Consider the following 72089-nt stretch of genomic DNA (forward strand, 5'->3'; position numbering starts at 1 on the left):
CAGGAATAAAAAATCAGAGAGAGAGAAAGTACCAAAAACTGGCTACCTCTAGAATATACACTGAGATTGGCAAGAGAGAAGGGTGTGTTGGAATTTTCTTATTTTATTGTGTACAATATTTAATGTTTGTATATTTATACAATATACATATATTATTTATTTTGTTTTGGAAACTTGTGAGTTGTTTATTTCTGGACTCTTTCTTTTTTAAAAACTTTTAAGTTGAAGGGTACAAGTGCAGGTTTGTTACATAGGTATCATGGGAGTTTGTTGTACAGATTATTTCATCACTCAGGTATTAAGCCTAGTGCCCATTAGTTATTATTCTGATCCTTTCCCTCCTGCTACCTTCCACTTTCCGATAGGCTGCCATGTTTGTTTTTTCCCTCTACATGTCCATAAGTTCTCATCATTTATTAGGTTGGTGCAAAAGCAATTGCAGTTTTTGTCCTTAAAAGTAAGAGTTCTCACTTATAATTGAGAACATGTGGTATTTGGCTTTCTGTTCCTGCATTAGTTTGCTAAGGATAATGGCCTCCAGCTCCATCTGTGTTCCTGAAAGGACATTATCTCATTCATTTTTTACGGCTGCATAGTATTCCATGATATATATGTACCGCAATTTCTTTTCCAGTCCATAATTGATGGGCATGTAGGTTGATTCCATGTCTTTGCTATTGTGAGTAGTGCTGCAATAAATATGTGCATGCATGTGTCTTTATGATAGAATGATTTATATTCCTTTGGGTATATACCTGTAATAGGATTACTGGGTCAAATAGTATTTCTGTCTTTTGGTCATTGAGGAATCACCACACTGTCTTCCACAATGGCTGAAGAAGACATTCATGTGGCCAACAATCATATGAGAAAAAAAGAGCAGTATCACTGATTAGTAGAGAAATACAAATCAAAACCACAATGAGATAACATCTAACACCATCAGAATGCCTATTATTAAAAGTCAAAAAAATAAAAGATGCTGGCGAGGTTGTGGAGAAGCGACACTGTTGGTGGGAGTGTAAACTAGAAAAGTCTATTTCTGATGTATTGACAAATCATGATTCAGACTATGGCAGTCAGAAAGCCAGTCCCTGTATTAGAGTAAATTTATCATGGAATCGCCTTTCTAGGAAGAGTCTTGGGAGGCAACATGATAGCCTTCTCCTGGTGGTATTTGACTTGACTGCTGGGTGCACATGACTTTTCTTCTGTGATTTCACATTTGATATTTAATAAATATTATGATAGAATGGTGAAATTTTGATTTGTACAATAAAATATATTGAGAAATTATGGTATTCAGCAATAAATTAATATGTCTATTTCTCCTATATTCAAGAAACGTAATTGCTCTGAAGTGCTTAAATGTGAAAATAAACAAGCTAGATGAAAATGCAGGTGAAAATTTGCTTCATCTCTGGATGAAAATCACTTTCTGCACATAAAAGTAATAAAATAGGGTTGAGCGCGGTAGCTCACACCTGTAATCCCAGCACTTTAGGAGGGCAAGGCAGGCAGATCACTTGAGCTCAGGAGTTTGAGACAGGCTGGACAACATAGTGAAACCCTGTCTCTATTAAAAATACAAGAAATTAGCTGGGCATGGTGATGCATGGCTGTAGTCCCAGCTACTCAGGAGGCTGAGGTGAAAGAATCACCTGAGCCTGGGGAGGCAGAGGTTGCAGTGCACCGAGATCCCGCCACTGCACTCCAGTCTGGGTGACAAAAGTGAAACCCTGTGTCAAAAATAATAATAATAATAAAATATAAAAATGTCAATAGATTTTACCTCAACACATTACAATTTTATCTAAATATCAAAAAGTTAAAACTACAGCTGAAAAAAAATAACTATTAAAAAATAAGGAAATAAGATAATATCTATAGCAAATGAACATTCAAAAGAAAATGTCAGGCCAGGTACTGTGGCTCAGGCTGTAATCCCAGCACTTTGGAAGGCCGAGGCGGGAGGATCTCTTGAGGTCAGGAGTTCAAGACCAGCCTGGCAAACATGGTGAAACCCTGTCTCTAAGAAAAATACAAAAATTAGCCAGGTGTGGTGGCGGGCACCTGTAGTGCCAACTAATTGAGAGGCTGAGGCATGAGAATCACTTGAACATGGAAAGTGGAGATTGCAGTGAGCCAAGATTGCACCACAGCACTCCAGCCTGGGCAACAGAGCGAGACCCTGTCTCCAAAAAAAATAAAAATAAAAAGTCAAAACCCACTATTAATAGACAAAGACCGTAAAGAGACAATTCACAAAGGAGGAAATATATAGGATTAATAAAATTATAAAAACGTGCCCAAGGTAGTAGTAAAATAAACACAACACAAAAATGAAATATCTTAACTGTCAAATTAGAAGTAATTAACAACGATATTAATATTTAAATATTGAATGAGACAGGTAAAGTCTTATACTAGTTGGGAGGTAAAATAACAAACTTTTTAAGAAGCAATTTGTTGATATTTACTTAATTTTGTTGATCCATTCTTTATAAGAAAAAGAAAAATGAATTCTATGTCCTGCAAGAAAAACAGTTGCAATCTCAGGCAGTCATTCCAAAAGATACAAAAAATAAAGAGCAATATTAAACATGCAAATTTGTATTACTAATATTTTGTTGGTACTGGTAGCTGTGAAGTTATCACCAAGCTACTTTCAGAATAAGTCTGGCAACAAATGTCACCTAATCTCCCTCTTCCTCTCCCTCTCTGTCTTTGGTGGTGATAATGATGAATGAGAGGTAAGAAACTAGTTCTCTAAGTGGAATACACACACAGGGCGTGCATGCACACACACACACATTGCAGTTTGGATTCTTTGGGACAATTGGAGACCATGTCTAAATGTCTAGGTTTTTGAGAGTGTGCTCTAGAGAATAATTAATTTTCTTAATGACTTCTCTTATTCTTGCTCTCTTAGCTTGTTTCTCCTTTCTTCTGTTCTGATCAATTCATTGTAGCACATAGCACATTCTCATAACCAAATATCAAACATGATTTAACTAGAGAAATTAAAGTATTTGAGTCTTAACATACAGTATTATAATTCTTCCTTAGAGATAATTTCTTCTGGAATTACTAGACTTGTGGTGTTTGCCAAGGGCATGCCTATGGGGAACATGAAATAAGGCAGCAGATTTAACTTTAGGTGACTGTAGAAGTAACTAGTAATTTTTATGCCACATGAAATATTTACATGGTTAAAACAAGCTCTCTCATATCAAGTGTTAGGCCTCTCTGTGGGCATTCCTAGAACATGTGGATTCCTCATTTCTTAAGGGTTTCATCTCCCAAAAGAAAAAATATTGTACATGTTTATATAAGAATTTAGATATATTAGCATACAATCATCCTTTGGCATCCTTGAGAGGATTGGCTCCAGGACTGCTTGAAGATAGCAAAGTTTACAGATGCTCAAATTTCTTATATACTTATCTCTGTCCTGGGACTGCAAGAAAAATGGAGTAAGCAGAGCATTGACTGGAATGACTGTGAGACCATACGTGAACAAGGCATGTACAATAAGGATACTTTTAATATGACATTCAATCATTAAGAACTCCATCTTTGAAGCCTTAATAAGTTTCAGAATCTATTCAAGGAGTTCAATATGTATTGACTTGTTTTATCCTCACAATGCCACAAAGATAAAGGTACATTTATTATCCTTATTTTAAAGCTAAGAAGATTGAGTTAGAGAGTTTTGCTTGCCCAAGTTCACCCAGATCTTAAGTGACAGAGCAGGATTCAAATCCAAAAACTTTGTTTAGTATACTGATATCTGACTTCACTTCAGTGAAGGTATGTGCACATCTACCCAACTGCAGTTAATTTGGCATTTATTTTTAAGTAAAGATTTTGTCAAATTTATTATCTGGTTGATTATAAGAACAGCTGATGAATCACTATTTTAAAATCTTCATAGTTTCCATAAATAAGCTAATTTCCTTTAGCTGCTTTATACTGGAGATTTTATAGAAGCCAAAGAGTTGCCAGTACAATGCCCTCTTTTATGTATACTTAACCCAGAATGCAGGACAAGTTTGAAAATCAGGGTGCTCAGAGTGCGTTTCTGGAACCTCTTCACTGAGCAGCTTCTGTGCACGGAAGAACTGTGACCTGAAGAACAGGAGTATCTGTGATAGACAGAGGCTGTGTAAACCTTTCCCTTCTGTGTATGGACACAAAACCAGGTCTTGCTTGCTAGTAGATGTTGACACTGGTGAGTGAGATAACAAGGGAGTTACCCCTCACTCCTGCCCCTCCAGTATCTCATCTCTAACGTAATTATTATAGCAGTTCTCTAAAATTCTTTCCAGTTAGAAAATTTATGCACTTAAGTTGCTGTGAATATTCTCACTGAATCTCAAACTTTCCTAGTCAGAGACTTTTAAAAGGCAACCCCTTGGCACTCCAAGATGGTTAAATTCAATAAAATGCTTACCATGAATTCTAAAAGTGTTGCCAATGTGCCGTTCAGATATTTACAAAATTTTCTCTTGATTTGAATAGAAAATACCTTACTTCTAAATTGAGATCCTTTGCTTTTGCTATCAGAAAAAAAAATGTTAATGGGAATTAAGGAAGTAGTAAGAGGGGAGGGGAAGAGAGAAAGAGAGAGAGAGATAGGAAAAAAGGGAGCTGGAGAGATAGTGCTGGTTCATAGCATTGCAGAACAAAGCTAAATGCTAACTATGACAGAGTAAGGTTTATATGGCTATCACTTCCCATTGAAGTTACAGGTTTCATTTATTCAAAATGTTTTTAAAGCAGTCAGGTATTCAGCCAGCCCAAATAATAAAAAAAAAACTTGTATCTTCCTCAAAGAATGAATTTGATTCTGATTAATGAATAGCAGAGAGCGAGCTAATTTTATTTTTATACTAAATTTCACAGCATTGAACGCTCTTGATAGAAAAATCAATCATGTAAAATACCTCCTGTCTTCAGGAATAGAATATCTAAAGTGCTTCTGAAGAGAAAGGCATTAGATTTTAAATAATTCAAAACAATTTTTTCGGACAATTCATCTTCTTTAGAATTGTTTATCAAATAAAGGCTTAGAATAAAAACGACAGTACATGTGAGAATTATCTTTCCAGGAAAGGATCTTTTCAGGAAAGGATCAAGGAAAGAATAGAAAAGGGTAGCATAGGAGGGATTTGAAACTGTCATGATGACAGATAGGACAAAATTTAGATAGGAGAAAATGTATAGTCATTGATACTGTTTTGTTTCTGTTTGTTTGAAAATATGGAGAGGTAGACATGTTTGGAAGTGATTGTAATACAACTTGAAGATAATTTGATAATGAAGGAAAAAGAGCTAGGCAGTAAGAATGATGGGCATGATGAAATGAACAAGAATTATTATTGTCTCAGAAAAGGAGAGAAGAGGGAAGAGTGAAAAGAAAGGCAGAAAAGTAATTTCAGTGGTTTTAATATCAATTTAAAAAACACATTTATATTTTCAGGAGTGAAAATAAAGGAGACATGACTTCAGGAATCTTCTCATAACTGTTCCTTCTGGTGCTGCTGTTAAATAATCAAATTTCACCACACTTCTGCCTAATAGTAATAGTGAGGGCAGTGACCCATGCCTAACACCAAACTGTAAACTATCAAAGTTCAGAAAATACCTAACTAAATCACAGAATGTCTGTTAGGAATACTTGTTACAAATTATTTGAAACTGGACCAAATTTTAATAAAAAGAATCCAAATAGGTTATATTACTTGAATATGTTGATTTTTAAGTATTTTAACTTATAAAATTATTTTATATCCCAATTAATTAAAGAATATAATTTGATGTTATAATTTCTAAATTCCAACTCAGATGCACATGAAATATGGCAGTATGACAAACTTCAGTATTGTAAGAACTCGTCTACATCTTTATGAAATTTAAACTGTTCTGAGCATATTCTGGAAGCATTTTCTGTGAAAAAAATTAAGATTTTAGTTATCAACAAAACATTCATTTCAATATATAGAAAAGTAGACAATATTATTCAAGTGATTTTTTTCATTCTTCTTGATAGCAGGAGTATAATGATAGCCTTGTTAATAAAATCACTAACAATGTTATTTCTTAAAGTCGTAGAAACTACAAATAAAGTATCATATGTAAAGTAACTGGTACAGTACTTGGTATAGCATAATTATTTAATGATTGGTTGATAAATACATTATTTAATATTAGCCTCATTGTATTCATTCATCTACTTATCGATACACAATTTACATATACTATATACAAAGCATATATAAATATATACATATATGCACATGTGTAGACACACATATGTAGATTATTTTAATTTGAACCTGTGAAAGGGCACTGAATAATTCTGTTGCATATATATTTTGTGTCGAATTTCTTTGTAGGAAAATATTTAGGTTCTAAATATCAAGGGCTGCAATCATTCGCTCTATGCTCTCTCTGTCCCAAGTGCCTGGCACATAGTAACATGCTCTATTGATATTTATGGATTGAATTTGAAAATGAATGCAGTGTTCTGAAGAGGCACATTTCCTTTAGGTATCTTAATATTCTTCATGTACACTTAATACCATGGTGTCCTACTGGCTTTCCTCCATCTTTCCTATGACCTTATCAATGTATGTTCCATATATTACAGCCACACCCATCATATGTTTGCAGATAGGGCTTTACTTTCTGAAGTTTTGTCATCTGTTTGTTCATAAGGTGTTCATTTTTGTAAATTTTTGTCACCTAAAAGCTGCCACAGTCCTTCTCATTATTTATATTGCATTAGCTTCCTTTTGTATAATTATTTAACTTTTGGGATAATTATCTCTAATTTCTTAATAGACTTTGAAATTGAGAGCAAATACTGTGGCCCATATTCCTTTATTACAGTTTATATTATTATTTATTACATTTATTTTTATTTTCTCCAATAAAAGCTCAATAAATATTTAGTGTCTTGGGAAGTTTCCCAAAACAGAAAATTATTTCTCAATAATATACAATGGTGTGGGGAAATTGTCACTCTCATATACTGCTTGTGGGCAGTAAATTTAGTTTAGTTAAATAAATATCATTAGATAGGCCTCTGTGAAAACCTTTGCCCCTTTTCATCTCAGCCACTGTGAGAAGTTTCTCCATTTGTTCTTATGGCAAAGAATGCATAATCCTAGCACTTGACTGTGTCTCTCAATACTCTGAAATTTCTTTGAGAACGAGGACAGAGAAATGTTCTTGTTGTTCAGCGCAATCCCTATATAGCATTCACTGAATTAATGTCTGTTAAGCGAATTCTAAAGTTACAGAAATTTTCTGCTTAATTTTTTTATTATCTGCTATTACATTAACAAGAAATATTCTAAGATCATATGATGTTATCATGGAGTGACGAAAATAGTTATTTTCTAACACACGACCTTTTTGTTAACCTCATTAGTCCTTATTTTATGCAGTAAAAATCATCTGAATGTATATAATTTTTTCTTTGTTTTGGGGGATAAATTCTACTCTAAATTCAACTTTCTATGTCTTACTACAACTAGTAATTGTAAGATAATGAAATTTTTCTCCTGACTAGAAGAAATAATTTTATGCCAATCTAAATACAGCACCCATCCGGAGGGGGCAAACTGATTTCCTCACATATACCAACACTGCCTGCCAGCAAAAAGTTTAGTTCCAATCTGTCAGCATGTTTATCTAAAAAACAGTATCTGTATAATTATTTGTGCATTTTGCTGCATTTCCTTAATAAAAATGATTAACAGCAGTGACAAGAAGTATATCTCATAAACTGAATGCAAATTAAACAAAAATAAAAACACTGTTTCTCAAAATGGCTAGCCCTAGTTAGAAGATGCTTGGGATTTAATTCATCCGTCTGTGAAGGAAAAGAAACGAATTGTTAAATGTATGTGAAGTATTATACTAAAGAACTATTATCAATAATTGTGTCTAAAGTTAAGTTTAATTAAGGAGGTTGAAACATTTTAAGCTCTTTTAAAACAAAACCATGTTCATAGCTTCCAATTCAGTTGTTCAAATGTTAACTATTCTTTCAAGAAAAATTTCAAGGACCCATTAATATTGAAACCGACTATACAAATCCAGATTATTATCTTAGTCTAGCCTCGAGTTAAAAGTAAACTCTGGGCAACCCCTTAGCATACAACTAAATAATATTCAGAGTATTATTCAGAATGAATAAATGTGGAGTAGACAACTAAGTAAATGTTTGACTATGTAAATAATGAGAAAATAAAAAAATAAAAGAAGTCTGGCTTTTCCCACAATTGGGAGCAATTTGATTATATTTATTCAAAAGGGGTAAGATGTGGGGTCAGTACATAACCTACCTTATAAAACCATCCTAAATTTTCCTAGAAAACATGAAGAGCTTGTTCTTATTTTGATACATACAAACTTATATGTGCCCCCATTTTAGCATATATTAGCTTGAATTATAACTGGTTTCAAGTCTTTCTTTTTTCCTTTTTTTCCTTCTAAGACTATGGATATTTTGTGAGAGGAGCCAACTCTGCATTTCTTTTTCTTTTCTTCATTATAACTTTTATTTTAGGTTCAGAGGTGTATGTGCAGGTTTGTCATATAGGTAAACTGCGTGTCCTAGGGGTTTGATGTACAGATTATTCCATCATTCAGATAGTAAGAATGGTATCCAGTAGGTATTTTTCTAACCCTCTCCCTCTTACCCACCTCCACCCTCAAGTAGGCCTTGTTGTCTATTGTTCTGCTCTTTGTGTCCATGTTTTCTTGTCTGGCTTCCACTTATAAGTGAGAACATGAGATATTTGATTTTCTGTTTCTGCATTTGTTTGCTTGAGATAATGGCCTCCAGTTCCATCCACGTTACAGCAAAGAACATGATCTCATTCTTTTTTTCTGGTGGTGTAGTAGTCTATGGTATGTATATATATATATATATATATATATATATATATATATATATATATACACTTTTTTTAAAATCTAGTCTACCACTGATGGGTATTTAGGTTGATTCCATGTCTTTGCTGTTGTGAATAGTACTACAATGGACATATGCATGCATGTGCCTTTATGGCAGAGCAATATATATTCTTTTGGGTATATATCCTGTAATGTGATTGCTGGGTCAAATGGTAATTCCGTTTCAGGTTCTTCGAGAAATTGTCACACTCCTTTTCAGAGTAGCTGGACTAATTTACAGTCCCACCAGCAATGTATAAGGGTTCCCTTTTCTCTGCAACCTTGCCAGCATCTGCTATTTTTTGACTTTTTATTAGCAGTCATTCTAACTGTTATGAGATAGTATCTCATTGTGGTTTTGATTTGCAATTCTCTAATAATTAGTGATGTCCAGCATTTTTCATAACTTTGCCTTTATTTATGTATCCTTATCACCTAAAAGATACCACACATTTACCAGGTGTTCAGAAAAATGTGTATTGAAAGAGAGAGAGAAAAGAAAAAAGTTAAAGCAAATAAAGATCCAAGAAGCTTATTAATGGTAATATTTTCACATATTTGCTGTGAAGTATGAGACAAAGGTTAGGGAATAAAAACAGCTCTTACTACACAGCAAAAGTATGCATAGATGTTGATACTTTTTCTTCGCCTCTGTTGGTATAATTGCAGAACTTTTAAGTAGTTCAATAGGGAATTCAGGATTACTGTATATTTTGTTGGGAGAAAAAAATGTGAGATAAGTGGTAGCTTTGTCTGGATAAATTATGTATTCTAATCTTGATGCTGATTATTGCAAAATAATCATTGTGCTATAGTGTGCTAAAATATTAGTTGGAAACTAATTGTTGTGAACTTTTTATCTGCACCCGGTGAGATTCCTATGAATGATTAAAAGGCTAAGCAGGGCAAAATTGTTTAGTTAGCAAATTAATCTATAATGCATAAAATGCAAGCTTCTGCAAAGCTCAACCTTTTGGCTAAAGATTTTAGGTCACCACATTCCATATTTTGATCTCCATGACATTCAGATAACTGGTTGAAATGTTAAAAATTCAGTCAATGCTGAAGTTGTTTATACCTACCTCATGCCAAACATCTAGTTTGACATTTTGTACTGAATTGTCAGAATTGATCATTTGTCTTGACATCAGGTGGTTACACTGATACACGTCAGATACACACATGCATGTGCACACACGCACAAACACGTACACAAACAGCGATGGCTTTTCTGCTTTATAATAAGTTTTATTCATTGTAGGAAATTACAAAATCCAGGTAATTGTGAATGTAACTGGTTTCTGGCATGAGTTCGCCTTCTTAGGTTTCAGGCAGAAAGTAATTTTATAGTTTTCTGTTAATTTCAGTTTCTGAAACAAAATGCTAGGGTAATCCCATGCTTTTAAGATAATTTTTAGTAAGTACAAATTCTTTTGGTCACTATTAGTTGCAAAAACATGTTCCTTTCAGTAGTAAATCCCCATCTACTGCATAAATGAAAATTCCAAATTCACATCTTTCTTGGAATGTTCTCATCCCCCATGTGCCAGCCTGCCTTTGAGTGGACAGTGGATCTTGAGGCAAAGGCAGAACTGGCTTCTGTATTGTTCCGACTTCTCTCCTAGCCTACAACTGCTTCTGACACCTACACGGTTAGGCTAGAACAGCAAGTGAAAAGAACAAGCTTTTCATTATCTGAATCAATTGCAATCTGGGATCTGGTTTGTGTGTGTGTCAAATGGACAATTTCTAGCTCTTTCTTTCATGGGAAAGGGACTGCTGAGATGTCTTTGATGTGGGTCTGCCTCCCCTGAGGGTGGTTGCTCAGCCCTCTCCTCAGCCCTTCTGGCAGAACTACTTCTGTTGTGCTCTCTTTAGTCCCAGTAGTCATTGTTGTTAGTGTCTCTTATAAAGTGATTACCGACAGCCTCTCTGTTGCTGGGTCCACATCTGGACCCTGGAAAACATTGGCCATTGCCTACTCATCAGCGGAAGTGCAACATTCGTCTAGGTCAGCACTTCACAGTTGTTCCTTCCCAGACATGAGAAGTGCCAGCCACGTAACCTTTCCTCCTGACTTCTAAAGGGTGAGTCAAATGGCAGTCCCTATGTTCTGCAAATTCTAAGATCATTGATCAAACTCTCTGAGTGATCTTGTTGAAGCTCCCTTCACCTGAGGCAAAAGGAAGCCACCTTCATGTGCGGAGCACATGAAATCTCTCAAAATATTTCCTTTTCCCAGCCTCCTAAACACCAATCTCTTTCATGAGCCATATCTTGATGACAGACCAGTTCTAGCCGAACTCGATTTGGACTACACGTTTTGCAAATCCTGGAGAAGAGGTGCAGCAACTCCTCACGATGCAAGGTTTGTAGAATTGATTGGTTGTTCATTTTAGACTCTAGAGTCTCTTTGAAAATGCTGAACAAAGAAGAAAAGTCACATTTAGTATCCAATTGCATAAAGAAAAACACAAAAATTACTATCCAAATACAAATGTTACTTATTTTTCATTCTTCTTCTCTCCTTTAATACAAACAAAATTGAATTCATATTGTAGGTAGGGTTATATATATCATTTGTTGTTACTCATTGTTGCTTATGAGGTCATGAGCATTTCTGCACATTGCTAAATATTCATCCAAAGTGGAAATATTTAAATAATCGAATAGTATTATTGGGTTTTGTATATGGGGATCAGATTAGTGCGTAATTGCTGGGCTGCATGGAGCCATGCCTTGACCTGTTAAAGAGGATATGTCTACAATCTGAAATTCCTGAGCATTGACTGAGCTGGGCCAGTGACTACTGGTTCTCTGCATTGGCTCACTTGGGAAGGAAATGAGTGGTTTTTAAGTATAGCTGGGAGAATGAAATGGAAATGTAGGCTATTTCTCTTTTCTTCTAATCTGGAACAAAATTACATTTTTGAGCCTCTTTAACAGGTAGATACAGCTGTGGGAGTAAGGCGTGGGTAACAGAATGTAGGCAATCTGTCCCATAAAAACCTCCTCGATGATCTCTACTGTCTTGTTTTCTCCATTCATGTTAGAGTTCCAAGCTTAAAGCCATGTTAGATGACTTTGTATTGAGCATAGTATAACTTTTTTTTTTTTTTTTTTACCTTTTTATAGCAGGCTCCTGTTACAGAGCAAATAGGCTTATAGCCCAATGCTCACAGAAATTAATACCTATGGTTCTGGCTTTCAAGAAAAGCTGTATTGCAAAAACAGCCAGTTGAAAGGCTATTGTTGAGCTTAAGTATATGTACCCAATTTGAAGTGTGGGGCACATTTTAAGAGATCAGAGGTCAAGAGAAAGGATTTAGGAATGTTGGCTTGGCAGGGTCTGATTAGAGGGCTTCAAATTTGACCACTTACAGTAAGGTATGTTGAGGCAGATCTTACCTCAGATCTTCTGGGCCAACAGACTCCTCACTTCTGAAAGAGTTCTACCATTCAGGCTCCAGTCATGTATCAATCTTCTTGGCTCTGAGGGGAAGAATCATTTATTCCAGGTGTTGTTAGAAGTAAAAGCTTTTGCTATTGCGCATGCCCAGGCTGCATAACACAGTTTTTAGCTCTGTCTTATTGAATGATAATTTTTTTTTTGTATTTGAAAATAACCCAACCCTAAATCAACAGAGATCTCCAAATGAAGAAAGCAGTACTTTTGCATCAATTTACCTTTGCACTGCTTCTCAGTAAACTTCGTTTCCTGGAATTCTTATAAATAAGCAGGAATATATTGTGATATATTGGCACTGTGAATTACCAATCATTATAGTTAAGAGCATATTCTAACAATAAAATGTAAAAATAATTGGCCAGGTAAAATAAATGTAGGGTTTTTTTTTAAACTAAATTAAAAAAATAAGACATTTGTTTAAGAGATTTATCTATGTTAAAAAACCAAGGGTGGCATAAAATATAATTTTGGAATAATAACTTTAAAATTTGAATGTGACAAAAATAGGCATGTTAGCAATATTTGAACTTCAGCCAATCTCTGATGATTTTGTAAGTAAACTTTTTAAAAATTAAGAAATTTACTTAAAAATATTTTGTTTTATGTGGAAACTACAAGAATTTTTATTTGAATCCAAATTTAGCCTAGTAGATTGTCATTCAGTTAATTATAGGAATACATTTGTGAGTTATGAGAGAGTTCTTGGATTAAAATAGAGACTCTGTACTACTAACATACTGACTGAACAATTATAACTCTTGGTTGGGGGTCAGAGATTTAACAAGAAGTGAACTTAACTTTATCAACAGTTTAAAGCTAAGTTAAATATTAACAATTTATATTTTTCAAAATTCTTATTGTCTTGCTGATAAAAATTATAGAACTATCAGAATGAATTTTCCACATCAGCCACAAGAATGACCTTCTGGCATACAAGACACTTCTTACCATGTAATGCAAGGAAAAAAAAAGTTCAGGTAAGGGAGTTCTCCCTAGAAACCACGTAATCTCTGTCACTTCCACTTTCTGTTTGGAAGGAGTTCTTATATATAAATTACTTGGTATTCACAATGTGATATTGCCACATCTCATTGGTATGGGCAGCCAAACCTGCTCTGACAGGTGAACAAAGATTCTATACTACCTAGTGACTGAATGAACTAAATTGTCTCTGTTGAGGGTCAGGGATTGAATGTTGACATAGAGATCTAACCAGAAGTGAACTAACACAGACTTAAGAAACCAAGAGAGGGTAAAAATGGAAGCCGTGAAACCACAGAAACCATGGGTAAGCAAAAGCCACAAGGGGGAGCAATAGGGGAGAGAGAGTAGGTGATCACTGAAAGTGTCAGTAGACATAAAAGCAGAGAAAGTGTCAGTAGACATAAAAGCAGAAACAGAATAATTGAATCACTGCAATGGAAACTATAGAGCTCTAAGCATTGAACACCTGCTGGTGAGGTGAGAACATGATTACTAGGTAGCTAGAACTGAATACAACCTGGAAAGAATTATATAACTTCATTACACATGAAGTCATGCAGCCATTGAGACTCTAAAGTTCTTTCTTACTTCTCTGGTGGTGCGGAGGTGGCTTTAAAACAATGCCTCATTAGCTGCAATTATGTACACACATCTCTTTTACTCAGAACCCATCTGACAATTCTAACACAAATGGCTAGAATGCTTTTGAGTAGTCATTTCATGATAAATTATTGTAATTATACTCATTCATTCTTGCTTATAACAAGTCAGAACATTTGTGTTGTTTCAATTGTTTTATTATTATTCTGTCTTGTGAAAATTTTTATATTTCTTTCATAGATGAGATAACAGAGATAGAGAGGTTGAATACCTTGCCCAAATATCTCTGACAAGTAAATGGAGAAGAAGGATAAATGCATGAATATAAGTGCATATGATTTTTGCAAAAAATGAGAACATACTCCTCAATTTGTTCCATAAATTGCTTTTACCAATTATGTTATATAGTTATTCTTCCATGTAAGTATACATGTTTCTTCCTCAGACTTGTTAACTGTTGAATAGTACTTCATAGCATTGAAACACTGGAATTTGTTTAACCATTTCTCTACTTATGGCTTATTTATTTCCAGCTTTTTATTCCTGGAGATGTAGCAGGATATCAGGTGATGGCTTATTTATTTGCAGTTTTTCATTCCTGGAAATGTAGCATGATATCAAGTGAGACTTTTCTCATGCCTAGATACAAATTCACAATCTATAGAAATCTGGGACTAGTCTTTCTCTTAAAATGATTTAGAGGTGGCCCAATCCTTCCTTAGAATGAGTACTAAATAGGAGGAGAAAGAAAGAACATTGTAATTGTGAGTTGTTAGCCTGCCAAAGAATACTGAAACTTTTCCTTCATAAATTGGGAGTATGCTCATATGCTTTTGCTTACCCTTGGTTTCTGTGATTTCACACCTTCCATTTCGCCCCCTCTCTTGGTGTCTTTGAATCAGCATTAGTTCACTTGCTGTTAGATCTCTATGTCAACATTCAATACAAGTTGAGTGAGAAAAGTCCAACATTTAATCCACGTTGAGGGAGAAAAAAGTCCAAAAATCCAGAATGATTCTCTGAATTTGAAGATGCCTGAGGAAGGGAAAATCAGCATCCCATTCACAGCTGTACATCTGCAAACATTCAGGTCCTCAAGCCCACTCCTTGCCAGCACCAGCCTTCTTTATAAACCACGATGGTAAAAAGAGTTTGCCCTGACAAACATACTTGTCAACAGTGGTTGATTTAAAAATGCCAATGGACCATCCAGGATAAGAAAGAAAGTAACCAATAAAGAGGGATAAGTAAATGCCAATAAGATACAAATATTTTATCAATATTTTGTCTTTTTTAATACTCTACCCTGCTCCATTACCAGAAAAGAAGAATGTAAAGGGGACTTAAACAGTAGATCATGCCCCTCCACCATCTGAGTACCTCAAGCCATACTTTAACCTGTTCTGAGAGAGGGTAGGACATAGTCTTATCATTGGATTTGAGATACTGGCATTTTATCATTGGATTTGAGATACTGGCATTCAGTGCGATAATATAACCCCTATATAACCCCTCATTCAGATCATCTTTCCCACTGAGAGCAACTACAAACTCCAGACAAAACAAAACAAAAACAACTAGCTAAGTATTCAATGATTCAGTGGAGTCAAACTTAGATAAATGACAAAAAAGTAGTCAATTTCCCATTTTCTTGCAGTTTTTCCCTGCAGGCTGACCACAGACACAGAGCAGCTCATCACAGGCAGCTAATTTTGCTAAAAACCTCACTTACTTTCTGGATATAGAAAAAAGGAAAAGGATCCTGGACAACCATGGCCAGCTGTCAGAAAGTGAGGTGAATTCTCACAGGAGAGAAAAAATGGAGGATGAGATCCCATGATTCTGCATATGCACACAATCTCAAATTGATCCATAAACCACATCATTGGGGACGAACTCAAATCACTTCAGCAAAGGCTTAAATAATAGGACGGAGATTCGAACAAGCATCCACAGAAGATGAGACTGGGCTAACAGAATGACTTGAAAAGATGAATTATTAGCTAAAACAAAAGCATCAACTTAGAGGAATATAAAAAGATCCTGGATTGAACACAACATACTATCCACAGTGCCATAGTCCAAAATTATCAACATTAAAACAAAATGAAAGTATATGTCATGACAAAGATTTGGAAACGTGTTTATAGGCCTTTCATTTACAATAACAAAAAAATTGGAGATAACCCAAACATCTATTAACGTAAGAACATAAAATCAAAGTATGTTCAATAAAATACTGAAAAAGTCTGCCTGTGCCAAGTGTTGGTAAAGATGTAGAGCAACTGGAACTCTCATATATTGCTGGTGGAATGAAAAACAGCTTGGCAATTTTATAAAAATTTAAACATATGCTTATTATATGTTTATATGAAACCCAGGCATTCCGCTATAGGAATTTATCCAAGAGAGATGAAATCATATGTCTCTATCAATTTTTGTAGATAAATGTTTATAGCTACATTATTTGTGAAAGCTCAAAACTGGAAATAGCCCAAACATCTATCCACAGATAAATGTATCAAAATGTTTTCCATAGAATGAAATACTACTTGGCAATAAAAAAATGAATTATCAACACATGTAACAACATGGATGAATCACAAAATAATTATGCTAAAGGAAATAAGTCGGATACAGAAAGCACACATAATATATGATTGCATTTACAAGAATTTCTAGAAAATGCAATCTGACCTATGTAGATCAGTAATTGGCTGGGGACAGGAGTGATGGGAAGATCAGATTGATTGCAAAGAAGAACATGGAAAATTCGGGGGAGTGAAAGAAGTGTTTACTGTCTTGATTGCAGTTATTTCACAAGTGTATCGCATATTCCAAAACTTACCCAATTATGTACTTGACATATATAGTTTATTGTACATAAAATATAGTTCAATCAATCAAGTAATATAAAAATGTAGATTTGAGATAAAATTTAAACTGTAATTAACTGGAAAGTTCTGGACATGTCCTGGTTGTAATGAAAGGGACTGCTACTCAGCTGGCAAAAGAAATTGAGTGCAGTGTGATTAGAAGTAGTAAAGAAAAATAATACTGTTTGATGGTTGTAGCCCACAAATTTCAAACTGCTAGATGCCCTAGATATCCAGATACTTCACTCATGACCTTTACTCATGTTATATCTTGATAAATACTGCCAAATAGCCCTTCCAAACAGTTAAACTAATTTTAAAGTCTGACAAGAAATGCTTGTGACTGCTCATTTCCCCCTCTGCATCATCATTAATACTAAATAGTTACAATCTCTTTATGGAGCGAGATGATCAATGAAAAACTTAAAATAAAATGCAAAGTAGGAGCCAAAAGGAATAGAGAAATCCAAAATTTGAAAGGTCATAAGAGAGGGAGAAAAAGTGGGGGAGAGAAGCTTTCCAAAGAGTCAATGTAAATAATGTCAAATGCTGTAGAGAGGTCACAGTTTCTATTTTATTTAAGAACACGTAAGCTGTCAATGGTTTGGATGAAAGCAATTTCAGCTATTGTGGTGAGAACAGAAAGTTGATTATCATTGTTGAGGGGTAAATGAGGTGAATGAGAGAAAACATAGTTTTACTGTTTTTTTGTTTCTGGAGGATTTTTTTTTAAAGAATTTTACTGTGAAGGGAGAAGACAGTCACTACAGTATAAATGTTTTTTTTTTGTTTATTTAAATTTTTGGAAGTGGTTTCACTTTGCAAATGACAGATACTTGAGTATGTTAAAACATTCATGAGAAACTTAATGGCAAGGTCATTTTTGTGACAGGAAATAAGAGAAATTTGATGTAATGAGATTCCTAGTGAATGAGATTCAATATGATTTTATGTATAATTTTAGGATAAAGGCGTTGCCATTTTAGTATTTGAGAGGAAGGCAAGCATTTATGTAAATGCAATAAATTCGGTAGATCTGGAATTCTGATGCTCCTTACAAATGGATCTTTTCTCTGAGAATTATCAGGTTATTGTAGGTGCTGGATATTGTGAGGTTGAAAAAAAAGATTCTTGAGAATGGGAGAAAGAAACAATTTGACTTGGCAAGTATGAAAAATTCAGCTCAGCACTGCTAGGGGTTTCAATAATCAGAGAGGATATCCCCAGTCCAGGTATCTGGAAATAACCACAGGGTTTATCTAATTCCTTCTACAGCTACAGTAGGATTTATTATCTTTTAATCTGCACTAAGGAATGAAAATATTTAAATGTAATGACATGGCAAATTTATGGCATCTATGCTCATAAGTACAAATAAAATAATATACTTTCTTTTATTTCCTATGATGGAACTAAACTTTTCCTTCAAATATTCCATTTTAATTACTAGGACAAATAAGAGAAAAATATTTTAAATTTGCCAATTACTGGTATCAGAGTCTTGAGTATAAATAATCTAATTTAAATGGCTCTTTATTTTAGATAATTCTTAGTCATGTTCTTTTTTACATCCTTGCCCTTCAGCTTTCCTTCACTTCTTCATTCCTTTCCAAAAGTTTGTCTGAGTATGTAGGTGATTTTTACGGCAGTAACAGATGTTGTTCAATCATCAAATTGATAATACCCGGGGTGTGAACAGACTCAGTTGCCCTTTTGAATCACTGTACTGGCACACAACACTGTAGTCTTGGTCCCTTTTTTCAGTTAAAAAGTATCTACGTATCACTGAAACCCAGATGCTATCATTTCATCTTCTTCGCAGCACTGACAAGGCACACATGAATTTTTGGACACAATCTAGACAACTCACTACTCATGGGAGTCTCTCTTGGGTTAATCTAACTGGGACGTTCCTTCTGCTAATGTAGTGCTATCCTCCTCCCTCAGTAATGAGTAGGACACCCATGTGGATGCAGCCTCCTCTTAGCATCCTGCTGTCTCCCTCAGGCAAGGCCAGAGGAAGCAGGCCACTAGCCCGCTGTTCTTGGAATCCTCCATGCCCATTTTGATATTTCTAGTTATGATTGGCACCAGGGCAGGGCAATAGGTAGAGGTAGATGAGGATGTCTACAACAGGTAGAGATACATGAGGCTGTCAAATAAATTAATTAATTTAAGATCCAAAATACTGCTCCCCTTATTTTTATTTTCTATAAATTTAATCTAATACTAAATTTTACATAATAAAACATAAAGACTACATGAGATATTAGAAAAATGAACTTCCAATTCTTTATCAGTAAGTAGCAGGTGACATTATTTAGTCCAGTAAAGACATTTAGAAACTAGTATCTTTCGCTGTTCTCTGTAGATTCCTCTTCTTCCACTTTTGTTATTCTTATCCTTTGTCTCACAGGTTTTGACCCAGTGCTCACATTTGCCAACATATCTTTATCCCCAGCCTGTGCTTTTAATCAGAACCTTAGTACTGTCTAGTTAAGTAGACTGTCCCATCCAGCATAATATTCAAAATACTATCTGCTTTCACTGATAGTGCAAGAATGGCTGTAAAACCTTTCAGCTCCTCTCTCTTGATCTTTCTCTCTAATTTGTGAACTTCATTTTCATAATCAAATACATCTTTTTCAAATACAAATATTCTGTTTTTTTATGGTGACTTTAAATGATCCTAGGCTGGAGATAGATAGTTTTTGTTTGGATTCAAACTCACAGTAAATTCTCCCATTAGTTAAATATTGAAGGACTTGATGGTGCTGTACATTATCTCTCAATCATGATTTCAGCCAAGTAAGGCATGTTACCATCTAACCATTTCACTCTGCCATGGATGTTTGTCCCATATTTGCCTACTCAGCATCCACCCTTGCTTTCTATATCTGTGAGTCATAGTTTAGGACAAGACTCCAAGTACATCCACTGAGAGGAGCCACTTATGCCCTATTCCCACCATATGACACCTAGGGCATAAGCATGGGAGCTGGGATGCTGAATCTGGCCTGTGTGGAGGAAAGAATAATGGAGCAAAAGTGGAGGAAAGAATAATGGAGCAAATATGCACTCACAGTGGCTGGCCTAAGCAGTGTGGTATCCACCAATGGTGCTCAATGCTAGCAGCTGTGGATTACTGCCAAATCAATCATGGTTTTTAGTTTTCAATTTTCTGTATTTAAATCTTAAATCTAAAAAAAATTAAGTTCTCTTACACAAAATTCTTTCCATATATTCATATTTGCTCCTCATTCTTTTTTCTTTTTTAGATATTTAGATTGTTTTTATTGCTTCTTTTTTTTATTATACTTTAAGTTCTGGGGTGCATGTGCAGAACGTGGAGTTTTGTTACATAGGTATATATGTGCTATGGTGGTTTGTTGCACCCATCAACCCATAACCTACATTAGGTATTTCTCCTAATGTTATCCCTCCCCTAGCCCCTCACTCCCTGACAGGCCCTGGTGTGTGATGTTCCCCTCCCAATGTCCATGTGTTCTCACTGATCAACTTCTACTTATGAGTGAGAAACATGTGGTGTTTGGTTTCCTGTTCTTGTGAAAGTTTGCTTAAAAATATGGTTTATAACTTCATCCATGTCCGTGCAAAAGTCATGAACTCATTCTTTTTTATGGCTACATAGTATTCTATTGTGTATATGTGCCACATTTTCTTTATCCAGTCTATTATTGATGGACATTTGGGTAGGTTCCAAGTCTTTGCTATTGTGAATAGTGCTGCAATATACACACGTGTGTATGTGTCTTTATAGTAGAATGATTTATAATCCTTTGGGTATATACCCAGTAATGGGATTGCTGGATCAAATGGTATTTCTAGTTCTAGATCCTTGAGGAATCACCACACTGTCTTCTACAATGGTTGAACTAGTTTACACTCACTCCTACCAATGGTGTAAAAGCATTCCTATTTCTCCATATCATCTCCAGCATCTGTTGTTTCCTGACTTTTGAATGATGGCCATTCTAACTGGCATGAGATGGTATCTCATTGTGGTTTCGATTTGCATTTCTCTAATAACCAGTGATGATGAGCATTTTTTCATGTCTGTTGGCTGCATAAATGTCTACTTTTGAGAAGTGTCTGTTCATATCCTTTGCCCAATTTTTGATGTTTTTTTTCTTATAAATTTGTTTAAGTTCTTTGTAGATTCTGGATATTAGCCCTTTGTCAGGTGATAGATTGCAAACATTTTCTCCCATTCTGTAGGTTGCCTGTTCACTCTGCTGATAGTTTCTTTTGCTGTGCAGAAGTTCTTTAGTTTAATTAGACCCCATTTGTCAATTTTGGCTTTTGTTGCCAAAACTGGTGCTTTAGAAATGAAGTCTTTGCCCATGCCTACAAACTGAATGGTATGGCCCAGATTTTCTTCTAGGATTTTTATGGTCCTAGGTCTTATGTTTAAGTCTTTGATCCATCTTGAGTTGATTTTTGCATAAGGTGTAAGGAAGGTGTCCAGTTTCAGTTTTCTGCATATGGCTAGCCAGTTTATCCAACAACATTTATTAAATAGGGAATCTTTTCCCCATTGCTTTTTTGTGTCAGGTTTGTCAAAGATCAGATGGTTGTAGATGTGTGGTGTTATTTCTGAGGCCTCTGCTTGGTTCCATTGGTCTATATATCTGTTTTGGTACTAGTACTGAGCTGTTTTGTTTCTGTAGCCTTGTAGTATAGTTTGAAGTCAGGTAGCGTGATGCCTCCAGCTTTGTTCTTCTTCCCCAGGATTGTCTTGGCTATGCGGGCTCTTTTTTGGTTCCATATGAAGTTTAAAGTAGTTTTTTCCAATTCTGTGAAGAAAGTCATTGGTAGCTTGATAGGGATCATATTGAATCTATAAATTACTTTGAGCAGTATGGCCATTTTCAAGATATTGATTCTTCCTATCCATGAGCATGGAGTATTTTTCCATTTGTTTGTTTCCTCTCTTACTTCTTTGAGCAGTGGTTTGTAGTTCTCCTTGTAGAGGTCCTTCACATCCCTTGTAAGTTGTATTCCTAGGTATTTTATTCTCTGAGTAGCAATTGCGAATGGGAGTTCACTCATGATTTGGCTTTCTGTTTGTCTATTATTGGTGTATAGGAATGCTTGTGATTTCTGCACATTGATTTTGTACCCTGAGACTCTACTGAAGTTGCTTATCAGCTTAAGGAGATTTTGGGCTGAGATGATGTGATTTTCTAAATACACAATCATGTCATCTGCAGAGACAATTTGACTTCCTCTCTTCCTATTTGAATACCTTTTATTTATTTCTCTTGCCTGATTGCCCTGGCCAGAACTTCCAATACTATGTTGAATAGGAGTGGTGAGAGAGGGCATCCTTGTCTTCTGCCAGTTTTCCAATGGAATGCTTCCAGCTTTTGCCCATTATGATATTGGCTGTGGATTTGTCATAAATAACTCTTATTATTTTAAGATACGTTACATCGATACCTAGTTTATTGAGAATTGTTAGCATGAAGGGGTGTTGAATTTTGTCAAAGGGCTTTTCTCCATCTATTGAGATAATCATGTGGTTTTTGTGATTGGTTCTGTTTATGTGATGGATTACATTTATTGACTGAACCAGCCTTGCATCCCATATGTTGAACCAGCCTTGCATCCCATTTTGTTGGAGCATACACTTAGGGTTGAACTTCCTCATTCTCTGTCCTAAATAAAGTCAGTTCCTTTGGGGTGAGCTGCAGTGCATTCTGTTCCTGTATTCTTTCCCCAAGGAAAAATTCTGATTTATTGCTTCAGAGTTATGATCAAGACAATGACCAGATCCTCTTGGAGTTACATACCTGTTTTATGAGCAGAGTTTTGAGCATAATCCTCTCGTCTTCCCAGCTTGCCTCTCCTCTGTGGAACTTCCATATTATGACAGAGTTGGGTCGATGGCTATTGCGGTATTAGTGTTCTTGGTCTGTGATGCCTGGAGTTAGAGCCTCTGCTCTAAGGATGGGTGCCAGGTGGAAGATTGGGGCTTGAGATATCTTGGCTAACCTCATTTGGAATTTAGCCTCTGCAAAACAGAGCTCAAAGAGATGAAAAATGATGGCAATCTGCTTTTTCTGGTGACATATAGTAGCCCTTGATGGGGAGCTGGGACAAAAAGAATTCCTGTCTTCTTGTCCACACCTGCCTAGTGGAAAGTCTGTCATGCTGAGGTGGAGGGGTGGGGGCAGAAGGATTAGGCTGTAACTCAAGTCTGACAGACTAGCTCTTCTTACAGAGATTTAGTAAGTTTCCATGACTAAACGTTTCTTGGTTTGCTCTATTCCCTTGCGGCAATTTTCAGGGACTTTGAATGTTTCTTTTTAAGTAATTTTCACCACTTAATGGTTTTGCACTGGGAATAGGTTAAATTATTATTTATAATGTATATTAAATTTCTATTTCTAGCCTAACAGTGTCATTGAAAGCCTTTTTTATATTTTCATGCACATAACAAATCTATTTATCTGTGGAAGGCCAGATTATATGAAGAAAATATTTTCTGGTATTACTTTCAAAACGTGCATACTTCATGATTTAGTTTTTTTATTGTTTAATTTAACAGCCCTATTATGTGAAAGGCTTTTAGAGGCATATTGAATTATGTGTTACATATCATAACATTCTAATTCTGAAGAACGGAATTTTTGGCAGTAACTTACCAAAAGATTATAGCTCAGAAATTTCTAGGATTAATGTCCATTGCTCTATCTCTTTTGTGTAAAATGGAGACAATTGTTCAGTGTTTGTTGTTATGAGGATTAAATTAATATATGCAAAATAGTTAAAAAGAGTACCTGGCACATGGTATGCACCCAGTAAATGTTGACAATTGTTGCTGTGATTATTGTAGTTGTTATTCTTGTGAATGAAGATGGCTTGGTGGTGAAACATAGGTTTAACAATAAAACAGTTTTGCCAGTATAGATTTTGATTTAAAAATATAAGGAAAGTTTCATTTTCTTTTTACTCTAAACATTAGTAAGTTTTCTGAGAGGGTAGAGATATAAAATTAGCATTGGCTCATATTCAATCTTTCACAAAGAACAGTTATTGATACACTCACCCTCTGGCTTAAAAGCTCACTGAAATTCAAAGGAATGTAGTAATTTATTTGATTCCAGTTCACATCATGAAGCCATCTTTTGAGAAATGCTATTGCTTAGCTTTGGAGCTGAATAGAGATTCTTTCTTTTTGAATTCTACTTCATCCATGGTTCTAATCTGTTTTCTATACTGATCTCTTTGAGATTAAACAATCTTAAATCAAAGCTTTATTTGTTTGAGCTATAGAATGTGCTGCAATTATTTAAAAATCACAGGCTTCTTCTGTACTCAGCAGCTGGTACAGATTTTGAGAAAAAGAAGTCGTGAGTACAAAGGGACAACACAAACATCAAATATGATGATAAATTTGGCTTATTCACTACCTTGATATTAAATTTCCAACAACTTAACTTATATGAAGTATATTTGTATTTTTTTCCAAAAAATTATTCCAATACGAGCTCAAGAATATTGGTTGAAATTATGAGTACTATAATAATGAAATTATTATTTGCATATGTGAAACTAATATAAACCTTTATCATTTTTCATCAGGTACTTCAATAGGATGTTGGAAAAGAAGACTTCCACTCTAATAGGATGAAAAAATGATCATCTATTTACATCATTCTGATTTCTTTTAATTGCTTCACAATCCACTATAAAGATTTGCTCTGACACTAATATTTATACTTTTCTACTTTTTAATATTTAAACTTTTCTACTTTTTTCCCACTTTTCTCTCACATAAATTAGGTGTTTCATTTTCCTACTTATTATTTTATTTACACCATTCTGTGTTGAGCACAGAAAGGTGGAAATATATAGCCCTGTTCTCTGTTTTTAATGCTCTGTATATTTTTGTTTCCTTTTCTGTGGAAGCAGTTTCTCATTATCCTTATAAGGAGATGCCATTTTTCTCAATCTTTCCTTAAAATCTAACTTCTTTACCAAGTCATTTCTGTTCCTTATAGAATAGTGAATGTGACTGTTCTTAGTGTATTGATTGGTCCCTTTATATCAGCATTGTAACTTTTAGGTATTAGTTTACTTTCATGTGATTGTTATTTCATATATCATTGTGAACATATTTTTTTCCAAAAATAAAATACATATTGACCTAAAAGAAATTTCATCTAAAAGAAAACCTGCCTAATGTGCTACATTTTGATATTTCAGAGGAATTACTTTTAGTCTAATTCTTGTAATCTATAATCCCTTTTTATATAGTGGTTTATGCACTAGTTTGTGAACTGATTGTAACTGGTATGGGAGGTAAGGCGCTCACAAAAATATGTAAATTAATTATGTGTTTTTTTTTTGTAGAAAGACATTTTCCATGAAAGATACAGTGTATTTATTTCCATTCTAGAATAAGCTCTCTATTGCCTAAAATACTGGTAACAGTCTGTAGGCTGGCACTGGTTCACAGACCCCATTTTGAGGTCTATAGCATTGCTATAGAGAATTCTAATACTCTCTTTAAAACCATGTACTTGAGAAAAAACTTTATATTGCCTGTGCCTATAGAAAAAATTATAAATTTACTTTCTGTGGGTATTTTTTGGCATTCTTAAAATTACAAAATGTTGATTTTGTCAACTACAAGTGTACTGATTATAAAAGTGTTCTTTTCTTTCATAGAAATAAACATGGCTTTATGGTTGAGAAATTGTATCTTCAGGGTACAACCTAGAAAATAGAAATATGCTAACTTTTCAAAGGCGATATCAAACAGGGAATTGATTAAAAAGTGTTAGAAGGACTGGTGTAACAAAAGGGAGAATTGTTAGCAGAACACAGAGAATAAGTGTGTTTTCCAGAAAACTACAAATGCCACTGGACTAGAATCCAGTAACTAGTGCCTACTGCTGGTCTGCAGTAGGGCAGCTGTTCAGGGGCTGAAACTGCTAAAAATGGATACCAGAGCTATGCCGGTACTTGCTTACCAAACAAACAAACACTAAGGAAGTTTAGCCACTGATGGAACTGCTGGAATTCTCATTCACCTAATCTCATCCAAGCTATAGCAACATCAGCAATTTCCAGCAGCTACCAGCAATTGCCACTGCTGTCTATACTAAAAGCTTCTCAGTTCTAACAGCCTTCAAATTACCTTCCAGAGGCAAGAGGCAGCATGGTGAAAGAGCAAGAGCAAGAGAGAGGAGAGAGCAGCCACACATTTTTAAACAAGCAGATCTCACTATCACAAGGACAGTACCAACAGGATGATACTAAACCATTCATGAGAAACCGCCCACCATAATCCAATCACCACCCACTAGGCCCCACCTCCAACACTGGGGATTATAGTTCAACATGCGATTTGGGTGGTGACACAGATCCAAACTTTATCACAGGCCAAGGTCAAGGCTTGGTTGAGAAGAAGGCTCAGAGGAGCCTGACCAAAATTTGTTGTGCTTGCTATTACCAAATTAATAACAATCCATTGATGTGTCCAAGATGCCCAGTTTTTCACATTTACAAACCAGCTATGTTTTCAGATGTGTTCACCTTTGTCAACCAGATGTGCAAAATTAGGGTGTCTCCTTACAAACTTTCTGCTAGTGAATATCAAAACTCGTAAATGGGTGCATCATCTTTTCTAATAATATATCTTAAGTAATTATGGATAAAGGGCAAGGCATTTATCAATATGTTGTTTATAATAGTGAAAAATGGGGAAGTAGCCTAAATATGCCTTTGGGGATTTGTTAAACAAATTATAGCACATTCACAGGATGAAATTATTTGTAGCCATTAAAAATCATGCATAAGAGCTGGCAGGGTCACTCATGCTTGTAATCCCAACACTTTGGGAGGCTAAGGCAGGAGTATTGCTTGAGCCTAGGAGTGAGTATTGCTTGAGCCTAGGAGTTCAAGACCAGCCTGAGCAACATAGCGAGACCTCATCTCTACAAATAAAAAATAAAACAATTAGCTGGGTGTGGCGTGCCTGTAATCCCAGCTACTCAGAAGGCTGAGGCAGGAAAATCACATTTTGGAAGTGAAGCTGCAGTGAGCTGTGATCACACTTCATCCTGGGCAACAGAGCACAATCTTGTCTCAAAAAAAAAAAAGAAAAAGAAAAAAAAATCAAGCACAAAATTTTATGAAATGCCTGTTTTTGAGTTTATGGGGTCCCCTCCCCCACTTTGGTCCCATCCAAAATCTTACACAAATTACTGCTCTTTCGCATTAAAATTTTAAATTATTCAAATAATTGGCGTATATATAAAAACATGGAGACAAAAGTGAAATACTAACACTTTTTCCCCACTTATTCCCATTTCTAGTAATAACTGCAGCCAGCTATGCGAAGACTAGCAGACCTTTTTCTAAAATGCATTTCATGCAGTCCTTTGGGTTTTACTTTTTTACTGAAGTAACACATGAATAAATTCTCAGTCTTCAAATGTGCAAACAACACAAAATTATGTGGACTAAACTTCCCTGTCACTTTTTGGCCATAAATACTACTGCTTTCTCTAGAGGAAACAACCATGAACATGCTGATTTCTCTCTTCTAGATCTTGTTTTAAGAATTAAAGCTACTCTAATACTGACAAGAAAGGTGTTTTTAATTATTTTCTCTTTAATTAGCATTATGCAAATTTAAAAGAAAAAAAGATTTAAAATTCTTTTAAAATTTAAAAGAAAAAACAAAAACAAATTACCTTTCAGAACCTCACATTGTCTGATCATAACAGAAAGCAAGTGTTTAAGGGAGTCTGGGAAATGTAACTTGCAGGCTCACAGCCATAGCAGTTCAGACTGCAAAAGGACCAGTACAAAAGCACAATTAATACCTTCGGCTACTTGCGTTCATATCTATACTTCTATCCAATTTAAACATATATTGGAGATATATACACAGACACACACACACACACACATATATATGTAAACATAATGCAATATATATATACACATTCCCATTTTTAACCTTTATACATAATACAATAACAATCAAAAGGTCATGATTCCACCTAACAGGTTACAAGATATCCTCAGGAAAAAAAAAATATATATATATATATATTTCTGCAGTAGTCTGCAGTTGCTGAATATATATTTATATATACATATATTATCAATCTTGGTAATGTAAGTATCTCTTATAGTTCAGTCATCATTTTACTAAGATATTCATTAACACAAATAATGGCTAGGTTGAGAAGTCAAAATTAACTGTCACCCTGACTGTTTGCATAAAATAAAAGAAAAATGGCTATGTCATATATAACAATAAAGAAAACAATTATGCAGAACTGTCAAAATCCTTACTTCTGTAACTGGTCATAAGGCCTCCTCAGTAATTATACATAATTTTCTTCCTCCAACACTGGTCCTGCTTTTTTGGATTGTTTAGTCTACCATGCTGAACATGACAGTGAAGAGCTGCCCAAAGGAATCTCATGAATTCCCCATATCCCCTTGCGACCAGTTTTTCCTGTATGGTGTTTATTAATCACGCTAGTCAGTATAGTATTCCTTTTTTTGCCTATTAGTTTCAGTGTCAAAAGAATCAGATGCCCTCCTTAAAACTGGACTGGCATTGTGTCTCTTTTTAATAACTATAATGCAGCAGCACTGGCCTTGTGTTAATTTCACAGCCTAGGCCTTAAGAAGCCTTGTGACTTATGCTTTCCCTCTCTTGGAATACTAAAACCATCATGCTAACCCCATTTAGGATAAGAGACACATGGAAATACCTCATTTCCCCAAATGGCATTCACCATCAACTGCCAGACAAGTCAGTGAGGCCAACTTGGGCCCCCTAGCTTTTAGTCAATCATCAAATGATTGTAGTTGCATAAGTGATCACTGTCAAGACCAGCAGAACTACCCAGAATCCCATTCCACTGAGCTATAAAAAATAATAAATCATAGTAGTTTTGATTACTAATTTGGGGATTATTTACTGTGTACCAAAAGGTGACAAATACACAGCATTTTCAGTCAAGAAAAACTACTATCAGAAAAGAGAAGAAAGATTGCTTTTGCTGGCAAAAAAAGTCATGGGGATATTTTGCTTTCCAAGATGCTCAGATTCACCAGAATCCCCACAAATATTTACATTTCTACTCTAAGAGTTCTACTATTTCCCAGGCAAAGTATTAATTTTCATCAAAGATACCTAGCAAGAATCTATACTGCATAAATGTTTCAATTTCCAAACTTACAAAATTAACTTTGGTGTCTGATTTTCCAGCCATATTACCCGTGTGTCTATAAAGATTAGACTTATAGAGATGAGAAACTATTTTCTGTGCCTTGAGCTGAAAGGTTAAATGCTTGAGGCTGATATTTTACTTAATAATTTTACAATTTAAGTCAGAAATGGCCATCCCCATCCCATAATGTTAAAGTTATGATTACTTATTTGATGGTAATATTCAACAGATACTTGGTTTCCAAAAGCCTTGCATGTGGTTACATCCAGCTGTCAGAAGTCTACTAACATCTCTAGGTTAGGACCCAGAAACCCAAACCAGCTGTCGTACAGCTGTAGCCACTGCCACTGTAAGTGTTAGAACAGCCAAAGGGCCGAGGGCCATAATCACTGATGGTCACACATCCTTACCGTTACTATGTGACAGTACTATAGCAAAGAGAAGAAGTAAAATGTTTTCCTTTTCGTCAAACTCTCTTCACCCCAAAGTCCTTCCCATTGATATTAGATAATAAGAAATCATTTGGCAATGGAATCTGAGAAATATAGTTTATTGCCCTCTAGTCTTACAGATATATAAACAGAATACAGATGCAGTAGCCTGAGAGGTGACAAATAACCAGAAGACAGATATTTTCCACCAAAGAGATTGCTTTGAGTTTCATTAAAATGATTCTTCTATTAATTGTCAATGGCATCCTAGGTAAAGCTAATTTTGGGGGAATTAGATTTTAATTAAGGTATTAAATGAGGAATTAGACTAAAATGATTTCCAGTTTCCCTTTATCCTCTAAAAATGGCTGCTGATAAATAATGATGTATCAGTTTAGCTTTCTGACTGTAGTTAGCACTATCAATAGAAGGGGAATGCAAGCCAAAAATGTCACCCACATTTGTGATTTAAAGTTTTCTAGTAGCCACATTAAAAATGGTAAAAACAAACAACTGAAAACATTTTTTATAATATATTTTACTTAATATATTCAAATTATTATCATTTTAACATGTTATCAGTACAAACACAATTTATCATATAGTTAATATACTTCTATCATACTAAGACTTTATAATGTGGATGTATTTTGGACTTACAGAGAACACCAACTGAACTAGCCACATTTCAAATGATCAAGAGCTACATGTTGATGGTGGCTATCATATTGACTAGTGGAAATCATAGCACAGATATGAATAATCTTTTCTTTTGTAGACCAATGGAGTATGATACTTTTTTTACTCTTTTTCAAATAGTATATTTTATTGCCGATCACTACAAAGTATTTATTATTTGTTAAAAAATCAAAAAGCTCTAAAGTTTAGTAATGAAGTAACTTAGAGTAATGCAAGCACCCAACTTTAAATTTATTGTACTAGAAAGCAGAATTGTAAATAACTACTTGTTAAAAGTGTAATACAGAGTTTTTTATGTATTTATTTATTTGTTGAAACAGGGTCTCATTCTGTTGCCCAAGCTGGAGTGCATTGGCACGATCTCTGCTCACCACAACCTCCGCCTCCCAGGCTCAAGCGATTCTGCTGCCTCTGCCTTCTAAGTAGCTGGGATTACAGGCACACCCCCACTACCACTAGGGACATTTTTGTATTTTTAGTAGAGCCGGGGTTTCACCATGTTGGCCAAACTAGTCTCAAACTCCTGATCTCAAATGATACACCCACCTCGGCCTCCCAAAGTGCTGGGATTACAGGCATGAGCCACCACACCTGGCTCAAGTTTTTTAATATATTAAAATATAGAAACCAAAGTTTTCTCAAATAAAGTTAAGAACGATGTATAGCACATAGAGCAAAAGGAAGTACAAACTTTGAAATCATAGTTTTGAATCTTTATTTCAACATTTTTTCTGTTAACTTTAGGGAGCTATGTTTTCTTCCCTCAGATTCCTCACCTATGGAAATGAAAGTGCCATTTTATCAGGATTATAATGAGAATTCTCTGAGATACTGAACACAGATCATGAAATTATCTTGGACAGGAGTTCGTAATATAACCTTTGTGAAAGTGCTGAACTTTAAATTAGTAATTGACAGCAATATATACAGTGAAAGGGTAAAAACTCATTTTGACATACTTAGTAAGAACAAAAAAAGGCAGGGGTTGCAATCCTAGTCTCTGATAAAACAGACTTTAAACCAACAAAGATCAAAAGACACAAAGAAGGCCATTACATAATGGTAAAGGGATCAATTCAACAAGAAGAGCTAACTATCCTAAATATATATGCACCCAATACAGGAGCACCCAGATTCATAAAGCAAGTCCTGAGTGACCTACAAAGAGACTTAAGACTCCCACACATTAATAATGGGAGACTTTAACACCCCACTGTCAATATTAGACAGATCAACGAGACAGAAAGTTAACAAATATACCCAGGAATTGAACTCAGCTCTACACCAAGCGGACCTAATAGACATCTACAGAACTCTCCACCCCAAATCAACAGAATATACATTTTTTTCAGCACCACATCTATTCCAAAATTGACCACATAGTTGGAAGTAAAGCTCTCCTCAGCAAATGTAAAAGAACAGAAATTATAACAAACTGTCTCTCAGACCACAGTGCAATCAAACTAGAACTCAGGATTAAGAAATTCACTCAAAACCACTCAACTACATGGAAACTGAACAACCTGCTCCTGAATGACCACTGGGTACATAAAGAAATGAAGGCAGAAATAAAGATGTTCTTTGAAACCAATGAGAACAAAGACACAACATACCAGAATCTCTGGGACACATTCAAAGCAGTGTGTAGAGGGAAATTTATAGCACTAAATGCCCACAACAGAGAGCAGGAAAGATCTAAAATTGACACCCTAACATCACAATTAAAAGAACTAGAGAAGCAAGAGCAAACACATTCAAAAGCTAGCAGAAGGCAAGAAATAACTAAAATCAGAGCAGAACTGACGGAAATAGAGACACAAAAAACCCTTCAAAAAATTAATGAATCCAGGAGCTGGTTTTTTGAAAGGATCAACAAAACTGATAGACCGCTAGCAAGACTAAGAAAGAAAAAAAGAGAGAAGAATCAAATAGATGCAATAAAAAATGATAAAGGGGATGTCACCACCAATCCCACAGAAATACAAACTACCATCAGAGAATACTACAAACACCTCTACGCAAATAAATTAGAAAATCTAGAAGAAATGGATAAATTCCTCAACACGTACACTCTCCCAACACTAAACCAGGAAGAAGTTGAATCTCTGAATAGACCAATAACAGGCTCTGAAACTGTGGCAATAATCAATAGTTTACCAACCAAAAAGAGTCCAGGACCAGATGGATTCACAGCCGAATTCTACCAGAGGTACAAGGAGGAACTGGTACCATTCCTTCTGAAACTATTCCAATCAATAGAAAAGGAGGGAATCCTCCCTAACTCATTTTATGAGGCCAGCATCATCCTGATACCAAAGCCGGGCAGAGACACAACCAAAAAAGAGAATTTTAGACCAATATCCTTGACGAACATTGATGCACAAATCCTCAATAAAATACTGGCAAACCAAATCCAGCAGCACATCAAAAAGCTTATCCACCATGATCAAGTGGGCTTCATCCCTGGGATGCAAGGCTGGTTCAATATACGCAAATCAATAAATGTAATCCAGCATATAAACAGAACCATAGACAAAAACCACATGATTATCTCAATAGATGCAGGAAAGACCTTTGACAAAATTCAACAACCCTTCATGCTAAAAACTCTCAATAAATTAGGTATTGAGATAAAATAATCTCAAAATAATAAGAGCTATCTATGACAAACCCATAGCCAATATCATTCTGAATGGGCAAAAACTGGAATCATTCCCTTTGAAAACTGGCACATGACAGGGATGCCCTCTATCACCACTCCTATTCAACATAGTGTTGGAAGTTCTGGCCAGGGCAATTAGGCAGGAGAAGGAAATAAAGGGTATTCAATTAGGAAAAGAGGAAGTCAAATTGTCCCTGTTTGCAGGTGACATGATTGTATATCTAGAATACCCCATTGTCTCAGCCCAAAATCTCCTTAAGCTGATAAGCAACTTCAGCAAAGTCTCAGGATACAAAATCAATGTACAAAAATCACAAGCATTCTTATAAACCAACAACAGACAAACAGAGAGCCAAATCATGAGTGAACTCCCATTCACAATTGCTCCAAAGAGAATAAAATACTTAAGAATCCAACTTACAAGGGACATGAAGGACCTCTTCAAGGAGAACTACAAACCACTGCTCAATGAAATAAAAGAGGATACAAACAAATGGAAGAACATTCCATGCTCATGGGTAGGAAGAATCAATATCGTGAAAATGGCCATACTGCCCGAGGTAATTTATAGATTCAATGCCATCCCCATCAAGCTACCAATGACTTTCTTCACAGAATTGGAAAAAACTACTTTAAACTTCATATGGAACCAAAAAAGAGCCCACATCTCCAAGTCAATCCTAAGCCAAAAGAAGAAAGCTGGAGGCATCACGCTACCTGACTTCAAACTATACTACAAGGCTACAGTAACCAAAACAGCATAGTACTGGTACCAAAACAGAGATATAGATCAATGGAACAGAACAGAGCCCTCAGAAATAGCACTGCATATCTACAACTATCTGATCTTTGACAAACCTGAGAAAAACAAGCAATGGGTAAAGGATTCCCTATTTAATAAATGGTGCTGGGAAAACTGGCTAGCCATATGTAGAAAGCTGAAGCTGGATCCCTTCCTTACACCTTATACAAAAATTAATTCAAGACGGATTAAAGACTTAAACGTTAGACCTAAAACCATAAAAACCCTAGAAGAAAACCTAGGCATTACCATTCAGGACATAGGCATGGGCAACGACTTCATATCTAAAACACCAAAAGCAATGGCAACAAAAGCCAAAATTGACGAATGGGATCTAATTAAGCTAAAGAGCTTCTGCACAGCAAAAGAAACTACCATCAGAGTGAACAGGCAACCTACAAAATGGGAGAAGATTTTCACAGCCTACTCATCTGAGAAAGGGCTAATATCCAGAATCTACAATGAACTCAAACAAATTTACAAGAAAAAAAACAAACAACCCCATCAAACAGTGGGCAAAGGACATGAACAGACACTTCTCAAAAGAAGACATTTATGCAGCCAAAAAACACATGAAAAAATGCTCACCATCACTGGCCATCAGAGAAATGCAAATCAAAACCACAATGAGATACCATCTCACACCAGTTAGAATGGCAATCATTAAAAAGTCAGGAAACAACAGGTTCTGGAGAGGATGTGGAGAAATAGGAACACTTTTACACTGTTGGTGGGACTGTAAACTAGTTCAACCCTTGTGGAAGTCAGTGTGGCGATCTAGAACTAGAAATACTATTTGATCCAGCCATCCCATTACTGGGTATACACCCAAAGGACTATAAATCATGCTGCTATAAAGACACATGCACACGTATGTTTATTGCGGCACTATTCACAAATAGCAAAGACTTGGAACCAACCCAAATGTCCAACAATGATAGACTGGATTAAGAAAATGTGGCACAATACACCATGGAATACTATGCAGCCATAAAAAATGAGTTCATGTCCTTTGTAGGGACATGGATGAAATTGGAAATCATCATTCTCAGTAAACTATCACAAGAAGAAAAAACCAAACACCGCATGTTCTCACTCATAGGTGGGAATTGAACAATGAGAACACATGGACACAGGAAGGGGAACATCACACTCTGGGGACAGTTGTGGGGTCGCGGTAGTGGGGAGGGATAGCTTTAGGAGATATACCTAATGCTAAATGACGAGTTAATGGGTGCAGCACAACAGCATGGCACATGTATACATATGTAACTAACCTGCACATTGTGCGCATGTACCCTAAAACTTAAAGTATAATAAAAAATAATCTTTTAGATGTCTAATTGTAAATAAAACTCATAGTAAATAAAAAAAGAGGCTGTTTACCTTTATTTTAAGGAAACTTTAAATGTAAAATTCACTTTATATCTTATAAGGAAATACAAAAGGGTCTCTGAATTATGACTTGTCGCTAATCTCTTTATAAATTTCATGAAGCTCCAAAAAAAAATCATGAAGCTCAACTGATAAGAACCAATAACCACTACATATTGAAATTCTTTTAGACTATGTTCCCTGGGAAACAGAGTCTGTGAAAAACATACATGCTGAGGTAGAGAACAGAAAGCAAATACAAGGTGCTGAATTCCTAAGCTGGCCAGAGTATCACAAGAAAATGCAGTTGCATCCTCACGCATATATGGCTTCTTCCCATCAGTTTATATGAAACTGTTGTTTTTTGGAACAGTCCCTCACAGAGAAGGAAGGAAAGCATATCTCTCAGTTCCTTCCTATCTCCATATTTTACTCTGAGAGGCAGTAGTCTTATCCTTCAAAGACATTTGCAGTTGGTATTATCTGGTATCTTTGGACACATACTGCAGTATCCCATTTTTTATTCCCCATGTTGGGGCAATTCATCAGGGTTCAGAAGTGGTTAAAAAATAATAAGCCAGTGAGTCCAGTGTGGTTAGACTTCCTGCTGATGCCCGTCTCTCACTTGGAAAGGGCTGAGTGCCAGCAGTGAGAGGAGATAAGACAATAAGGACAGTGGCCCCATGTCTCCAGTGAAGAAGCTGCTAGGGCTGAGGAAGAAAACAGATTGAGCAGATCTGGAATGGTTTATGAACTGAATCTGACACGTAAGTTAATTTAAATAATTACAGATGTAGCAATTTAGACATCTTTATCTAATCCTAGATCTCTACTCCAATTTTCAAAAGTAAATGCCACATGGAAGCAAATAGTTTCGGAGAGAGTTAACTCAGGGAACCAGAATCTAGTGGTAGCACTTCATGATTCAGTGTTTGTTTTTCTCCTGCTAAGAGGAAATTCAACCAATCACTAAGTGAACAAATGCATAATATACCTCAAACATCTTGCCCACTTACTATGTGTAAGATGTGATATTGGACTCTGGCAAAATCAAAGATAAATAACATCAAATGGAACTCAATAAGCTTACAGCCTTTTGAAAATGAAAGACATCTAATCAACCTAGTTCCAAACAAGATTAGAAGCCAAAAAACAAAAATATTCTACTTAGTCGTGCCAAAATGAAGGGTTTATCTAGTTCTCAAAGAAGGTAAAATGCCTAATATTTCTCAAAAAGGATAATTACAAATGTTCTATGTTGAAAAGTATGACAGGAATAACACAACATTACAAGATTCATCTGGGTTCTAGACTTGGTTTTATTATATTTTAGTTCTAGGGCTTCAGGGAGTGAGTTACTCTCTCGAAGATTTGTTGCCTTTATCTATAAAATAAAGAGATTGGAGCAGACTATATCTAAAGTCAATATAACCATATATGACCAACCCGCACCTAGTACATTGAACAGAAAAAAATGGAAAGCCTTTTCTCTAAGATCTGAAATAAGACAAGGATGCTGCTCACTTTCACCATCTTTATTCAACATAGTTCTATAAGTTCTAGCCAGAACAACTAAACAAGAGAAGGAAATAAAGGACACCAAAATTGGAAAGGAAGAAATCAAATTTTCCTTGTTTGCAAATGATATGATCTTAAATGTGGGAAAACCTAAAGACTCCACCAAAAACTATTAGAACTGACAAATTCTGTAAAGTTTTAGGATACAAAATAAAAGTTTTAGGATACAAAATAAACATACAAAAATCAGTAGCATTTATATATTAAAACAGCCAACAGTCTGAAAAAGAAACCAAGAATATAATCCCACTTACAACAGCTACAAATAAAATACTTAGAAATAAACTTAATTGAAAAAATGAAAGATCTCTATAATGAACACCATGAAACACTGATGAAAGAAATTTAAAAGAAAGAGGACACACAAAAAATGGAAAGTCATTCAGTGTTCATGGATTAGGTGAATCAATATTGTTAAAATTCCCTACTATCCAAAGCAATCTACTGATTCAATAGGACTCCTATCAAAATACCAATGATATTTTTCACAGAAATAGAAAATAATAATGCTAACATTCACATGGAACCACAAAAGACCCAGAATAACCAAAGCTATCTTGAGCAAAAAGAACAAAACCAAAGGAATCACATTACCTGACTTCAAATTATACTATAGAGCAATAGTAACTAAGACAGCATGGTATTGGCATAAAAACAGACACATAGACCAATGAGACAGAAAAGAAAACCCAGAAATAAATCCACACATTTACAGTCAACTCATTTTTATCAAACGTACCAAGAACATATATTGGGGAAAGGATGGTCTCTTCAATAAATGGTGCTGAGAAAACTGGAGATCCATATACAGAAGAATGAAATTAGACCCCTATCTCTCACCATATAAAAAGACATATTAAAATGGATTAAAGACTTAAATCTAAGACTTGAAAATATGAAACTACTATAAGAAAACATTGGGGAAACACCCCAGGATATTGGTCTGGGCAAAGATTTCTTAAGACTGCTAAAGATTTTTTGAGTAAGATCTAGGCAACCAAAGTTAAAAAGGACAAATGGGATCACTTCAAGCAAAAAAAAGCTTCTGCACAGCAAAGGAAACAATCAACTCAATAAAGAGACAACTCACAGAATGGGAGAAAACATTTGCAAACTACCCATGTGATGACAAGGAATTAATAACCAGCATATATAAAGAGCTCAAACAACTCAATAACAATAAAAAATATTGCAAATTAAAAATGAGCAAAAGATCTGAATAGACATTTCTCCAAAGACGATATAAAAATGACCAAGAAGCATATTAAAAAAGTTCAATATCACGAATCATCAGGAAACTGCAAATTGAAACTACATTGTGATATCATCTCACACCCTTTAAAATGGCTTTTATCAAAAAGTCAGGAAATAAAGGAGGCTGGCAAGGATACAGAGAAAAGGGAACCCTTGTACACTGTTGGTAGGAATGTAAATTAGTGCAGACACTATAAAAAAACAGTATGGAAGTTCCTCAAAAAAACTAAAAATAGAACTTTCATATGATCCAGCAATCCCACTGCTGGTATATATTTAAAAAATCAATTTATTGAAGAGATATCTGCACTCACATGTTCATTAAAGCAATATTCACGATAGCCAAAATATGGAATCAACCCAGGTGTCCATCAGTGAATGAAGGAATAAAGAAAATGTCATGCATATGCACGATGGAATAGTTTAGCCATAAAAAAAGTAAAAATCCTGTCATTTGCAACAGCATAGTTGGAACTGGAGATTATGTTGAGTGAAATAAGCCTGGCACAGAAAGGCAAAAATCACATGTTCTCACTTACATGTGGGAGCTAAAAAATATTGGACTAATGGAGATAGAGAGTAGAATGATGATTACAGAGGCTTGAAAGAGTAGTGCGGAGGGAGAGATGAAAAGAGGTTGGTTAATGGGTACAAAATACAGTTAGAAGGAAGAGCTAGTGTTCAGTAGCACAATATGTCTACTATGGTTCACAATAATTTACGGTATATTTCAAGATAGTAAAAGAGTAGAATTGGAATGTTCCTAACACAAAGAAATGATAAATGTTTGAGGTTAAGGAAAATCTAATTACCCTGGTTTGATCATTGTACATTGTATGCTTGCATTAAAATATCACATGTACCCCATAAATATGTAAAACTAGTATGTATCCATAATAACTAAAAACAAAACATTTAAAAATATAGTCGATCCCTAAAATTATAAATTTCTTTGTGTTTTAGGAATACCTGTCTATATAATCTAAGATTTTGAGTTGCACCTTCTAAACATATCTCACATTTATGTTTCCCCCATTTATTTTATTTTTGAAAATATGGTAACTTTTAAAAAGAAAATGTTTTTCCTCCCTCCTTTTTTAATGTTACCGTTCATCATTTTTTACCATTACCATTACTTGCCATGAATCTTTAATTCTAAGTCAGCTTTTCTGCCTTGAAGCAAGGCATTTGCTTACCTGGCTTTTGATTAGTGTCTAGATGAGCTCCTAATACTTTTCAAATAAACTGCACTTTACTATATTGCCTTGTTAGTCTTTCTTATAAATAACTTTTTACTCTTTTATTTTCTTCATCTTTCAAATTCTATTTTCAGATATTGCACAGCTCTTCAGAAAGTAGAATTTTATTTTCCCTTTGAGAAGTTGCTGCCTTGGTGATGATTTAGTTGCACATTAGATTAGTGATTGTTATAAATAATATAATATTAAGATAGAGTAGCATCTATATAGTCTGTTATACCTTGAAGTGGTTTCCTGACCACTTGATTTTTTAAATTGATTCTTGAAGTTAAGAAACCTGGTTTTCAAATAGAGCTACATTTAACACCCATGGTGGGGAGCCAACATGAAATTGCCACATATGACATTTAATTATAAGATCTTTATATATAACAAGTCTAGCATATGTATGTCCATATTCTAACCAATATTGAGCATCTGTGAGCTATAAATAAATTTCTCTTAAAGATCCCAAAGTCACTCTAGGAATGAGGCATTTGACAAGTGAAGTGTGGGAACTTTTTCTCAGGTTATACTTGGTGAACTATTTCATAAAACTCATTTAGTGATTGGTTGAATTCCTCTTGGCAGGAGAAGAACAAATATTGAATTATAAAGTGCTAACACTAGACTCTGGTTCCCTGAGCTTACTCTGTTGGAAGCTATTTTCTTTCATATGGCATTAAGTTTGAAAAAGTTAGGAGTACAGATCTAGCATTTAGGTTAAAATTTCCAGTTCTATTTTCCACAAAGTATCCAGGACAAGAACAATAGAATTATATACCTTGTCACATTAGATATCTAGTTGCTGGTGATAAATATTGCCAGATACAACATATTGCCTAGTATAAAGCAGGATGTAGCAAACGTTGAAACAATTGTTATAGGGAAGGCAAAATTCCACCTCCATTCATTTAGGGATCCGGCTCAAGAAATAAATTTACATAAGATAGATTAAAATGAATAAGAGCATACAAATGTACTTAATACAAGTTTTACAGGTCATGCAAGCCCTCACAAGAAAATAAAGACCCAAAGAAGGAATTAGAATCAATCACTTATGTAACAAATTTGACAAAGAATAATAAATTATGAAAATGTGATAAGGCAAAGGGGCTTGAGCCAGGACAGTTAATTGGGTAGAAAAGTGGCCAGGAAGATATGAATTAAGTGTAACAAGGTTTGTACAAAGTTTCTTTGGCTTCAATTTTACATCTTTGATGATAATAATGCGATTTTTCTTCTAAGATAGGGAGAACATCTTTCACATGAGACTTTCATCTCTTGCTTTTCAGAAGGCACAAAGGTCAAAGTGATCTTCTTATAATTGCTATTTTTCAATTGCCTTTAGCTTAAATAATTAATATGCCAGAATTACATATTGTGGATGGCATATTCTTAACTCCTTCACTTTAAAACTGAATTAGAAAAATGCCTTATTTTGGCAAGAATTTTGTTGTTTCACTAATTACTATAACTTTTGTGCATAGTATGGTTCCTGGCCCCATAGAAGTTGCTCAGTAAGTATTTTGCTTGTAAATATTAAAGTGAATTTTAGTCTCTATGTATATCCATAGCTATCTATATATCCATAGCTTTAAAACCTCTGAGTCAGTTTCAAAATATTTGAAGACACTTTTTGTAAAGATATGAGGATTGGCCTAATAGTCAGAATAGACTTCAAGTATGGCTCTGCTAAAAATAAGATATGTGACTTTGAATAAATTATTTATTTTTGTTGATATTCAATTTCGTGATGAGTAAGATGAGTGAGTTGAAAAAGAAAATTTAATATTACATTGATAGCAAACATTCTTTAATTTGTATTGACTTTTAAAAACAATAGCAAATGATATAAAATTTAAACATATGAGAAAGCAAAATATATGAAAAAACATACAGTGTGCAGTCATGAATAAATGGAATTAAATTGTTATATGATTCTAGAATCTTTAGAAAAATATTAGGTTGGTGCAAAAGTTATTGCGGTTTCTTGCCATTGAAAGTAATGGCAAGAAACCGCAATAACTTTTGCACCAACCTAATAGTAAAATAGTAAAAGTGCTATGGTAAATGAAGAGTGTATATTTGTAGTTCATAGGCTAACCGTTAAAGAATAATACAATATATGACTAAAACATATTTTGTGTGTGTGTGTGTGTTTGCTAAACCCTATAACAAATATTTTTAGTCTGGATAAGAAAAAATAAGAAATTTATGCAGTTACATATATATATACCATACTATAAATATTAAGGACACAGAAATATTGAAAATAAAAGGACAGAAAAAAATACCACACAAACACTAAATAAAAGGAAAGCTAGTCTACTACAATAAGAGAGTACTTTGAGATGAGAAATATAATTAGCAAAAAAGAGGAACATTTTATGATGATGAATGTATTGATTTAAAAGGAAGACATAACAATGCTAAATTTGGATGCACCTGAAAAACAAAAGAACCAAATATGAAACAATAAAAGGAAGGACAAACAAATCCACAGTTGTATTTGATATTTTAACACAACGTTCTCAGTATCTGGTACAATGAGCTGATCAAAGAAATAAGGATTATGTATTATTATTATTATTATTATTAACAACTTGATCCTGTTGGAATACATAAAACATTACTTCCAACAAATATATAACGCATTCAAGTAGACATAGAAATTTATTAAAATAGACCATATGTTGAAATGTAATAAAATTTTAAATGATGATCTCTTTATGTAAACTTAAAATAGAAATTAAGTTGTGAAGATAGACAACTCCTAAATATTTGGACAACACTATGCTAAAAAAACTTAGGGGTCAAAGAAGAAATCACAATGGAATTGAGAAAATATATTGAACTGAATGTTAATGAAAACAGGTCTTCACTAACGGTAGCAGTTAAACAAGATTTGACTGTTAAAGATTCACAGGACCACAAATGACAATGCTTATAAATCTATGATTTATTGTAGGGAAATAATACAAAATTGGAACAAGTAAAACTTAGGACAGTAGCCAAAGGCTGCCTCACAGTTAGAAGTCTATAGAGGATAGGCACAATCTCCTATTCTTCTCCCTATGTAGGGTCATCATTGACATTCTTCTCTCTCAGATCTTAAAGCACCAATATGTGGATGGAACACCCTTGAATCCAGGGAGCCCAAAATAGAGTGTAAAACCTATTTCCTTCTGATCATGTAGGCATTTTCATGCTGCATAGACACCTCAATGGTAGACCCCTCCAAGGTTTTACCTAAGATCAGGCACAAATAATCAGTCTCACTGTTATCAACAAACAATGCTGACAAGCAGTTATAAAGCACCCCAAACCTCACCTTGGACACGTGGTTACAAAAAAACACTAATCAGTATATTCATCTCTTGACCAGGAATGACTACCATTTAAGCACATTTATTACTTCAACAAAATAGCCCACACCAATTCAAGGCCTAGTAAAATTAACCCTCATAATACAAGGGCATTATTCCACTTGCAGGGATGCAGCTGAGGAGCTGAGGCATTGCTCAGAGAGAAATTTATGATGCTAATTGTATACATTGACAAAAAGGTAGACCCCAAAGATATAGATTTCCATCTTAAGATGGTAATAGAAGAGCAAACTTAAACCAGAGGAAGTAGAAAGAATGAAATAATAAAAATAAAAACAAAATATAGAGATAAAATCTAATTGCAAATATATGATCAAAATAATCAACAGAGACAGAAGATTCTTTTGTCAGGTTAACAAAAATAAAAAAGCCTTCTTCAAGTTAATCAGAACAAAGAGAGAAGATAAATGATCAATACTGTCAATGAAAAAATGGAATACTACTATGATAATAAGTCTAAAATACAAACAAATTTTTGTCAATAAATATAACAGTTTGGAGAAAATGGACAAAATCCTTTGAAAAACGCAACTTGCCATAATGAAATAAGAAGAAAAACAAACCTGAATGAGTTTCTCTTTATTGCAAAATACAGAACATACAATCCCAGATGACTATACTGGCCCAGGAGAAATACAATTCCAGGCCGAGATAATTATATTGGCAAATTCTTGCAAATCTTAAAAAGGAAATGATACAAACTTCCATATATTATTTCCCAAAATGAAAAAAAAGAGTGTACCCTTCCACCTCATTTATGAGGCCCCATAATTTTTTAATCAAACCTAACAAGGACACTAATAAGAAAGGAAAATTACTGGTCAATATTTCTCATGAACATAGGCACTAAAATCCTGAAAATGACATTTGGAAATTGAATCCAGAGATATATAAAAAGAATAACTCATCATGATCAAGTAGGGTTTATTCCAGGAATGCAAGTTTGGATTAATATTAAGAAATCATTCACTGTAGTTTATCACATTAACAGATTAGTGGAATGAAGCCAGGTAATCATCTCAATAGATGCAGAAAAGCATTTATAAAAGTCGATACTTATTCATGATAAAAAAAAAAACTTTCAGCAAACTAAAAATAGATGAGCAATTTTAAAATCTGATGAATGATATTGTATTAGGCAGGGTTCAACTGCAGAAACACTCCAGCAGAAGATATATATTTGAGATTTATTGCAAGAAATTGGCTTATGTGATTATGGGGCCTGCTAGGCAAATTCAAAATCTTTGGGAAGGTCATAAGGAAGGGCAAGCTAGAATACAAGGTGTGAGGTGACATTGCAGTCCACAAAAAATTTGTATCCATAATGTATAAAGAACTCCTTCAAATAATTTAAAAAGGCATAAAACAACATATGCACTTCACAAAAGTGGATATAGAAATAGCCAATAAACATATAAAAACAGCTCAACTTCATTAGTCATCAGAGAAATGAAAATTAAAACCACAAAACCTCATCTGCCAAAAAGATTAAAATGAAAAAGACAGAAAACACCCATGACTGGGGAGAATGTGAAGGAAGTAGAATTCTGTTAGGCTGATAGTTGTGAGAACTCTTACTCGGTTTGATACAAGCACCTTGGAAAGGTGGGACTTACGTACTAAAGTTGATTGAACACAAGCCCTGTGATTCCCGATGACCCAGTAATTCTACTTACGTCTACAAGTGGTACAAATAATTACATGTAAATACTAAAAAGCATGTACAAAATAGTTCAAAACAATACAACTTATAATAACTCCAAACGGTAACCAATCCAAATATATTTCAACAGGGAATGGACACAATATACACTATAGCAGAATCACTCAATAAACTACTCCAAGCTAAAAGAGTTTTAAAAACTTGTTATGTACAAAGTGGATGAATCACACAAACAAAATTAGGCAAAAATAAATGAGTTATATTTGATATGCTTCTCTCTCTCTCTCTCTCTATATATATATATATAATCCCAAAACTGGCAAATCTAATCTAGTTATTATACTTTTGAGGAGGGGTATAACCAGGGATGAGTACAAGCAGGATTTCTAAGGTGCTGATAATGTTCATTCTTATTCCAGGTGCTGGATTCAAAGATGAATTTAGTCTGGTTCAATTTGTTTTAAAAAATATTGAGCTGTGCACTTTTCTCTATGTATTTATTTTAAAAATTATTATGCTTACATGGTAGCTAAGAACACAGGTTCTGGGAGTCAAATGACCTGTTCCACATTTTATTTATGGGAGATTTGACCTTTGGCAAATCATTTATCCTTCTCCTTTTCAGATTCCCCATAGTAAGACTGGGGATACTAATACTACCGACCATTTAAGGCTGTTGGGGGGAAAACAGTGAAAGTGCATGTAAAATATTAAGAAACAGAAGGTGCACAAATTTATCTGTTGTTATTATAAAATAATATTGATCATCAATATGTGCATATTCATGTTTTTAGGTGAGCACACATGCATACATACATATATATGATATCATGTATGTTTTATTTATATCCATGGCAGTTCCTCCTTTTTTGTTCATCCTAATAACTCAAAATATTATCTTTTATTGCCTTATTTCTCTCTTGCAGTCAAGTCCATAAAAATCTGGTACTAAAATGTAGTTTATGACAGCGTTATGAGAAACAGACATTGCAATAGCACCCTTTATTTCCTTTTTCAGGCATAACACTAAATTCTATATAACAGCCTAAAGGATAATGTTGTGTCATTTTTAATTCATATAACTGGAGGATTAAGCCATACCATCATTACAAAATCCATCTTTACTACTTGTAAACAATTGACTGGTTTGTTATCCTAAGGCAAAACCAGGTGCTGTTAGCATATTATATATCATTTATGGCTATTGTGGGGACTAGGTCATTGGCATTAAATTAGAAGAAAATAAAATACCAATGTCAGGCTTCTCAACAATAAATTGTTCCTGGGAGGTTTAATAGTATGGAGGGGGCAAAAACCAGAGAGGGTGATGATACATTTTTTTTTTCTAAAATCCTGGGTGACTACATCATGGGCAGGAAACTCAAGTTAATTCACGTAGAGTGCCCATATAATGGTTTTGACTAAACTAGGACATTCTTGAAGATGAAATGGGGTGCTAATTTTGCTGTGACATCAGAAGTTAGCTAGGACTCCTCTAGGAAAACTGGAAATAGGGTCACCTTAGTTACAAGGTGTCCTTTGAAGGGAAATTTAGACCTAAGTGGTGTGGGTGGTGGGGGCATCAGTTGGAGGGGGGCAGAAGTGTGTTACTACTTGTGGTAGGCAAAATTGTAGTCTAAGCTCTAAACAAAGTTGAATATAAAAGGTCCCTGAACAAGGTAGCGCAGCACAGATATGTTTCCTAAGTTGTATACTCCCTCAATTCATACCTAGTTCAGCCACAAGTGCCATATCATTGTGTAACATTTGAATGAGGCAATGAATCTTCATGATTTTAAAAAGATACTATAGAAAACATGTGAGAAGCAACAGGTTCCCATACTCATGGCTAGGTAAATATTGCTATGACATGGAAAACATTAAGGTCAGAAATTTTGGTCTTGACACATAATGCTCCTACTGATTATCTATGACTCTGATTCTTGTAACATCCAAACCACCCACCCCTCTCCAAAGAAGAGTTTCCTCATTCCCATGCCCAGTGTAGACACTTCTCCATATCCCCAGAGCACATTATGCACACCTCCATCAAGACACTTTTCACAAGGTCTCTCAAGCATTCATTACTTGTGTCTTTGACACTTCTTTAAGGCTTTTGACAGTACAGACCATATCACATTTACCTATATGTCCCTAGGGCCAAACATACTTTCTAATGCTCAGTGCTTGGTGTCCATTAAAGCTTTATTAAATACATGACTAATGCTTGAATATAACTTTGTATTTTACAAAGCATCTATTTGTATCCAGAGTTTGTATTTATAAGAAACCTTTTGTATTTAATCAGATCAATTTCTCATTGCTCTCCAAAAATACTCAATGCCTATTCACTTATTATATTTTCTTCTAAGGCAGCTTCTTCTTGAGAAGTTAGTTGAACTTCTGAGAAGCAGGAAGAACAGAGATATTATTTCCTTTCCATTACTGCGCCATCCAATAAATCCATAAATAAAATCTAGTATTCAAATTCCAAAGAAAACTGAAGAAGGCAACATGATCTGGTGGAAGTATATTCATGAATCTCTTAGGAGCTTGGCCTTGAGTGTAAACATGTCTTCAAGTCAGACTCTTTCAGTGAGGACAAGTTACATGGCCACCATGCACCACAGTAAGGGAGGCTGGGGAAAAGGAACCGTCTGCTCTTGTGACTCCATTTATTTTTATAGCCTTCTTCTTACAGAATGATCACTCACCCTCCTCCCCAGAAGAAACAATCCAAAGGCAAACTCCAGGATTTCAGGGTGACTCAAGACCAGTCTACCAGGTTTACATGTGATTCCTCATGTGCTAGTGATTAGAACACAAATCGGGTGCTGCCCTAAACACACACATCCATACATTCATGCCTTGGCCTAGAAGTAGCATGTATCACCTTACCTACATGTCATTAAAGGATATAAAATATTCCATCTGACACTGAAAAATTTAGAAAGTTATTCAGCCAGTTGCTTTTCATAACATGCACATGTTGAGAAGTATTTATTTTTGGTATCATCTGACAAAACATCAAAATGATTAGCTAATATTTCCATTATTGTAGACATATATCGATTACATATACTCACATCTTTCTGCAATAGACTCTATAGTACTTGCCTTTACACACATATATACTCTTACGCATTCTTCTGAAAGTACTTTAAGTATTTCAGTTCATTTAATTGGGTTATGTAAAATAATTAATGTGTGGCTAAAATTTCTAGTGGCTGAAAGCTATTATAGTTTTCTAGTGCCTGAAAGCCATTATAGTTTTAATTGGCCCACCCTCACTAAGTTTTAAAACTATAAGTCAGTTTTAAAACTTATTTAAAGCCATTATAGCTTTAAAACTAAGTGAGGATAGGCCATTTAAATTAGTAAGGCTGTGTTTTCATCAGAAATCAAACAGGTGTTGAAATCTTGATTGTATAACATACACATTTTTAAAAAGTCTTCAGTGGCTTGAAAATTTTACTTTATTTTAATGTTTTCTATAATTACAAAGTAATTAAATAAAAATAATTGTTATAATTTAATTTTTTATAGCTCACCAGATTCCCTAATGATGTTTTTTTCCTCTTTGGAGGAAAGTTTGTATTGCTATTTATAATAAATGTATAACTTCACACATCTTATAATTGAAATAAATTTAAATGGATTATGACTTTACTAGATCCTTCTCACCACAAGGAACACATCTTAGTTCACAAGGGAAAAAAAAATAGTGAAAACCCAAAAGACTGTGCCTCTTTTCTATTCTCCACCTTGCAAGGAAGTCGGGACAAGTCACAGTAATCCAATGAATTCCTGTTTCAGAAGGGGCATTGCTCAAGGTCTGACGGGACCTTAATTCCATCACAGTATAGGCAAAAAAAATCCTCCCCTTCCCACCACAGTGTCAACATATATGCCTATTAAACTTTTGTATATCATTTGTTCTGTGGTCAGTTTCCAAATGAAATTGAATATCTTTAGTGGCTGACAATTGTTATTACTTACATGAATCTGAATCAGACAGAACCTAAAAATGCCCAACTCATTTTTTTCCACTCACTAACTACACCACCTCCCATATTTTGAACTAGATCTTTCCATTTTTAATCACTGCATTACACAGCTCCATCAACCTCATGCTTTCTCTCTCCTTTTTCCTCGTATCTTTTACATCGTTGCACTGATAAACCTTGTCAATCTCTACCTTAAAAAAACTGCTGTTACCTTTCAAAGAAATTATTTCATATTGGCTTTACAAAGCCATGAGTGTATATTTAGTCTGTTAAATTAGATTAGATCCTTCAGAGATTTAATTGAGGACAATAGAATATTAACTTCCTACTGTTTTTCTAATGACAGTGAACCTTCTCCATTGTTCAAGTATACTCACTTGCCTTTTAAATGACATTGTATGGATGCCATCCCTTACGGCATTTAGATATTATTGATGTGCCACAATTTGAACAATGTTCAGAAGTACACAAATATCCATAATAAGACATCTTGTTGTAAGACGAGTTGTCTAAGAAATTTCTCCAAAGGGACATAGCACGTTTGCCCCAGATGCAGCATAACATCAATTTATGAAACAATGATCGTTATTAGTTAAGAAAGATTTTAGCTTTATTGACGTGTTGGGTGGAAGAATTCTTTAATGAGGGAGGAGTTTCCTATTCCTTGTAGGATGTATAGTGTCCCTGACTTCTACCCACAAAATGCCAGCAGCCCTCACCTCCAAGTTGTGACAACCAAACATTTCCCCAGATATTGTGAAATACCCTTTGGGGGACAAAATTGCTCCCTGTTGAGAACCACTGGAGTAACACTAATTGCTATAGCAGAGACCCAAAACACATAAAGGTTTAGAAAGCAGTAGTTCATTTCCCTCATAATATTCCTGGGAAGGTAAATAGATTAGTGAGTCATCTCTCTTTCATGTAGTCTTTAGGGATACATGCTGAAGGAGACTGCCATCTTCAATAAAGTCTTCCAGTTTTGTCTTGTATTCTCCATCTAAGCCAGTCAAAAGGGTAAAAGAGCATTGAAGGGGAACTTAAATGCCATAAAAGCTTTGGTCTTGAAATAATGCACATCACTCTAGTTTACTTTCCATTGGTGAGAATAAACTGTATGGCCACAGTGAACTACAAGAGAAGCTGCAATAATAGCATAGCTCTATGCCTAAGAGAAGAGAGAACTATTTTCAGCGAACAGTTAGCCATAAGACTTCCTACTCAGCAAGTATCCATTTGGATTCATTTGCACTGGATCCTTGTTACATCCTTGCATATACAACACACTTATATCCCTTTTACAAGAGACACAACCCAATTTCTCCTTTTACTCCATTCAGTTCAAACCCCAGCATATCAGGGTCATACAGTCTTGTCTATTGAGATCAGCTGTGGTTCTTCATGGTGCAAAGACCTTTGAATGAAGAAACAATTTATTGGCCTCACCCACAACTATGATCTCTTGATATACAAGACGACTCAAGTTCTAAAAAGCTTGGCCTAGAGGTGGTACACATCATTTCATTTGTATTTCATTGGCAGGAGCTAGTCACAAGACTATATCAAACTGCAATGGAGGTTGAAATATGTAGCCTAACACAGAAAAAGGAACTTTGTTTTGATGAATGAGTAACAAAGTTATCAGTTTCTGGCACATAATGTAATCTGGGGAGTGATTAGATTATATGCCAAGAATAAAAGATTAAGCCCCCAGATAATACTGAACGTTAGGCATGCCTACAACATTTTGGTTCTAAATAGTCAGAAATAAGTAGATTTTCAGAAGAATGTGGGGTGTCTGAAGGAGTACATTTACTTCCTGTGTGGGAAGGGAGTGGCCGGACACAGAGTTAGTTTGAAGGCAGAGCATTATTCGCAATTGGAGCACAAAACTAAAAAGCAAGAAAAATGCCTCCTGTTTTAGTTTTTCGTTTTGTTTTGTTTCTGTTTTTTTTTTTTTATAAGTGGATTAAGAACGAAGGCTTCTCTTGGGACACATTGGTTTCCAATGATTATTCTAGATAGTGTGAAGGCTGTTAAAGATAACAGTTCTAAATTATACTCTCAGCATCCAGAGGGTGATAAATGTTTAGAAACAAGTCAGAATTGATCTGATGAGATTGCACTTCCTCAAGTTAAGCCAATACTAAATGGCTATCACAAGCTAGGAAGAGACACTCATTCTCTTCAATGTTACTTTAGTTTTAGCTTTTTCATTACGTTTTTGTTTGTCTTCTAAATCTTTAAAAGTTTGTTCATAGATTTTTTGATATGTAGTTCCTAGAGCTTTTGTCAAGGAAAACTTGCATCAGACAAGTTAAACAGGTAAGAAGTCTTTATTCAAGACTATTTCAAAGGCAGACAGAGATTGAACTCAATACTGCTTTAAACAAAAGGTGGGAGAATCTTTAAGAACTGAGGTGAACTGGTATAAAAATAGGATGTTAGGTGGGAGGTTGGTCAATGTGATTAGTCCATTTGAATTTGCTAATTGGCATTTATCAAAGTTAGGCTACTATGCTACCCCAAAGACTGGGAGTTAGTGGCAGTATCTTCCTTGATGATTATGTTTCAAAGGGATGGCTCCTAGATCCTTAAGAAGGACATTACTGGGTTGTAAAACTGTCCAGAGGTTATGAAAAGATTTATGTCTCAAAGGGGCAAAGAACAAATTTACAAATACAAGTTTTTTGAAGTAAATGCTCCAAGAAAAGAGAGGCCATAGACCTTTAGTCAGGAGAAAACCTATGTAATGTTTATTTAAGCTGAGGAGAACACTAAGACCATCTCTTCGGTACTGAAATATAAAAGTGGTGTATTCAATGGTAAGTGGAGGCAATTATGTATACGTTCTTAGATATAGTCTTTTGATTACGCAGTCCAAAAATCCATTTGCTCTTTGGTGACTCACATAAATCTATCAATTTAAATGGCTCACAGAAATCTCTGACCCAAAATGGCTAGTTATTTTTCTTTTTTAGGACACAGTCATAAGAAATTTCCTTTGGTTCCACACTTGGTCTTTTCTATATTTGAGACATCTGAATTTCTGAATTTTAATAATTATATATTTTATATAGATATTCAAAACTTTGAAAAAACATTAAAAATATAAGGCTAATGTAACAGGGTAGAGGTTATCTGTTTTTATTAGAACCCTAGGGCCGGGTTAAGTAAAAACTGATTTCTGTAATATATTAGCATTTAGGTTATGAGTCTCCACCTATTCCTAAGTACAGTCATATGCTTCTTAACAATGATTCTGTCAATGATGAACCACATATACAACAGTGGTTCCATAAGATTACAATAGCTATACCATATAGCCTAGGGTGTAGTAGACTATATGGTATAGCTAGGTTTGTACAAGCACTCTTTATGATGTTTGCACAATATCAAAATCACCTAAAATGCATTTCACAAAACTTATACCTGTCATTAAGTGACACATCACTGTATTTGCCAACAACTTTGAGAAAATTCAGGCGTGAAATTTTCACAACAGTACACACTGCTTTTCCAATCCAATAAAAAAGGGAACAAGTGTAATATCATGTGGCTGTTTTCAGAGTAGTCTTCTCTTGTTGATCATTAGTCCAGTATTTCCTTAATTATCCTCATGATTTAAACCTAATATTTAACTTTTATGTTTTCTCTCTGTGTGTTTTCTGAGTGTCATCTAATTTTCTTCATAGTAATGATTTTTTTATGTTACTTTTACTTTATTGGTATTATTTCATGATTAACCACTTCTCTTTCTTCTTTTCAAAATATTTGCATAAACACTTTTTGGCCAGAATGCAATGATTTCATTTAAATAAAAATAGTGTTAGAAGATAAGGCACTCTTCTTTTGTTTTGTTATCCCAAGATTAAATCCTCCCAAATCCTGTATGTATGCATATGCTTCATATTTCTCCTTTATCACAGAGGTGGTCCTCACCCTCAGTTACTTGTAAAATAATCAACTCCTTCTATGGTTATTTTGCAACATTAATGTCTCCCATGCATACTTTGAAAGAATTATTTCACTCTTTGGCAATTCTAATGCCCTTGACTTTGTATGGTGCCCTTGTCAGTCCTCAGTAGGCCCATTTCTTTCCTTCTAGAAGAAAGTAATAAAGTTCTGTTGAGATAATGACCTTCAGTTTCAACTTTTACAAAAATAGAAGTAAATTTTTACCACATAATTAATTTAATGGTCATTTATCCTCAAGAATTTTTGAAAAAGGTATTCCTTATTTTTTTAAAAAGATATAAATAATGAGACTATATTCAGAGACCTCTTTAATGACTATTTAAATAGGTTTTAATTTTTAATTTATGTGACTTGAAATAAAAATTATTAAATTTAAAGTTCATGATCCTTAAAGATCATGAACCTAAATTAAATATAAAGTAAATAATTGATCATGCCTTGACCGTTTTTAAAAAAAATTAGACTATCTGAAAGGGGAAACATTTATTGTGAACTCTGATAATTTGTTATCAAAAGAACAATTAAAATATGCTGTCATTCAGCATATGAGTAACGATCATGATTATGACTGATTTATTTTCTTAGAGATATTGATATCCCATTGGTAGTAAAATTATTAGTTTTATAATATAATATAATTAGAGAATTTTCAGAGCTAAAGCTACATTGAGAAACCAAAGATTCAGTTCTCTGTAATCATGGAAGTCACACAGATTCTTGAGTTATAATAAGGCTTATAATTCTTTGAAAAATAATGGGTCTATGGATTTAACATCCATGCTATAGAAATTAATTATACTTAGGATGTGTGAAAGGTTATCCTACGTTTAAGTCATGAATTCAGATTTGTTTTGAACCTAACGTTTTGAATCACGTCCTTCTGATAGTGAATGAGCCTAGTTTACTGTTCAGTATATGCATCTCAGTATGGTTATGATGCTTTCTTTTGAATATGTAATACTTTTGTGAAGTGAAAGAAGAAATCGCCTGTATTCATTTCAAAGGGCTGACATAACAAATTAGCTTAAATTGGGTGGCTTACAACAATAGAAATTTATTCTTTCATAATTCTAGAAGCAAGGAGTCTGAAATTAAGATTTTAACATGGTATGTTTTCTCTGAAAGTTCCAGGGAAGAATCCTTTCTTGCCTCTTCCTAGCCGCTGGTGATTGCCAGCAATCCTTTGGTTTCCTCGGTTTGTAGCTGCATCATTTCAGTCTCTGCCTCCACCTTCAACTAGCTGTTTTCCTGCTGTGTGTGACTGTGTTTTTGCACAGCCTTCTTATAAGGACGTCAGTCATTGGATTATCTATGTAACCTCAAAGAAGCCACCTAAGTTTTATTTTCCTCATGTTAATTTCCTCCTCTAAGTAGGAATAAGTTAGCTCACAGAATTTTTGTGAGGATCAAATAGAATGTGCTTTGGGAAAGATAAAGTAATAGAAAAATATTTGAATTCTTTTTAACTTGTACCAGGCGGTAAGGTAAGCATACACCTATACCCAGGAGAACTGCCATGGCCCAAGAGCAGAAGTCAAGCAGAAACAGCCAGCTGAAAATGAGTATATTGGACTACAGTGTAGAACTAGACAGAGATCTGGGAAACATCTGCAAGAAAGTGGTGGTCTAAGGACTTTGGAAATTTAATCATAAAATAAATAATGTAAATTCTACTTTTACATTAGAGTTAATACTGTGCAAATATAAAACATGTATCAAATCATATACAACTTTAAAAACTATCCCTATATGTTTAAACATCATATGAAAAAATTATTAATATGGAATCAAACATATATCCTTAGGTTTATATTTTTACCTGGCATACTAATCCAGTTTAAAAAGCAGACACACAGTTGCAAAACATGAGCATTCTACTTTATAAGATGGCCCAGTAGCCCGTAGTTTGTAGATTACAACTGACGTGAGTTTTTAGAATGCAACTGACCTGAGTTCTGATCATCTGTGCATTTTTGGGAGGAAGGGCATTTTAACACAAGCACATGGGTAAAGAAGACAGAAAGAAATAGGCAGAATCAAAGAATACAAGGCTTCAGTTATATAGAAGAAACACAATCAGGAAAATTATTATACAACATAGTGACTATAGTTAATATAAATGCTAAGAAAGTAGTTGTAAAGTGTTCTCACCACAAGGATGATAACTGTCAGGTCTCTGAGCCCAAGCCAAGCCATCGCATCCCCTGTGACTTGCACGTATACATCCAGATGGCCTGAAGTAACTGAAGATCCACAAAAGAAGTAAAAATAACCTTAACTGATGACATTCCACCATTGTGATTTGTTTCTGCCCCACCCTCACTGATCAATGTACTTTGTAATCTCTGCCACCCTTAAGAAGGGTCTTTATAATTTCCCCCACCCTTAAGAAGGTTCTTTGTAATTCTCCCCACCCTTGAGAATGTACTTTGTGAGATCCACCCCTGCCCGAAAAACATTGCTCTTAACTTCACCACCTATCCCAAAACCTCTAAGAACTAATGATAATCCACCACCCTTTGCTGATTCTCTTTTCGGACTCAGCCCGCCTGCACCCAGGTGAAATAAACAGCTATGCTGCTCACACAAAGCCTGTTTAGTGGTCTCTTCACATGGATGTGCATGAAAATAACTATGTGAGGTAATACATATGTTAATTAGCTGGATTTTGTCATTTTACAATGTATATATACTTCAAAACTTCATGACATACATAGTAAACATATACAATTTTATCTGTCAAAAAAATAATAATAATAGGCAGAGTCTAAGGTGAGAGTCAACTGAGATGTGCAGCTTCTCCCCGGTAGTGACAGTGATTGAGCAAATAAAAAAATGTATTTCTGTCCACTTGACTGAGGTCCAAATAGGTTGTCCTCATTCAAGTGAACAGCAATTCATTCACTCATTTACTTATTTATTCAACTTACCTGCTGAGTGATTTCTAAGTATAAGGAACTGTTAGATGCTGAGGATATATGGGAGTCAAGCATAGCACCTATCTTCAACTTAAAATCTAGTGGAAAAATGCTACTTAAATTAGTATTGTTTAATACTAATTAATTACTGTTAATGACAACTGAGAATTATTGACTAAATACTTGATATAAATCATTCAAAAACTCTGGTCTAAAAAGAAAATATAAAGCTCTACCTTAATTAGTGCCTGCAATTGCTAAGGGCTGTGAAGGGCAGGAGCTCAAAATTAATATTTAATTTTATATAAGTTTATGCATGTAATGAGGAACTCATTATTTTGAATCATAATATTGCTAAATTGAAGTAGAAAAAGAAAAAAGCTGACTGTTAGAACTGAACATTTTTTAGAGATCCTCATTTTACACATAGAGAAATAGTAGCTGAGAGTTAGCAAATAAGAACCTTAGATTCGGTTATAGTGTTTGGGAAGAGATTGGCTGATTTTGTCTTAAAACTGATTTCTATTACTTTGTGGTTATTGTCTTTATACACATTAGGTAGCCAGAGTGATCTTTAAAATATATATATATACACACACATGTGTTTAAAGCTGTTTCAAATCATTAAATAGTTTTCTATGGCTCTTAAGAGAATAACCAAAATATTTATTTGGCTCATATTAAAATAGGAATAGATCTAGGTGGTCGCAGAAGGATGGAAAAACCCAAACAGCTGCCAAAACAAGAACTAGGCAAAGAAACTACAGGATAACAGAAAACCCAAAATAAGGGAGAGAACATGACTAAAACCCCCATCAGGGTGATATGTCCATGACTCTTCTGGGCAAACCCAAATAAGGGAGAAAGTGGTCAGTAACCAGGAGTCCCTGAAATCCCCTCTTTTCCAGAATATCTAATGATTATTACACCCCTAATTAAAGAAACACCCATAAAATAAGGATGCTGGGTAGTCACCGGAGAAGTGGGCAAATAAGCAGCAATTTCACACAGCAGCAGAAAAGCAGCTGTTCCAGTTAGCCACAAGGACAAGGACGAACTTGGGCTGATAAGATCCTAACAAACAGGATGGGGGCTAAGCTGGTTGAAACCGGCTGGGTCCAACATAGTATTGGGTTTAACCCATGTTCTACCCCAGACCAATCATATGCTCATTACCATACTAAGTCACACACCCACCAGCACCAGGACAGATAGGAGCACGGCCGTATGTAGTATAAAAATAGGTGGCAGCCGGGCACGGTGGCTCTCGCCTGTAATCCCAGCACTTTGGGAGGCGGAGGTGGATGGATCATGAGGTCAGGAGATCGAGACCATCCTGGCTAACAAGGTGAAACTCCATCTCTACTAAAAATACCAAAAAAAAAAAAAAAAAAAAAAAAAAATTAGCCGGGCATGGTGGCAGGCGCTACTCGGGAGGCCGAGGGAGGAGAATGGCGTGAACCTGGGAGGCGGAGCTTGCAGTGAGCCGAGATCGCGCCACTGCACTCCAGCCTGGGCGACAGAGCGAGACTCCGTCACAAAACAAAACGAAACAAACAAACAAACAAACAAAAAAAGGTGGCACCCCAATTCCAAGAAATCTCTACATTTTTTTTTCTTGAAATCCTCATTATTCTACCCCCTAATTAGGAGCAGCATAAAATTAGAAGCCCAAACTCTGAATTCTTTCTTGAGGCAGTATCAAGAACCTGGAACACAGGCAGGGACTTGGGTCTCATTGGCATCTGGAGACCCTCCTGAGCCCTCCAGCAACAATACTGCATGCAGGAGCTGGTCCCCTCTCTAACCACTGGCTTCCTGCATCGCAGCTACACTGACGGCTTCTCGTTCTTCCAGAACTCTAAAGCCGCCTGTGTCCTCCGTTCTCTACAGGTACTGTTTCCTCTGCCTAGATTTCTCCTTCCACTCACGTTGTTAACCGCAATCTTCAGCTCAAACCCTATTTTATAACAGATGCCTTCCTGGACCCTTTCAACTTGGTGAACTACACCTGCAATATGGTCACATAGCTTTCTAAAATATTCTTTATAATTGTAAATTTATTTTTTGAATTATTTAGTCTGTCTCCATCATATCTCGCCCTAGGTTTCCCCAGAGCAGAAGAGAAAAAGACTTGTGTGCAAGTAGTTAAAGTGAAAATGGATTCCAGGGAATAGGAGTGAGAGGCCAGACTGAAATAAGTTAAATCAGGGAAGTAAGAAAGACCACTATGGACTTAAATGTGTTCCCACTGGGGCTAATAAGAAACGTGATGAAATGCATTCCTGAACTGTCTGGCTTGCAGATGACAGAGGAAATCATTTATTTATTGGCTCTATTCTCTTTGGTCCAGGGTAAGCCCATAACATCTGTGCCTAAATACTATTTTGCAAAGAAAAAAAATGCTGACTAGATCCCCATGGGGTCCTATTCCCTGGTAAGGGAATTCGGGGATGGGAATTGGGAAGGTGGAAGTCCAAGGTGAGGCACTGTTAGTTCGCACCTGTCCTAAGTTCTACCACAGCCACAGCAATGGTATGAATAAAAGGTGGGGCTGAGGGATTTATAAATGGGGCATAGGAATTATACCTTCCCAGGATATTAGAGCAGATATATGATTATCTTTCTAATTATTATATAGTTATCACCTCGCTTAATGTCTGGCATATAGTAAACAATAAATCTTTTTAATAATCAGTACAGTATAGAAATTTCTTTGGCCTCCAAATTTATGGGCTATTATATTATATTTGATTATTATTTTCTGTTTAAAAAGAAACAATTTGGAGTACACAAAACAGTAGTTTCATCTGGCTCAGAGTTTAATGGTATCGAAGTTTCCTCTCACTCACAAGGAAAAATACAATGCTGCCACCTTAGCTTATCAATATCAAGGATTGAATATGGGCATTTCAACAGTATTCTGAAGCAAGCAACCCTACACCCTGCCAGGGTGATTGGGGGCAGTTAAATAGATAATGAGGGAGTATATCAAATAACAACTGTGTACAGACACCTGGGTAAAGAATACATTTAAAGGAGATATTCATTATATTATATTTTACTTTTTATTTCTTATATTTTCAACTTTTATTTTAGATTAAGGGGTACATGTGAAGTTTAGTTACATGGGCAAATAGCTTGATGCTGAAGTTTGGGCTACAAATGATCCCATCACCCAGTGATATGGTTTGAATTTGTGCCCCTCCCAGATCTCATGTCAAATTGGAGGAAGGCCCTGGTGGAAGGCAATTGGATCATGGGGGCAGATTTCTTCCTTGTTCTCACGCTAATGAGTGAGTTCTCATGAGATCTGATGGTTTAAAAGTGTGTGGCACTTCCCCCTTCACTCTCTCTGTCCTACTGCCAGGTAAAGAAGGTGCTTGCTTCCCCTTCATCCTTCCACCAAGGTTGTAAGTTTCCTGAGGTCTCCCAGTCATGTTTCCTGCTAAGCCTGCAGAACTGTGAGTCAGCTAAACCTCTTTTCTTCATAAATTACCCAGTTCAGGTAGTTCTTTATAGCAGTGTGAGAATGGACTAAAACACCCAGTTAGAGAGAATAGTATCCAAGAGTTATTTTTCCAGCCCTTGTCCCTCCCTCACTACTCCCTCTGGTAGTTCTCAGTGTCTATTCTTGCCATGTTAATATCCACAACTACCAAATGATTGATTCTCACTTATAAGTGAGAACATATGGTATTTAATTTTCTGTTTCTGTAGTAATTTGCTTAGGATTAATGGCTTTCAGCTGCATTCATGTTGCTGTAAAGAAAATTGTGTTATTTTTTCATGGCTGCATAGTATTCCATGGTGTAAATATACCATGTTTTCTTTCTCCAGTTCATTGTTGATAGGCATCTAGGTGGATTCCATGATTTTTTTACTGTGAATAGTGCTGCAGTGAACACATGAGTGCATATTGTGTGTCTTTTTGGTACAACGATTTATTTTCTTTTGGATAGATACCCAGTAATGAGACTTCTGGGTCAAACAGTAGTTCTAAGTTCTTTGAGAAATCTTCAAACTGCTTTCCACAGTGGCTGAACTAAATATATTCCCACCAAAAGTGGATAAGTGTTCCCTTTTCTCCACAGCCTTGCCAGATGATCTGTTGGTGTTCTTTTTTTTTTTTTTTTTTAACTTTTGAATAATCACGATTCTGACTGGTGTGAGATGGTATCTCATTGTGGTTTTGATTTGAATTTCTCTGATGATTAGTAATGTTCAGCATTTTGTAATATGCTTGTTGGCTGCTTGCATGTTTTATTTGAGAACTGTTTGTTCATGTCTTTTGCCCACTTTTTAATGGAGTTGTTTTGTTTTTGTTTTTGTTTTTTGAGACAGAGTCTCAGTGTCTTTTGCCCACTTTTTAATGGAGTTATTTGTGTTTTCTTATTAAGTTCTTTATAGATTCTCTACAGTAGACCTTTGTCAGATGCATAGTTTGTTAATATTTGCTCCCATTCTGTAGGTTTTCTGTTCAGTCTCTTGATAGTTTCTCTCACTGTGCAGAAGCTCTTTAGTTTATGTAGGTCCCATCTCTCAATTTCTTTTTTGTCACAACTGCTTTCGAGGATTTAGTTGTAAATTATTTTCCAAAGCTGATGCCCAGAGTGATATTTTCTAGAGTTTTTTCCAGAATTTTTATAGCTTCAGGTTTTACATTTACATGTCTGATCCATCTTGAGTTAATTTGTGTATATGGTGAAAGGTAGGGGTCCAGTTTCATTCTTCTGCATATAGCTAGCCAATTATCCCAATACTGTTTATTAAATATGAAGTCCTTTTTTGATTGCTTATTTTTATCTAATTTGTCAAAGATCAGATGGCTGTAGGTGTGTGGATTTATTTCTGGGTTCTGTATTCTAACCTATTGTTCTATATGTCTGTTTTTGTACCAGTACCATGTTGTTTTGGTTACTGCAGCCTTATTACTATCAGTATATTTACATAAGTATATAAGTATAGTTTGAAGTCAGGTATTATGATGCCTCTATCTTCGTTCTTTTTGCTTAGGATCGCTTTGGTTGTTTGTGCCCCTTATTACATATGAATTTTGGAATCATGTTTTTCTAGTTCTGTGAAAAAATAATGTTAGCTGTTTGATAGGAACAGCATTAAATCTGTAGATTGCTTTGAGCAGTATGGTAATTTTAATGACATTTATTCTTCCAATCCATGAGCATGGAATATTTTGCCATTTGTATGTGTTATATGTGATTTATTTCAGCAGTGTTTTATAGTTCTTCTTATAGAGATCTTTCACTTCCTTGATTAGATGTATTTCTAGGTAATTTAGTTTGTTTGTGGCAACTGTAAATGGGATTGTGTTCTTGATTTTGTTCTCAGCTTGAATGTTATTGGTATATAGAAATGCTACTGATTTTTTTTTTTACAATGATTTTGTATCCTGAAACTTTACTGAAGTCAATTTATTAGTTCCAGGTGCCTTTTGGGTGAGTCTTTAGGGTTTTTCAGGTATAGAATCATGTTAGCCACAAAGAGAGAGTTTGTTTTCTTCTGTTCTTGTTTGGATTCCTTTTACTTCTTCCTCTTACCTGATTGCTCTGGCTATGACTTCCAGTATTATGAAGACTGAGAGTGATAAGTGTGGGCATTATTGTCTTGTTCCAGTTCTTAGTGGGAATAGTTCCAGCTTTTGTTGGTTCAGTATGATGTTGGCTGTGAGTTTGTCAGAGATTATTCTTATTATTTTGAGGTATGTTCCTTTGAGGCCTAGTTTGCTGAGAGTTTTTAACATGAAGGTTTATTGTATTTTTTCAAAGACTTTACCATGTCTATGGAGACGATCATATCATTTTTGTTTTTAATTCTGTTTTTATGGTGAGTCACATTTATTGTTTTGTGAATATTGAACTAAACTTGCATCCCAGAAATTATGTTTATAAGCGTGTTTCTATGTTAGTCGGTATTGTTGTTTTGTTTCCATGTTTTGAACTTTCTTAAGCAGTGGTCCCCAACCTTTTTGATACCTGGGACCAGTTTCATGGAAGACAATTTTTCCATGGATTGTGGGGGCTGTGGGGTGGATTATGGTTCTGGGATGAAACTGTTCCACCTCAAATCATCAGGCATTAGTTAGAGTCTCATAAGGAGCACACAACCTAGATCCCTTGCATGTGCAGTTCACAATATAGTTTGTGCTCCTATAAGAATCTAATGTCATTACTGATCTGACAGGAGGTGGAGCTCAGGCAGTAAGGTGACTACCTCCTGCTGTGCAGCTCAGTTCCTAATAGGCCATAGACTGGTACTGTTTTCTGGTCCAGGAGTTGGGGACCCCTGCTCTTAAGGTCTCTTATAAGGCTGGTCTTATGGTAATGAATTCTCTTAGCACTTACTTGTCTAGAAAAGGTTTTATTTCTCCTTCACTGATGAAGTTTAGCTTGGCGGGATACGAAATTCTTGGTTAGAATTTCTTTGCTTTAAGAATGTTGAAAATAAACCCCCAATATTTCTTGGCTTGTGAGGTTTTTGCTGAGAAGTCTGCTGTTAGTCTGATGGGGTTCCCTTTGTACATGATCTGGCTTTTTTTCTTTAGTTGCCCTTGAGATTTTTTCTTTAGCTTTGATCTTGAACAGTCTGGTGACTCTGCCTTGGTGGTGTTTGTTTTGTATAGTATCTTGCAGGTGTTTTATGCATTTCTTGTATTCAGATGTCTACCTGTCTATCAAGATTAGGAAAATTTTCTAAAAGTATTCCCTCAAATGTGTTTTCCAGGTTGTTTATTTTTCCTCCTTCTCTCTCGGAAATGCCAATAATTCCTAAGCTTGGTTGCTTTACATAATCACATATTTCTTGAAGATTTTGTTCATTTTTTACAATTCGTTTTTTTTTTTTTGTCTAAGTTAGTTTGAAAGATCGGTCTTCAAGCTCTGAAATTTTTGCTGAAATTCTTCAGTTTAGTCCAGTCTATTGATAAAGCTTTCAATTGGGTTTGAAATTCCTCAAGTGAGTTTTTCAATTCCAGAAGCTCTGATTCATTTCTTTTTAAGATGTTTATCTCTTCCTTTATTTCCTGGATTTATTTAGAAGTTCCTTTGTGTTGACTTTAAAACTTGTCTTGGTCTCTTTCAGCTTCCGTGCAATTCATGGTTTGAGTTCTTTATCTGTTATTTCTGAATTTCTCTTTTGGTTAGGGACCATTGCTGGAGAGCTAGTGTGATCCTTTGGAGATGTCACTACAATCATACTTTTTATGGTGCCAGAATTCTTGTGCTGGTTTCCTCTCATCTGGAGACACTGGTACTTCTGATTTTTGTAATTATTTTTGTTTGGATAGGATTTTTAATTTTTCTTTTTTTATAATATTATTATTTTTTCTTTTACTTTCCCTTTCACCATCCCCTCTCCAGGTGGTGTGACTGTAGAAAATACTGGGTAGGGTATTTTGGCGTTGCTTCTATAGCCCTATGAACATCTTTGAGCAGGTTTTATATTAGGCTGTGCAATTCAATCTATAAGCCAGTAGATTGCACTTATAGGTAAGAGCCAGTTGCAGCCAATGTAACTAGATATACACACTTGACTTTTGTTTACTGGGAGAAGCTCTCTATTGCCTTCGTCAGTGGGGTGATCCATGGAGTGTACAGTGGTCTGAGCTACCTGCTCAGCCCTTGGATGGGGCAGGAGGGGCATAAGATGGGCCAGACATGGCAGGTACCCCAATGGCATGCACACACACCAGTGCACAGTGAGTATCCAGTAAGCAATGACAAAGTACCCAGAGGTGTGCCTATGCATGGAGACAGAAAAACTTCTTGACTCCAAGGTCTTAGAACAAGCAATGGGAGCAAATTAAACTCTTGAGTCCAGGATAGTGTGTGATTCAGATGACTTGAGATTGGCCTATGCATTAAATATAGATGGCCATTCTGCAACACAATCTCTGCATAGGAAAGGTGGGGCAGCCCAGGCTCGAAATCCAGGCAAACAGGTGTTCTGACTGCTTGAGTATGAAGCAGAGAGGGCCCTGCTGCATTACAATCTGTTCAGGAAAAGTGGGGCAGCTCAGACTGCCAATATGGGCAAGGAGGTGATTTGAATGCCTGGAGATCTGCCTGGACTCGGAGTGGAGAAGCCCTTGCCCTGCATCAGATTCTCTGCACAGGAAGAGTGGAATGGCTCAGGCTGCTGAACCAGGCAAGTAGGTGCTCTGAATGACTACAGATCTGCCTGGGCATGAAACAGAGAGGGCCCCACTGCACCACAATCTATGCACAGAAGATGGGCCAGACATGGAAGAGAGGGGCAGATTAGGCTTCTGATCAAGGTGAGCAAGTTCTCCAACTACCTGGAGATCTGCCTGGATGTAAAGGCCCCCCTGCACCAATATCTCTGTACAGAAAGAGTGGGGCACCTCAGGTTGCTAGTCCATGCAAGCAGGTGTTCTGAATGCCTAAAGCAGGCATTTAAAAGAACTGAAAAATAAGAGAGAGAAGGATAAACCCCAATAACAACAGAGAAATATAATATCTTTTCTACACAGAACTTGTAAATAAACTTGGCAAACATCAAATAGTCTCTGTAATCACATGATTCTGTTTTCTGCTCATCGAAGAGAATTTCTTGCCCCTACTTTCTAAATTAGCAAGCCGTTCCTTGTTATTTCAAACTTATCACCTTATTTTTCTCTATATTTGTTGTTGGTGCTTATCCTCACCTAACATACTCTACATTCAGTTATTAATTTATTGTTATTAACTACAACATAGTAATTATTAATTTATTGTCACTAGACTCCGAGCTTCATGGAACAGGCAGTTTTTCTGCTGTGCTATCTTCAAAGCCTAGAACAGATATTGGCATAAAATAGTAACTCGATCAATATTTAAAGAATAATTAACCCAACGAAATAATTCATGCATCAGTCTAGAGCAGGAGTTGGAAAATTACAGCCTGGCTCCTGCTTTTGTAAATAAAGTTCTATGGGAACACAGCCATATTCATTTACATATTGTCTATGGCTACTTTCTCACAACAACAACAAATTGGAGTAATTATGATAGACCATATGGCCCACAGAGCTGACAATATTTACTATCTGAACCTTTACAGAGTAAGCGTTCTGTTTTAGAGTCCTAGCACACAAAAAGTCAGAATTTATAATTATAATTCTCATTTTCTAAAAATCATATCACAGATGCAGACTTTTAACTATTTTTACTTTTCAGTACATGTATATATACTTATGTATTTTTTGATATTTTTCTGAATGCCACATAAATGATATCATAACTTCTGTTCTTCTCTGATGTAAATTAATTTTCCCAATGCCTGTTAACTCTTCTTAAGGGGAAGAGCTGTAAGCTAAAAAACAAAATTGTGTAAAATTTCCTAGAAATATGTCTCCAAATTTAGATAGAGAAGATGTTTTATTCTAGTTAAAGCACTGCCATTAACTAGATGTGTAATCTTACATCGTGTAACTACCTAGAACGACATATTTTCTTGCCTGAAAAATGTGTCAGATTAATTTTAAGATGTTTCTGGCTCTAAAATTCTTATATTAATGATTATCCATATAAACATTGAGGATATAACTTTTGAGGACAAATAAGAAAGTAGTTCAGTTAAAACAGTTCAATTTATTTGGTCTCAAAAAATTGTAAAACTGAGAAAAAACAAAAGGCATATATTGGTTTAATATTCTTTCTGTATCCAGCTGACAGAAAGAATGTGACAAAGAACTAGACAGGACTGGGATTATAGTTATCGAACTGGACTGATGGAGTCTTGACATTGTACAAATTAAGACTGAATAACTCAGATTTCTGTATTGTACTGTGAAGTATTGTGATTGATTCATCTTGAACTACAAGAGTCATCTTATTTCATTTTTGAAAGTATGTTAAGGAAGTTTGGGGTTCTTGTTATTCTAACAGAATGTCCATTTCCATTTTCAGTTAGTTATTCCGTGGAAGGAATGTGAATGGTATTCATACTGAAGAACGAGATTCCTCCTCTTTTTGACTGAAGACAGTTTAGGGTGAAGCATGAAGACTTATTAATGAGAATTGATTTACCCCTGCCAGGCGAAAGCTTGCTAGGTGTGGGGTTTGTAACCTGAGGCCAGGTTGAAGCAGTGGTCACTCTTAATAGAAATCATTATCTATTTGTCCTCCTTCCCCAAGTTTTCCTCAAAATCTTATTAACTATTATAAATTTATATAACTTGTTTTTGACAGAAGATGTTATTTATCCTTCTGGGGTGCTAAACACTCTCCCCAAGGCTAGAGAATCAGCTGCATTCACCCATAGAAAAAAAAAGTTTTGTCAGTAGACTTGCTAGCTGGAAAAAGCTGTTACTTTTTCTGTTATACTGTTAGAGAGTGAAGTGTAAGAAACAAAAAAAGACCCATCCCTGGATCAAATCCTGGTTCTATCATTTCTTTTAACTATGGCCAAAGTAGTGGTCAATTCAGTTTCTTCATTTGTAAAGTTAAAATAATAATTATACTTGTTTCATAAGGTTGTAACGTATTAGAAGATATTATTGTAAAAATTACGTAGCCTAGTGCCTAGACAAGGCAAGTGCTCAATAACTAAGGTACATATTTTTCCAGTCATTATGATATTTTCTGTAGACAAAATGATTTGTGACTTAGGGATATAATATTCAAGAAACATGAAGAAAAAACTCTATGGAGTCAGATATGAGACAGCAAACAAGTTTGGCCTGAAAAGAGGGAAGATAAAGCTATATACCATTAGACATGGAAGAGAGCAAACAAGTTGAACCTAGGAAAATGCTCTTAAGTATCCAAAACTTGGAAAAAATCAGCAGCACCATTTTGGAAGTCCACAGGAGAGGCCACATATTTTAAGAAATGAGATGTGTTTGACTTTAGATAATGATATAATGGTGTGTTTAAAAAGTGAAGTGAAGATACAGTAGAGTTTAGAAAATTGCCATTTCAAAAGGATCAAGGGAGCAGTGTTTAAAATTTGGCAATGCAGCAGTCAGAATAGTGTCCAATTCTTAGCTTTGCCAATTACTAAATGTACAACCATGGATAAGTTACTTAAATTCTCTAAAACATAATTTTCTCACGTGTACAAATGGGAACGATATAATAATATATAAGTTTGTTGGGAAGAGTCAATGAAATAAAAAGTAAAACTTGTTGGTACTGAACTAGTACTCAACAAATAGCCACCATGATAATATTATAATTTTAATAATTATATATTACTCTTATTATCAGTTGCTATTTTCAGTATATTAAGTTTGAGAAGGATCAAATTAGTAGGTTATTACATAAGGAATATGAGGCTCAGAAACATATAAATCAGAGAGTTTATATATGACTTCAGGGACTTATCTGATTGTGTAAATGACAAAGAGATAAAACAGAGTTCAAATATTAGCTTGAGAGTTTCAAATAAAACACTGGTTACTTAAAAAAAAATCCTAAAAGTTGATCATAAATATAAATGTAAACCCTAAGACTATGAAAACTTCTGGAAGAAAATGGAATAGAAAATCTTGGAAACTTAGGATAGGCAAAACGTTTCTTAAAACTCAAAAAGCATGAAACACAAAATACAAAAATTATTGCTCTGTGGTACCTACCCGAATGAGTTGAAAACTTTGGTTCCCACAAAAACCTGAATACGAATATTCACAGATTTATTTATAATTGCCAATCTTAGAATCAACCAAGATGTTCTTCAGTGGGTGAATGAGTAAACTATAAGACATCCAGAAAATAGAATATTATTCAGTAGTAAAGAGAAATAAGCGATCAAGCTATGAAAAGCAAAATGAGCCAATTTAACAAGCTTACATACTATATAGTTCAAACTATGTGATATTCTGGAAAAGGCAAAACTACGGAGACAGAAAAAAGGTGGAATGGAGAGCGATGACTAGGCAATAAACAGAAGATTTACTCTGTGCAGTAAAAATATTCTGTATGACATTATGATAGTAAACACATGTGAATGGGCATTTGTTCAAACCTACAGAAGGTACAACACCAAGAGTAAACCCTAATGTAAACTATGGACTTTGTGTGATTATGATGTAGATGTACATTCATCAATTGTAATAAATGTACCACTCTGGTTGGGGAAGTAAGTAATGTGTGTGTGTGTGTGTGTGTATATATAGTGTATTTCATATATATATTATATATACACTATATATACATATATACACTATATATAGTGTATTTCTATATCTATATAGCTATATATATATATATAATGTATTTCAAAGAGAAAGTTCTTAGTTATGATAAAGTCCAAAATATGAATTTTCAAGACATTACTCTTTAAGAGCAGTTTTAGGTTCACGGCAAAATTGTGAGAAAGTTACAGAGATTTCCTATATATTCCCTTGTCAATTTTGCTGTGAACCTAAAACTGCTCTTAAAGAGTAATGTCTTGAAAATTCTATATTGGACTTTATCAAAACTAAGAATTTTCTCTTTGAAATACACTATTAAGAAAATGAAAAGGCAGGTCACATATTAGAAGAAAACATCTCACATATATCAATGAACTTTTATTCATAATATGTAAAAACTCTTACAACTCATAATAAGACAAACATATAATAAAACATAGGTAAAATATTTGAAGAGACACTTCACAAAAGAAGATATATGAATTACCAAAAATATATGAAAAGATTTTCAACAACATTTGTAATCAAGGAAATGTGAGATAAAATCATAATGAGACACTACTTCTTTAGAATGACTAAAATAAAACAACACCGTTCCAGGTGTTGGTAAAGATATGGAGGAAATAAAACTGGAATTGGTAGGACTATAAAATGGTACAATCAGTTTGAAAGAGAGTTTGGCAGTTTCTTAGGAAAATAAATATAAACCTACCATACAATCTATTCTGCTTCTAGGGATTTACCAAAAAGAAACAATGACATATGTCCACACAAAGACTGTATTTGCATGTTCATAGATGCTTTACTTTTAAGAACCCCAAACTGGAAACAACCCATATGTCCACCAGCAAGTGAATGGGCAAGCAAACTTTGGTATATCCATAAAATGGAATAATACTTTTCAATAGAAAAGTATAAACTACTCATATATTTAACAACATGGATGAAACTTGAAATTATTATTATTAAGTGATAGAAACTAGCGCAAAAATTAAAATGTACTGTGTCATCCCATTTATATAAAATTCTACAAAATATAAACCAATTTATAGCCACAGAAAACAAATCACCATTTGTCCTGGAACTGGCGTGGAAAAAGACAGATCAGGAGTGCTTACAAATGAGGGTATGAAAACCTTTGGTGCTGATTGCAGTAATGGTTTTATGAGTTTTTATTAGTCCATTGTCACACTGCTATAAAGAACGCTACCTGAGGCTCGGTAATTTATAAAGGAAAGAAGTTTAATTGACTCATAGTTCTGCATTACTGGGGAGGCCTCAGAAAACTTACAGTCATGGTGGAAGGCGAAAGGGGAAGCAGGCACCTTCTTCACAAGGCAGCTGGAGAAAGTGAGTGCAAGCAGAGAAAATGCCAGAAGCTTATAAAACCATCAGATCTCACTATCAGGAAAATAGCATGGGGGAAACCACCCCCATAATCCAATCACTTCTCCCCTTTGACAGGTAGGGATTACAATTCAAGATGAGAGATGAGATTTGGGTGGGGACACAGAACCAAACCATATCAGAGTGTATAAGTATGTCAAAACTCAACAAATTATGGCCCTTAAGTATGTGTAGTTTATTGCATTTCAGTTATACCCCAGTCAAGTTTAAAATAAACTTTAGAATTAAAATAATGCAGTGAGAGTCCACTGGACACTCAGTGATACTGGTATCATTGACCTGTTCAGTAAGAGCTGAGTTTGACGTGTGCAAAACCTCCAAGACAAATTGATGTTCAGATACCTTGAATTGTCAGTAGTCTATTCTCTAGTTGCTTTTGTGTGCAGTCTTCATATTCTGAATTTTTTAAAAGAAGATGTTTAGTTGTTTGTAATCAGAAAAAACATGTTGTCTTCAAGACATAGAAGTTTTCAGTTGTTGCCCCTTTTAGAATACATCATCTACCTTTTTAGAAATTGCTAGAAGAAAAGTATTTCTTATATATTTTGAAAGGAATAAGACTAAAATATTTATAAGAGGACTTTCCCATAAAAGTCCTCACCCATCTTAGAAAATTGCTTGATTTTCCTTCCTCCCACCACAGAAAATGGGTAGAAAAGTGTAATTTATAGTTTCTTCTTTCATAATAATATTGTATACTCCTCATAATTTATGTTCAAATAAATAACACAAGATTTTTTAAGTGTTTTCCTAAATTTTTGATTGAGTTTGTAAAAATATCTGCCTATACAATAGTAATAACTAGAAACTTACCTTAAGAAGAATCTTTCCGTGCCATTCATTGAGAAGTCTACGTGAATGTTGGTAGATTCCTGGAGAGCAGTGGCATGCAGGAAAATCTTTGTGAGCAGCCAGGAAACTAACTGAAGAACAGTTGAAATCAGCTATAGCCACTGAGAATATGAAATCCAACATAAAAAAGTAAAAAAAAAAATGATATCTCAGCAAAAACAAACTCTACTAACTGGCATTTGCTGACATTTTCTCAGATAAATACTGTGAAGTATTAATCAGTATGTACTTGGTTGGATTTGGGCTGATTAGAAGCTTTCCTATTGTTTATTTGAAGTCTTATAATCTAGGTTTTTAGTGAGAACAGGTTATAAGGTATTTCTCTATAATTTTAAATATGAGTGGCATTGTTTATGCATCAGAAAATGGCATCTTGCAGTGGTTAAGAATTTTTAAAAATATTTGCAGGTCTTATTTAACACACACATGTTTTAGCCTCAGTCAGAACTCTTTAATCAAATATTTTTGGGGCTATTAAGGTTTTAAACATAGTAACTAATACATACATTTAAAGAAAAATAACCACATCATTTGATAAAAGCTATCCCCTGGTTAACAAAAACTCACCATATGAAATGTCTCCATATTTTTCACTTTAAACTACCTGAAGCTTGACAATAAAACTTTTTTTTAAGATTTCATCAATAAGTAAAGTTCTTGTGACTAGACTAAAAAGTGAAACATATTTTCTGTCCGTGGCTAATTGATTGAAGTGAATAATATCCCTAGTCTGTAGGTGCTTTGTTTCTCCCAATAGAACATTGTACATACAACTTACAGAGCTTCAGGATAATTCACAACCACATTCACAACAATTCGCAACATTCACAACAATGTCCATGAAACCATTTTAGTTTTTATTTGTCTAGAAAGGTTCTTACTATATATTAGCGGATATGTGCTATTAATAGATGTCATTGGAACTATGTAGAGTCCTGTATTTGGGCATGTGTATCAATCAAGGAAGCAGAAATCATTCACTTTAAAGTCTTAGAAATAGAGGATTTTTAATGAAGGTAAATGATTACACTGAAGATGGAAGAGCCAAGGGACCAAACAAACCCAAAATTATGAATAATAGGAGGTACTACTCTTGCTGGTCCTGTAGGGACAAAAAGCAGATTTTGCTATCAGAGTTGAAAAATCGGAGCCATTTGGCAGAGTTGAGGCCCAGGAAGAGATGCTAGGTGCCACAGCAAATGGTGGGATACCTAAATTGCTCCCCTACTCTTACCCCTCCCAATTTCCACTGGAGCTTCCTGCTGGTGAACTTCCCACAAATCCAGAAGGCAGTTTCCTGTTAGCAGTGTAGGGCATTGGTAGAGAACAAATCTGAAAGCAAAACTGGTAGTCTATTTAGCCAGCATGCACATGAGAAATGAAGTTAGTACACATAGATGAGGAGAAAAAAAGTAACAAGAATCATAGCATTTGGCTTATATAAATCATATTATGGTATGAATTCTCTTAAGTGCTACAGAAGCATCACAAGCATTGGAAGAGATCAGTGAAGAACAAGTTACATTATATACTGCCTCTTTTCTCTGTAACAGGGGTGGCATTAGAAATTAAGCATTACACAACTGCTGGGGTTGGATACCAAATAATCACAATCAGCCTGGGAAAAAAATAAGATTTCTCAATGAGAAATTGTTATTATAACTAATTCTGATAAAGTTTGAGATAAGTTGGCCTTATAAAGGCCTTGGCTCCCATTTTTGCAGGCTGTACAAGAAGGTATGGTGTAAGCGCCTGTTTCTCGGGCTTCAGAAAGCTTCCACTTATGGCATAAGGTGAAAGAGAGTAGGGATCATATGGCAATAGAGGAAGAGCATGTGGAGAGAGGTGTCAGGCACTTTATAAGAATCAGTTCTCCTGGGAACTAATAAAGTGAGAACGTACTCTGCCTACATGAGCCAAACACCTCCCATTAGGCCCCACCTCTAATATTTAGGATCAAAATTTAACATGAGATTTGGAGGGGACAAATGTCCAAACTATATCACTTACCAAACTTAAAATATGTGCTGAAATTAAAGAGACAAATTAATTTTCTACTAAAAAATCTAGAAAATTATTTAATATTTCATGATTCTTTAGCTAGAAATTAACATGATTCATTTTTATTATGTACTTTTTCATATTCTCTTAAAGTGCATCCTGAAAAAAGTGACGAACCTTGTTCAAAATAGTGATATATTTAAAATTTCTTTCAGTAAATTAGAGACCACTTAATTTTGGCCAAGGTTTATAAATTGCTTTGAAATAAAACTACACTTTTCAGGCATAGTGTCTTGGGAAGATTCACAGTTCACAAAATAAATTTCTATTCTCTTCTATTAACTATCTCTAGAAAAGCAATATTTTCACTATGGAATAAGTAAACTGACACATCATTCACCTAGTAATATTATATTAAGGAATATTTTAATGTATTCAGAAAGTTTTTTTATTTAAAAATGATTAGTTTTATTTTAGGATGTCATCTCTGAAAAGCAAAGAGTTGCATTTATTTGCCTATGGATAAAACAATCCAATCATCAGCTCT

General features: G+C 35.0%; 1 long non-coding RNA gene across 2 annotated transcripts; it reads right to left on the bottom strand.

The window, feature by feature from the left end:
- Positions 1 to 10200: 10200 nt before the first annotated feature.
- LOC129526627 (uncharacterized) lies at positions 10201 to 54462 on the bottom strand. 2 transcript variants are annotated; one of them, XR_008671308.2, is made up of 3 exons: positions 54362 to 54462; positions 12382 to 12465; positions 10201 to 11395 (listed from the first exon to the last, which is right to left on the bottom strand). It is a non-coding gene; the product is annotated as an uncharacterized lncRNA (long non-coding RNA). The 2 variants fall into 2 exon arrangements; XR_010130746.1 differs by lacking the exon at positions 54362 to 54462 and adding an exon at positions 14868 to 15061.
- Positions 54463 to 72089: the final 17627 nt, after the last annotated feature.

The sequence above is a fragment of the Gorilla gorilla genome, chromosome 15 (assembly GCF_029281585.2).
Source record: "Gorilla gorilla gorilla isolate KB3781 chromosome 15, NHGRI_mGorGor1-v2.1_pri, whole genome shotgun sequence".
In the NCBI taxonomy this organism is placed as follows: Eukaryota; Metazoa; Chordata; class Mammalia; order Primates; family Hominidae; genus Gorilla; species Gorilla gorilla.